General features: G+C 44.7%; 1 protein-coding gene, 1 non-coding gene and 1 pseudogene across 3 annotated transcripts; 2 read left to right on the top strand and 1 right to left on the bottom strand.

Annotated features, from left to right (window-relative positions):
* Window positions 1–8,645: 8,645 nt before the first annotated feature.
* Window positions 8,646–8,773, bottom strand: LOC116147867 (small nucleolar RNA SNORA25). The gene has a single exon (XR_004131458.1). It is a non-coding gene; the product is annotated as a small nucleolar RNA SNORA25 (small nucleolar RNA).
* An 8,528-nt stretch (window positions 8,774–17,301) lies between these two features.
* GCLC (glutamate-cysteine ligase catalytic subunit) lies at window positions 17,302–58,748 on the top strand. 2 transcript variants are annotated; one of them, XM_031434526.2, is made up of 16 exons: window positions 17,302–17,929; window positions 38,665–38,777; window positions 39,623–39,805; window positions 42,197–42,310; window positions 43,777–43,835; window positions 43,942–44,075; window positions 48,318–48,392; window positions 48,869–48,985; window positions 50,046–50,184; window positions 50,591–50,703; window positions 51,189–51,281; window positions 51,553–51,657; window positions 55,632–55,713; window positions 55,790–55,890; window positions 56,059–56,179; window positions 57,157–58,748. In XM_031434526.2, exons 1-16 carry the CDS (start codon window positions 17,780–17,782, stop codon window positions 57,366–57,368), a joined length of 1,911 nt encoding a protein of 636 aa, XP_031290386.1. In that variant the 5' UTR covers window positions 17,302–17,779; the 3' UTR covers window positions 57,369–58,748. The 2 variants fall into 2 exon arrangements, with proteins under 2 accessions (XP_031290386.1, XP_031290387.1); XM_031434527.2 differs by lacking the exon at window positions 48,869–48,985.
* Window positions 58,749–64,878: 6,130 nt separating this feature from the next.
* LOC116147825 (large ribosomal subunit protein eL21-like) lies at window positions 64,879–65,374 on the top strand (annotated as a pseudogene).
* Window positions 65,375–71,505: the final 6,131 nt, after the last annotated feature.

The raw sequence follows: 71,505 nt of genomic DNA, 5'->3' as shown, positions 1-71,505 counted from the left end.
AATGAGAGGTAAAAGCTGGAAAACACGTTGAGAAGCCTTTTTCTTAGGACACTGGCTCGCTCTACGCCTCCACCAAAAGCAACATGGCAGGGGGCGTTTCAACCCAGTGCACTTGGAGGAGAGGGGTGCCTCCCACTCATTACTCAACTTCCCTCACCTGACAGGCTCAGCAAGCGGCAGACAGCCAGGGGGACAAAGAAAACCCAAGAGCCTTTTTATGGGAGGTGGCGCAGACCATTCTGAGTTCTAATCCTGTGTGTGGTTCTCTTAGGTCTGTGACCTTGGGCAAGTCATTCAAGCTCCGGTTTTCTCTGTTGCCTTTACTAACTTTAAAATGGGGTGACGGCTAGTATGGTCCCCACTGTTACTGCTGGCTACCTTTTCTCAGTTTTCTTTTAAATGCCTTGATGCGTTTGGCGGGGAGAGGAGGCCACTGCAGAACTTTCCTGTTAAGAGCTGGCACCGCCTGGACATTCTGCGCAGACCCGTCTCGGGAACGAAGGCGGGCCAAAAGGAGGGTTGAGAGGCCCAGGCCGGCAATAAGTAAGGAGGCGCAGCAGAAACCTCCCCCAGAGGCTTGGAGAACACCTGGCTTTGAGCGGAGCAGCTTCCAGAACAAAGCGAGCAAGCGCAGTTCCGCGTCCCGGACGTCTCGCCCCCGCACGCGGATGCCATTCAGGCTCCGATGACTGAACACCTGCCGGAGAAACATCCGGGACCTCGCCGGCTGCTTGGACTGGGAAGTCTCGCGAGATCGTCCCGGAGGCCGCTGGACGTGCAGTAGGCGTGGCCCAGACAGAGAGCATGTGGGTCCAGCGTGGTGACCCGAGAGGAGCCCTTTGAAATCCAGGTGTAAGGCACCCTCTCCCAGGAGTCCCAGGAGTACCTAGTAGGTGAGATCTGCAGAAAAGCGGGGGACAGGGGCACGGGCTGAGGTCACACAATCACATTCTGGGGAGAACCAGGGTAAGTTGGATATTAAAAATAACTGGTATTTCATTTTATACTGCAGATGGATGAAATCAAGACTTGCTGCTGACATCAGTATGTACATCATGCCGTGTTCTGCCAATTCTAAGCTGCCGTTACATTTGACCCTTGATTAAGGAAGGGGTTAGGGGTGCTGACCCTCCTCATAGTTGAAAATCCGTGTAAACTTAACGGTGGCCCTCCATAACCCAGGAGTCAGCCTGCGAAGACTTTTGTGTTACTGAAGTGTTTACTGTTCAAAAAAAATTCGCATAAGTGGATCCGGCAGTTAAACCGCTTGTTGTCCAAGGGTCAACTGCAGTTGTAAGCTGCACCATCAATTTAAATAAGAAGGTTTTTTGGGGAAAAAAAATTATTTTACTCTACCCATAACGTTAATCATAAATAATGATCGTAAAACAAATCCTGAATTCAGATAGCATACACTGTGACAAAGAACAATCAGAATCGAGGAAATATATTTCTACTATTTTAAGAAATTCAGCAAAAAAAAAAAAATTAATGCTGCAGTGAATACTTTAATAATTGTGAAGTTCCTTACACACATTACTTTTACACTGTGAGATACATGTGTACAATTTTACATAAAGGTTTTGCTCAGAGGTAACAATGGAATATAGAAGATCTTGATCACTATTTCTTCCTTCTAAGATAACTAATTTTAATGTAAAGTAAGGAGTAACGTTCAATAGAAAATAAGGTGATAATTTATATTCAAAAGGTAAGGGGAAGGTTTATATATTTTATTTTTTTAGAAAAGATTTTTAAGTGTTTTATTTGGCCACTAAGTGTTGCTAAAATTTTATCAATTTATTCTCAATGAAAATGTAGATGTATCCTAAACCAAATATTTAAGTAACATTTTACTGGAAAGAGAACACTATGTGGTTACACAAATAAGACTTAAAAATGAGGTGTTGCCCACATACTGTATAATATTAATATTAAAACATATTAAATGGTGAGAAGATAATTTCTATTATGTGTGTAGGAGTTGTTTAATAGAGGATATGAGGAAAAGAGAAATATCTTCACAAAACAATTGATATTTTATCTGTAAAAACCAGTGGTTATTATGACTTACTCCAGGTAATATGAATATAATGAAATAATAGTTCCTGAAAATTTATAACTAAAGCAGATGTAGAAATAATCACTTATAGCTGCAATTTACTTTTTTTTAAATTGAACTACAGTTACAATGTGTCAATTTCTGGTGTACAGTACAATGTCCCAATCATACATATACATATATTTGCTTTCATATTCTTTTTCATTAAAGGCTATTACAAGATATTGAACATAGTTCCCTGTGCTATATAGCAGAAACTTTTTAAATCTGTTTTTATATATAGTGGCTAACATTTGTAAATCTCAAACTCCCAAATTTATCCCTTCCCACCCCTTTTCCCCAGTAACCATAAGATTGTTTACTATGTGAGTCTGTTTCTGTTTTGTAGATGAGTTCAGTGTCCTTTTTTTCTTCTTTTTTTTTTAGACCCACATATAAGTGATATCATATAGTATTTTTCTTTCTCTTTCTGATTTACCTCATTTAGAATGACGATCTCTATGTCCATCCACATTGCTGCAAATGGCATTATTTTATTCTTTTTATGGCTGAGTAGTATTCCATTGTGTGAATATACCACAACTTCTTCATCCAGTCATCTTGCAGTTTACTTTTAAAAACTATAGTATGCCTATGTAATAAAAATAAATGCATTTCCTACTATTACCCACAAACTTCCATCAAAGGTGAATAGTTGTATTATTCTAGAATCATCAATATGCAAGTATTTCAGTGTCAGGTTATAAACATTGTTTTAATCATCACTTTGTCAGAGAGGCATTTTCTGCAAACATTTCCCATCCAAACAATATCCATCTCTCCTTATTCTTTGCTGCATAGCACAGTTTTAGTGTCATAAGACATCATAATTTAAAGTTACACATTAATTCATACATTTTTAATTTAACACCTCTTCCTACCCAACCTGGCTGTAAACTGTGAGAGAACTACCCTACTTTTTGTTCACTTTTTTGTCCCAGCACCTAGCACAGTACCTGGCACCTAGTAGGCACTTAATAACTATTCATTGGGTCCATTCATATTTCCTTGGTACCTTTACTTTACTCCTTTTCCTGCCACTTTCCCTTTATTGAACCACTACACTTCCCAGCCCCTCCATTAACCCCTGCAAGGTATTCACCAACTGCTGAAACCAGGGGGCACGTCACTGAGAAGCAGGCGATGAACTGATGGAACTAGACAGAGAGGTGCCCTCCAGGATGGTGCCACCACCACAAGAGGTGAGAAGGAGCAGACACTCCAGAAATGCTACAGGAAATGGGGACGTGGTGGGGAAAGGAAGGTCACTCACCCCAACGTCTACAGGGCTGACAGCTGACGTTGCAGGAGAGCCCTGGCCCCTTGCCCTTGACCCCCTAGCACTGCGGAAAAGCAGGAATCAGAGGGATGCCTGGAGAGCTGAGGTGGAGAAGCAATACGGTGATCACCTGGACTTGAATTCCTATTCCGCCATTTACTAGATCTGTCACCTTAAAAACAGGCTTAAACCCTTAAAGGTTGCTTTTCTCAACTGCCACGTTGGAGATATCATTGCTTGCCTCGTATGGTGGTTATGAGAATTAAATAAGAGGATGCTTAAGAGTTTGATGGTGATGGACACACACTGTGGCCTCAATGAATGTAATGCAACCTCTATTATTATTTGATCCTGGCCTTGAATTAGATGAATCAGCCTCCTTGATCTTTTCCTCTCTTGTAGAATGAATCACCGCCTCAGCATCAGCCCAAGCAATGAGATAGCATATCTTAAATACGCACAACTATAGTTTTTTGTTTGTTTTTTTGTTTTTTTACAATAGGCACTGATCAAAGGGCTACTGTTCTGCTCCTGACTTGAGCGCTGAGACACTCGGCAAGCTTCCTCACAAGATGAAGGCTGTTTATCTCACTCCCTGGGCTGGAGCCCCGCTGGAGGCCACCTGAAATAACCTCAGATACAGTTTTAGAAAAAAAAAAAAAAAAAGCGGTCAAGGGGCCTGTGCCTTTTATTAATACAGGCACACCTCGTTTTATTGCACTTCGCAGACACTGCATTCTTTACAAATTGAAGGTATGTGGCCAGCCTGCATCGAGCAAGCCCATTCTTGCCATTTTTCCAACAGCATCAGATCACTTCGTGTCTCTGTGTCACGTTTTGGTAATTCACTCAAAATTTTACACTTTTTCGTTATTACTGTCTTTATTACGGTGATCTGTGATCAGTGACCTTTGATGTTATTACTATGACTCACTAAAGGCTCAGATGATGGTTAATTTTTTTTATCAATAAAGCATTTTTTAATAAAAAATTACTTTTTTAGACATAATACTGTTGCACTTAATAGACTATAGTATGATGTAAACAGAACTTTTTTTAACACCTTTATTGTAGTATGATTCCTGTATAGTAAATTACACATATTTCAGATGTAAAATTTGATGAATTTTGATAGATGTATACACTCATGAAACCACCACCACAATCAAGACAGCTCACATTTCCATCACTCCCCAAGAGATGCAAATTTCAAATTCCCAACTTATCCCTTCCCATCCCCTTTACCGTAAGTAAATACTACTTACCATACGTAAATATATAGGTAACATAAGTTTGTTCTCTATGTCCGTGAGTCTTACACAGAACTTTTACATGTATTAGGAAATCAAAAAATTTGTGGGACTTGCTTTATTTATACTTGCGTTATTGTCATGTTCTGGAACTGAACTGGCCATCTGTCCCTAGAGAATTTTCTTCTGTAGAGAATTTTTTCAAAGCATTTTCGTATCTATTAGGTTGTTTAAGCCTCGCAGTAACAGCAGGCCAGAATGATCATTTCCAGTTTCTTTTCTTACTTTTTTTCCTTAATCTTTTTTTCCCCCCAAAACCCAGACTAACAAGCTGATTTATGTGCCCGGAGCCCTGGTTCTGGCACACCAGTATCTGAAGGAAGGAGAGAGCCAGTTCATTAGGGAGCTGCTCAGTAAGGAATCGAAGGCACTGATCCAGGCTTTCCCTCTTTCCTTTTCTTCCCTTTCTTCTTTCTTTCATTTTCCCCCTCAATTCTTTCCTCCTCTCTCTCTTTTCCTGGCAACTTCTCACAGTCTACACCAGTTTTTATGTCCTTGCTCTGGGATTCTGGAATGCAATACTAATGCAATTACTAAACTACAAGCCTCAGAGGGAACAAACTATAATAGCTGTTTTTTTATTATTATTATTATTCCAACAGTGTTCTTTCTAAGTACAGCTAAAAGAAATGCAGCTTTCATTAGTCATGCAACAACATGTTCGCTGAATTGAGCCATTAACAGACTTTAAACATCGAAATAAATATTTGCAGGCTTACGTCGGCATTTCTGTTTGCCTGTTAAATAAACGACTGTATAATCATCTGAATATAAAAAGCCCTAAAACTGTATAAGCTAGACATAACTTGAAAATGAAAACTCAGAAACCTCAGAACATATTACTCTAGTTAAAATGGTGTTGACCTTAATCTACTTCTTATGAGTAAATACAAAAATGGATAAAAAAGAAAACTCTTGCTGGGGATTCCATCTTGAAGCAGAATTTATGTTGTTTTCTTATTAAAATTTAAAAAAAAACAGGATTTATAAACAACCTTGAGTGTAATAGAATCTGGATTAAATTATTTATCTCTTACAAATTTCACATCATCAGATGGACCAAATGTCTGAAAAATGGGACTGTTTTCCCTCTGGTTTTACACTCTAGCTGTCTTCCACCACCCTGTGCTGGGAACTTTGTATCAATATGGTGTCCCTGCAGAAGAGTAGAGTCTAATGTTAGCAAAGGCAATACCATTAATTATCGTTCTCAACACAAGTAAATTTTGTTAAAAAAAAAAAAACAAACCTGAACCACATGATACGTTGAGTCAATTGAATGAACATCAAATCAAATATCCTTTGACATTTTGACACTATTTTGGCTTACCGAATAAATTCCCAAATCTTTCGTGAACACTTCGGGCTTTAGACATTGTCTGAATATTATGTTTCTAAGGCCGATAAATTCATACTAAACTATCGAAGGTAACAAAAGCATCTGTCTTTCAATAACAGTTAACAACAATTACCTCATTTTGAAGGAATTTAAGAAGGAAGCTATATGCCCTACCCAAGGAAAAAAGGGGAAAAAACTCTCTACTTCAATCAGCAGATTTTATCCCCAGCAGGAGCAGAGGAAAGTTCTGTAAAGCTGGTAGCTTTTTTGGCCTGAAAAATCACAGCACTGGTCATTAAAGTCATTAGCAAAAATTAACCAGAAGAAGGTCTAACATACATAAATCAAGTCATAACAGTTATAATTGAGTGTTATTACTTTCTTCAAAATGGCACCTAAAACCATCAAGTTTATTCTCTTGTTCATTGTCCATCTTGTCCCTCTGGAAGGAGCTCATGAGAACAGAAATGCTGTCCTTCCCATTCACCCAAAGTCCCCAGTACCAAGAGCAGGACCCATATAGAGTGGGTATGTAGTAAATATTTATTAAATAAACAAGCACAACCTTAATACGCCAGGCAGAGAGCTGCCTTCATTACATAATCATGGAACTTTATATATTATCTCAACTTCCAAAAGTTCTTTGCAGCCCAGATCAACACTGGTGCTAATTTCAAAACTAGTTCACGGGTATATTTAATCCATGTTATTAAAGATTAAAAGGCATGTATAAAAGATTTCTTAGTTATTGTTTTGCATAGTGAAAACAAGAAGATAGTGCCTACATCTAACTTCAGTAATAATCTTACCTTCAAGGACAGACTCACATCCAAGGATTTAGCTCTCGCTATCCTTTGCAATTTAATTATGACTCGGAACACCTACTGAATTTCCCCTACACACATGCCTGCCACTATGGGACCATGTCCCTGACCTTCCCAAGGGCGGGGTGAACAGAGATAGTTCCCTGTACGTGAAAGTGGTTCATGATCTCACCAAAGTTACATCTGGTTTTCCTGGATAGGAAAAAAGGGCGCTATGTGCCTGAGAGACATCTCTGCGCAGAGAATTTTATTTTCAATACTGTGAGTTTTCATGAATGGTAATATTACCCCAAAAGGAGAAGGGAAAAGACCCCATTTCTTGTCTTACCCAAAGGAGAATTCACACAGGAGATGGAAGCGCTGTGTAGCAAAAGATTTTAAAGGTTTTATTTAGCAAAGGGAAAGTACACCTGCAAGAAGGGGAAGTGGGCTGATCCAAGGGCGGAAAAGCCGTGGTCTTTGTCCCTCCTCTTATACCCTTGCTTATAGGTGGTCTCTTGATTGATGGCTCTTGTCCCTGGAGTGCTGAGTCATCTTTGTCCCCTTTGCACATGTCCTTACCTATGATGCACACAGAGAAACCCATGGTGGGAGGGAGGAGCCTAAACTGCGATGCTGATCATATTACAAGGAGCACTGGCTCATGTCCCATTAGGTCCTTGTCACTACCACACAGTTGCAGCCAACAGGTTCTAACTGGTTTCTTGCTGATATCCACTTAGAGGAAGTAAAGCCCCTTTATGTCGGAGGCGGGCATAACACCATCTTCTGGACCTCCCTCCCTCTCCTCCACATCCGTCCGGTGCCCCCACTTACCTAACTACCTACCAATACTGAAGAGTGGCCTGTTTTACTTCCATGGGCTTACTTTAAGGTGCATACTTAGCGAAGATTTTCCTTTAAAAAGAAATTATTTCTTGAGGGTTTTCTAGCTACTGCAGCTCCCAAGTACTCTTATCTCTCCAGCCCATCTAGTGATTAGTGATTCAACCTCTGATCTGCCTTTCAGTCTTTCCTGCCTTTTCCTCCATCACCACATGACTTAGGTATTCTTCTAAAACCCAAAAGAAGTTATGGACAAGGAAATTAAAGGGCATAACAAGGGAAACTGAAATGCATAAAAACTAAAAATATCGTCCAGTTTAAGAGTTTCTTTTGTATCATCTTGAGCCAGTAAAGATGATTATCTTATTTTGAAAGTCTCTACCGAATGAAATTAGACCATCCATCCCTCTTGGGGCAAGGTAGGTCCTGAGTTTGCAGTCAAAATACCTAGGTTTAAGTGCAGGTTCTGTTCAATTTTTCTCCAGCTCAGTTTCCCCCATCTCTAAAATGAAGTCGTATTAAAATTCTACAAGATCATTTCATCCAATTGTGAGAAGGGGGCATATGTATGAAGGCAGCCTATTATGTATTATATTAAGGCAGCCTACATGTTAAGATGGTCTGCAGGCAGGAGGGCAAGTGAGGGTACTATCAGGAAAGACCTTATGGGAGGAGATGGGGTGAACCTGGGTGGTCAAGCCATCACCCTAATTAGGAGAGACACTGACTTCTCCCCTGCCCCAGGCCAGCAGCTCCACTACCCAGAGAAGAAAGCCATTTTCTGGGCCAGCCTTCTTTTTTATATTAGTTCTTAAAAGACAGTTGATTGAGGCTATTTTGAAAAAGGGGGGAGGGTACTGAAACCATCTGCTAAACTTCAACTCTTTTTTTTTTTTTAACTTGGAACCAACACTTACATTTGTTTTTCCTTTCCCCCATCACCAGTCATGGATACTGAGTGGCTAAATCTTGTATCTCTATCAGGAAAACATAGGACTATGGAGTGACTGTTAACGTCCTAAGGAGAACGCAATCTTTGGTCACAGCATTAAGTGCACCTGGATTTGGTCCCATTAGCCCTCTTTGAAATGACCTATAAACTTCAGCTCTTGAAGAACTGGGTTGGTGATGAAATACTCATGAATCAATGTCCACTGCCAAGTGCTGGCAGGGTTGGGGCAATCATGATGTGTTCCAGCCTCAGCTTGGCCTTATGCAAGGCGTGCGACTGTCGGAGCAAGACAGGTAAGCGCTCAGCCTCAGTTTCCTCCCTGTAAAACTGCCTTACTTCAAGATGTGCTGTAAGAATCAAGTGAGATAAAAGATGTGAGAGCTACACCATCATATACAAATCTGAGTTACTAGTGTGCTTGTTCTTTGAGTCCAGGCTTGTTCTTTAGAACTAATGAGGTATAGGGGGAAAATTATCAAAGGGCGACTTAACATCTGGAAAACATACCCAGGCCGTCTACTGTAAGTTTGTGGATCAGAAAGTCACACTGTTAAGGAGATTAAGGCTGTTGATGGAAAAAGTACCAGATGGGGTGTAGGTGTATGAGACAGGCTCATTCCCTCACCCCTGAATTCCCCCTTTCTTCTGTCAAAGCACTTCGTAAACCATAAATGCCTATTCAAAATCTAGGAATTACTCTTTATATGGTTTGGTTTGGTTTTTAGCAGTGTGAGGAGGATGGAATGAACTTGGACTCTGTAGGCAAACAGACCTGGTATCAGAGCCTGGTTCTACTGTTCTCTTGCTGTTTCTTTTCTTTATTAATTTTTAAAAAATTTTTTAAAAATCAATTTATTTTTTATTTGTTTGTGTGTTTTTGGGGGGGAGGTAATTAGGTTTATTTTTTTTAAATTTTAATTTACTTTGTTTGGGGGGGGGAGGGATGCACTTAGGTTTATTTATTTATTTACTTTTTAGAAGAGGTACTGGGGATTGAACCCAGGACCTCATGTGTGCTAAGCATGTGCTCTACCACTTTGAGCTATACCCTCCCCCTGGTAATTAGGTTTATTTATTTATTATTTTTTATTTAACGGTTCAAACCCATGACCGCATGCATGCTAAGCATGCACTCGACCACTGAGCTCTACCCTCCCCTTCTCCCTTGCTGTTTCTAAGTGTGGCCTTTGAGTACGGACTAAGCTGTGAACCTCAGCTTCCTCTTCTGTAAAATGGGCTAACACCTCACAGAAGTCTTTCCCAACCTCTTTCATAACATCACACACTTTGAAAACAAGAATATTTTGACTGCAAAGGATGTTGCCACCCACAGTGAGATGTAACCAGCCCAGGAGGCTCTGATCACCCAGATGGGGTCCTGCTTGGTCAACGCGAGGGCGAAGGGGAATGAGCGCTTTGGAGCTCAGTTATTCTTCAGGGCACACTAGCATTCTGGGCCACAGTCTTTCGGAAGCCCTACCTTATTTGGTTTGTGGGGAGGAATAAATGTGAACCTCAGAATAGATGTGGAGTGATTTCTTAGGTGCCTTCCTTCCCTAGATCAAGGACAGACAGAGCAACCTACTTAGCTGGTGCCCATCTCCCTGGCCAAATCCTCATCTGCAGGGCGCCGGTTGGGTTGTACCAGGGCAGAGCCGCCCACCCCAAGTCGTGCTTTGGGGCAACTCTCTTTGGTGACCTCACTGGCCCACGCTGCCATGGGAGCTGTGGCCTGCCCTCCTTGAAGCATCGTTCCACAGCACCGCTACCTAAGGCCACTACCTGGGTGGGCAGCAAGCTGTTCTCTACTTTGTCCAGGTTTTACTGGGGGGGGGGGGGAGAAATAAGGTAGAAGGGCCAGTGGAGGTTTTCCCAGATGGATATTTCCAGCAAAGACACTGGCGGGAGTCATAAAACCTTAAAAATGGCAGTGCCAGAGAGGCAGCTTTTCGTGGCCAGGACAGAGCTTTTAGTGCCAGCTTTTACAGTGCTGGACTTTGGAGTAACAAGGACTCAAAGGGTATGTCTTTCCAGAAAAGTCTAAAACTTCTTACCATTCCAGCAGCAGAAGCATCCTTGGCTGAAAACCGCCTTCTGAGCTTCCTGCTGCTTGAGGGTCATTGCGTTGCTCCTCCTGAAATTCCTACCTTGCCTTGATGGATGCCCAGGAAGCACCATTTAATCAGCCCCCAATATGTGCCCGATGCTCCATGTGTTATTTTCAACCTTGACGACCACTGAACCAAGTATCGCCCAAGGTTACAGAATTGGAGGTGGGCAGAGCTGGGATTCTAACTCAGTTCCAACACTCAGGCCAGATCTTCTTCCAGTATGCCATCCTTCCTATCTGGCAGTAACAGAGCTTCTAAGAGACCTAATGAGCTTTCATGTTTTAAAACTGTATTTTTAAGAAATGTAGACAGGGGACTAAGAGCTCTGCCATTTAATATTAATGTTGATACAAGTATATATCTAGCCTCTCATGGACAGGAAATAAGACACTATGGACAGCAGACCAGGGCTGGGTCAGTAAGAGGCCAGGAGGGAAAAAGAAAGAGGATAAAGAAGATGACATATGCTCTCCCTCCTGTAAGATCCATCAGTGCACCAGAGTCTAGGCGTACACTAGATGGCTGTATATATTTCTGTTTATGGTAACCACAAATAAAATGATACAAACCATTGTATAGGTTCAGTTCTTCTCAAGCAATCATTTTGATGACCTCAGAAACCGTTGCAAATATTTAAGGAAAGGCACCCGCACCCATGTAATACTCAGATACATGTAGACCAACTTTTCTCACCCACCCTTGGTCCTGTTGACATTTTGAAATGGATGATTCTTGGCATGGGGCTGTCCTGTGAACTGCAGGACAAGCTGTTTTTCAAATGAGCTGATTTTTTTTTTCGTCCCAAAGGTACCTATTATATTTTAGCGTAAGTACTGAAATAAATGGCAGAGGGTATTGTGTGTGGGAAAATGCCTTCAGGAAGTAAACTTAAGTGACTCCTTTTCTTTTCTTTTTTTTTTTCCTTCAGGAACTGGTCTTGTGAAAGCATAATTGCTCAATATCCAGGACAATTGCCTTTCTACATATCTGCAATTATGCTTAGCACTTTTTCACATCTCATGGTCCACACGTACTGGGTTGCTGTGGGCCAAAAGTGAATTATTTGATGTTATCTAATCCAGAATAGTTTATGAAAATGTATGTGGACCAAGGTAAGTGAAATGGGAGGAAAAGGGAGTTGACTAAGATTAGGAGTCTTTATTTATTTTACTTATTTTTCAACAGAGGGTCTGGGGATTGAACCCAGGACCTCATGCATGCTAACCATGCACTCTACCACTGAGCTATACCCTCCCCCCAAGATTAGGAAGCTTTAAAAGGGTAAATACATGCTTTAAAGTCCTTACTGTCCTTTTGACAGGGCCTCCTTTGACCGTAATAATTATCCCTGCCAGCTATTGTGAAACAGTTTACACTACATGTGACAAGCATGGTTTTTTGAGTTTGTTTCTGGCTTTGCTTTTAAAGGCAAGGTCCCATAATTTATAACAATAGCCAGAAAATCTGGAATGAAAACCACTGGATGACGTCAGCTGTCTCCAATTTCTGCACGAAGGAAAGTGATTTCCAGGAAGGACTTAGTCTGCTGCTCATTCCTTCCCATCTGCCTGGACCATCCATCATCCCTATGCCAAAATCATCTTTTATGTTCCTCTTTCTGTCTTCAGTGCTCACTTAGAGCTCACTACTTGAGATCACACTCAGCAAGATTTGCTCTAAACTAATGAGAGGAGGGTGAATACCCAAAATAAGACTAGCTATGTGGCAATACCGCAGATGGGTAATAGGAATATCACACTATGTTCTCCCTACTTGTGTGCTGGTTTGGAAATGTCCATAATACAAAGTTGTGTTTTTTGACTGTACTCCACTGAAGAGTGAGCCTACTGAATTCAGCTACTACCTTTCCCATCCCAGTACATCTTCATCCCTAGTGTCTCACAGAAAGACAACCAGACTGTTATGAAAAAAGAAAAAAAAAATCTCACCACTTTACATGTGCTCTGGATCCCATCAAGTCATGTATCCTGAGAGATCTTGCTTCTAAAGGCATCCTTTTTCACTCTCACATATTTAATCTCACCCGCTACTGACTCCTACCCATCTTCCTTACACACCTAAGCTTCTCCAGCTTAATAAAGGCCTTCACTTTACTGAGCGGATCTTTTGTAACTCTCCATGAAAATGAACATGTTTAAATATTTTTAAATCCATATGAACTAAACACGGGTTTTTAAAAACCAAGTTAAAGAGGTCCTGTGATTGGCTGGTTGGTTTTTTTACTTAAAATGACAATTGCACATCTCAGCATCATGTGTTAGAAATACTACACGATGAAGAAAAGGGAACCTTCCTACACTGTTGGCGGGAACGTGATTTGTTGCATCCACTATGGAAAACAGTATGGTGATTCCTTTAAAAACTAAAAATAGAGTTACCATATGATCCAGCAATCCCACTCCTGGGCATATGTCCATAGATAAATCTAATTTGAAAAAATATGTGCACCCCAATGTTCATAGCAGCACTATTACAACAACCAAGAAATGGAAGCCACCTAAATGTCCATCAACAGATGACTGGATAAAGAATTTGTGAGATACACACACACACACACACACACACACACACACACAGGAATACTACTCAGCCATAAAAAAAGAATGAAATAATGCTGTCTGCAGCAACATGGATGGATCTGGAGATTATCATACTAAGTGAAGTAAGTCAGACAGAGAAAGACAAATATTATATGATATCACTTATATGTGGAATCTAAAAACATATGACACAAACATGGCTATCAAAGAGGAAGCGGGGGATAAACTAGGAGTTTGGGATTAGCAGATACAAACTACTATATATAAAATAGATAAACAATAAGGTTCTAATGCATAGTACAGGGAACTATATTCAGTAGCTTGTAATAACTTTTTCAACTAATTTAGACACTAGAGAATGTTTAGGTTGGAAGGGAAACTTCATTTCCTCCAGATTCTTATTTGAACAGATGGGGGGGGGGTTCTCTGATGATAAACATAACTTTGCTTAGACCCATCCAGCAGGTTACCCTCTGAACTGGGGCCAAGACCCCAGTCTTCTGGCTACTGCTTTTCTGTTTCAAGGCCCTGGGGACCTTCTTCAATATGATTAATTCAAATTCCAAGTAGAATGCAATTGTAGGGAGAAAATCTTTCCCACATCTTTCGGAAGAAATAACTGTGTATCTGTTTCTACCAATTAATTAAAAGAAAAAGAAAAAAAAAATCTTAAGCAACTCATCTGGCAGACCAGAGGTCTTTTGGAGTAAGGATGTATGAAAGGAGGAGGGCTTTAGTGGAGGTGGGGCCCAGGAAGAGTCCCACGGAAGGACGCCTGCAGCTTTACCCAGGATGTGAGGTGCAGCGGAAGTGCACTGGCTTTGAAATCACACCGGAGTTCAAAGCCCTGCGTAGCCACTGCCCTTATTTACTTTTTACTGTATCTCAGTTGCCTCATCCATAAAACGTGGCAACAACCAGGACTGTTCTATTGATTCCAGATCAAAGAGCTTGGCATAAAGCAGGTGCGCCATAAAAATAAGTTATCCATAACACTTAGGGGATGCTCAGGGCTGGGGCAGGTGACCGCAAGTGGCCTGAAGCTGAGACCCCCCCACCCCACCCCCGGGCCAGGCACAGACCCTGGGGCTTTCCTCATTTGCTCTCTGCGAGGCCAACTCCGGACTCTGTGCGGAGCCGCTGACTCAGGGGAAACTGGGAGCCGCTGGACCACAGGGAAACGATTTGCTTTTCCTTCTTGCCGGGAGGCCCGAAAACCGGCCAGTCTGAAATGGCTGTCGCAACATCATCAGCAGCAGCTTCCGGGGCAGGAGTGGTGGACTGAGACTTTGGCCCCGAGCAGCCTCTCCGGGATTGACCTCTAGCACGGAGCCCGCACAAAGTGCTGAGTCACGGGGAGGCGGCGCCGCGCGCGGCGGGGCGGGCCCAGCGCAGTCACGTGTCGGGGGCCGGATCACAACAACGGCGCGGCGTGCAGCGGCCGCGGCCGCGCCGCTTCCTCCCGCGACCCACCGGCTCTCCGAGCATGCTCAGCGCGGCGGCGCGGCGCGCCCGCTCCCGGCCTGCAACTCCACCCGCCGGGTTTTCCGGGCCGCCCTGGGGGCGGGGCTTTCGGCGGCTGGGGCCCTGGGAGCGTAAGATGCGGTGTTTGCACAGCCGGTGGGTTCTGGCTCCGCGGCTCTAGTTTTTTTTCTGCGGAAGAAGTGACCTGGAATTCGCCTTTGGTCGAGGCTGATTCTGCAAGATACGGTGGCCTTCTTTTCGCTTTAGCCATCGTTAAAGCCCTAAACGTTCTGGGCAAGGCTGTCCGCTGAACTTGCACTCCCGGAAGTCGAAAGTCAGTCCTGGGTGCGATCTACAGAATGGAATCGAGAAGTCAATCTAAAAATGCAGACCTCTGTCAAATAGAGGAGAATGACTTCCGTTGATCTGTAGTGGGTTTTTTTCCCCTTGTAACGGCAATTAGTAAAGGCAGCGTGGAAGTCACTGTTAAATTTGACCTAACTGCCAGGTGGTGCTACCACGCTACATCTGATTTGGGATTGTCCAAAGCCCAGGGGCTCTTTCTTGGGTACAGGTTGAGCATTAGGTGGTAGGGTGGGAGAGGCCCCTTTCCGTGAGTGTCAACTAGGAATCTAGGGCTGAGGGACTAAAACTACAGTGTTCATTCTCACTATACTCAGTATAACGTAGAGCTTTGGCTAGATGAGAACTTAGGCTCCTACTGAACAGCCCCGTCCCTGTTTCCTCATTAAGGCGAAACTGACACTCTCCAAAGAGACCAGCTTCAAGGTGGTGGGAAGAAATACAGCAGGTGTAGGGGGAAAGTGTGCTTTGCAAAGTTTGGATATCTACACCTGTGGTGTTTCAATTAAGTGGCATTCGAGTCACATATGTATCTCATATTTTCCATTAGCCACCTTAAAAACTAAAAAGAACAGGTCATTAATTTAGTATACTATAGCAACATATCCAAAGTACTGTTACAGCAACATGCAATCATGCATATGTGAGATGAGATTATGAGGATTACAAAGTGATTTTTTGGATGCCTCCCCAAGACAATGACCAACACTACACGCCACCCCTCCCCCTCACTGCTGGACTTCCATAAGAAGCTAACATTTATACGAAGCACTTTTCTAGAGTTAAAGACAAAAATGGCATAAATCATCTCTACCCGAGACGAAGTCACTATCTAGTGTGGAGACACACACACACACACATATATATACATATATATACACACACATATATGTGTGTGTACATATATGTGATTTTATCATAATGTAGATATAGAGACATTTACAAATGCAATCAAAATACAGAGAGGAGTACTGGGACTCAAGGAATGAACAGGAATGTGTCGGATGGAGAATCCCAAGCAGAAAAAACAGCACTAAGCTAGGACTGCGCAGGTCTAGTGAGGTTGGCGGGGAGGGTACAAGGAAGAAAGAGTGGGCTGTGGACAGAAGGAAGAGAAGGAGGCTTGGTTTTTATCCTGGCTGTTGAAACAGATGATTGAAACATCTCCTGAGCTTCAGTCATACCCCACCCACACTCCAGACACACACACACTCCTGTGGAAATTACAGGCAGACCTTGGGTATCTGTGTCCCCAAGCCCTAAGAGGGGCGCACATCCAATATGAAGGGTGTGGGAGAAAAGACTCCTACGATCATAATCCATTCGGCAGTCAATACGTGCTTACTAAATGTTAACTTTGTCAGGTGAGGGATTCGGGCACAGTAAATACACACTTCCTGACCTCAGTACATGTATGATCTGGTTGCTGTCACTTTCCCCCTGACCTGTTATTTCATCTCTCTGTTGACACATTTACCGAACAATTACTTGGGGGCGAGGTACCTCTTTCTTTCCCTTTCCTGCCAGGACAAGGCCAACCCCAGTTATTTCTAATATCTTCTACGCCCATGGTAAGCTCATGTGAGCATCATTTTAATCACTTAGTGGACGAATCTTAGGTTTGGAGGTGAGATACTTTGGGGGATGATTCAATCTAATGATCCTTCTGGGGATGTTGACAAAGCCCCTCTGTTACAATGAATGGTGTCTGTGCCATCCAAAGAACACATGTCATCAAATAGTTCATTTAGAGTCTACACAAATATTTGTAATATGTTCATATCTCAAAAGTTGTAGACAGATTTTCTTGCCATATGCTGCTGCTATCACCCTGGTTTTTATAAGTGTGAGACCCTTTTCACCTAAAAGATAGTCTGGTGGATTCTTCATTAATTCAAATAATCAGCTTTCTTCCTCAACCCAGAGCTGATTTCTTTCATTAGATAAAACGGACTTTTGCGTAGCGCGTTTGCTTAAAGCGAGGCCGACCTTACCCGGTAACCCGCGCCGAGCTCCTCCCCTTTGGCTCCGCCCTAGCCACGCCTGCGTACTTTCCACACCCCCGGAGCCCTCCAGAGTCTCCGGGGGCACTCGGCCACGCCTCCTCCCCTGTACCGCCTCCTGGCCACGCCCCCGCCCGTAGTCTATAAAATCCGGAGCGGCGGATCTTGTCCTGGAGTGGTGAGCGAGCTGAGGTGACTGGGCATGCTCGGCGGCGGCGCAGGTTTTGGTCACAAGTAGGAAGAAGCTAGTGCACGACACCGGCAAAGAGGAGTGGGAGCCGCTGCCGCGCCGCGGCTGTGGGGGCCGCCGCCGCCGCCGCCTCGGAGCAGGAGCGGGGCGGCAGCCGGAGCGGGCGAGGGGCCAAGCCTTCGGGCAGAGGGCCGCCCAGCCTGCCCACCTTCCCGCCGCCTCTGTCCGCGCGGTGCGCCGACCCCCGGGTCGGTCACCTGGGCGGCGAGGACCCCGCGCCGGGGAGCCGGAGCGGACCGAACTCCACCTCCGCTAGCTGCGGCCCGAGGGCGCCCCCCCAGGGCCGAGCCGCCGCCGCTGCCGCTTTCTGCGGGCCGCTGAGTGTCCGGCCCCGCGCCCCACGCCTGGAGCCCCGAGCGGCCGCCGCCGGCCCCGAGGACGAGGAGAGGGGGCGGCCATGGGGCTGCTGTCCCAAGGCTCACCGCTGAGCTGGGAGGAGACCCAGCGCCACGCCGACCACGTGCGGCGGCACGGGATCCTCCAGTTCTTGCACATCTACCACGCCGTCAAGGACCGGCACAAGGACGTGCTCAAGTGGGGCGACGAGGTGAGAGCCCCGGCCCCGGCCGCCCCGCGCCGCCTTTGTTCGGGGAGGCCGGGCCCTGGCCCCCGGGGGTCCCCGCTGCGCCCCCGAGCGTCCGGCGCTGCCCGGGGCTGTCTGGGCGTGGGACCCTGCTCCCAGCCTTCTGGCCGGACCTCTCTCCCCCATTCATTCATCCAGGGTTTCCTCCCCATTCAGCAAAGGCGGAGTAGGCGCTGGGAGGATGTGAGCGTGTGGAAAAGTGTGACACTGGGTGCTTGGAGTTTTCAGGCTGGGGTGTGTGCCGGCCGCCTGTCAGCCCTCCGTCCCGTCTCTGTGTGTGCTTTGTGATTAATATGAAAGGGGCTGAGTTGTCCTAGAAGGCCGGTGCTGTTAGGAATCAGGTTTCAGGATTTCGCTTCCTCCCCACCTCATCCAGGCATCTTTTAAACCTCTAACTTCTTCTTCTCATCACACCCCACCGCCTCACTTTATAAGTATAAATTGAAGCTAATTATGGCTCAGTTTTCCTAAAGGAGAAGAACTTTCCTGGTCCTCCTTAATTCTAAATGGGAACTCTCACACCTTCAAAATTCGGATTTGTTTGTGCCTTTCCATGGCCTAGATCTAGCACATAGACTACGAATCCGTGCTTCAACATGCATGCAGCTTCCAGGTGAAGGGTCTCTAAATTCTCAATATGTTGACCCATTGTTTATTAGAATGATCTGGAAAGCATTGCCTCTTATTTGATTTCAAGCCTTTTCTGTCAAAGCTTTTTGTGCCTTCCCTTCCTGTTTCTAAAAACCACACGTATATCCAGTTCAGATAATTAAATGACTTCTCAAAAAGCCTGTCTATACTTTTTACTGTTTGCCGTCCATGGCTTGCCCGGGTGTCAATAATTTATCTTCTAGTCAGTGCTGCTACACCAGTTCTGAACCTCCTTGCAAAAAGTTAGTTTTTCTAGGATTGGAAAATGATTCTGCGTCTTACAGTTGAAGGAATTGTGCTGTTTTTAAGCTAGAAAAGTATAATGACTAGTAATTCACATTTTAACTGGTTTGCTGTACTTTATTGGACAGAAAAAGGGGTACAGTATGTATTTTGTATATCGTTTTTAGTCTAAAGCTCATTTTTTTACAGCATCTGACATTTTATATATTCATTTGTGTATATGTGTTATTTCATGATCTATTTTCTATTCCTTCTAGATTTTTTTTCCCTCTCCCACAACTCCCTTTTTTTCTACTAACAAGCCAGGGTCCATTGGAATGGGGAGTTTACTGTTTAATAGAATCCATGAAGTAGAAAAGTTTATCTTAGATTTAAAAAGTAACCCGCTGCTCGTTTATTATTATTTTACATTTAGCTTCAGTCATGTCTGGGTAGAGTGTAGGGTTTTCAGAAAGAATAAAATTCCTGCTTGCAAGTATTGACAGTCCTCTTGGAAATAGGCAGCCTGACCCAAGAGGAAGAATTGAGATTGTGAAGACTGCCCAGGTGGTTAAGGCAAAAACAAAACAAAACAAAACAAAAAAAACACACACACATACACACACACACACAAAACTGCTCTTTCTTACTCCTGGGCTGACATTTCAGTGAAATCTTGGTTCTCCCCACCCCTACCCCAGGTGGGTTCTCTCTCCTGTCCTTGACCTGTGGCGTGCAGGTACTAATTCTCCAGCTTGGTATCGCTCCATCTCTGGGCAAAGAGGAGGTGTGATGAGAGGGAGGGCGTGGGTCTCGCACCTAAGTGTTTGCTGATGCTTCTGTTCCTCCAGCATCCTGTAAAGGTAATCACTCTTGCTGTGGAGCATTATTTGTTGAACTGTAGGTCATGATCTGTTGGTGGGTTGAGAAGTAAACTGAGTAGATTTTAGATGGCTAAAGTTCATTGTGTCTTTACAACACCTGACATATTATACAGTTGACCCCTGAAAAGACAAGAGGGTCTGAACTGCTTGGATTTACTTATACCAATTTTTTCTCGATACTAAATACAGTACTACCCAATCTGAGGTTGGTTGAATCCACAGATACCAAAAGGAAGGCCACCTATGGGACCTGAGCATCTGTGGATTCTGGTGTCTCTGGCGGGCCCTGGAACCAGTCTGTCACAGATAGCAAGGGATGGCTATGTATTCATTTGTGTATTGTATTTTATGGTCTGTCCTCTCCCCGTAGATATTTTTCTCTCCAAGACTTTAAAAGTGGGGTAGGATGAATGGAGAGTATCAGTTTATCATACGTAGTGAGAATACTGTGTCATAGTTTTGAGTTATTTGGGGGTATTGGGGGTTGGTATATTGGGTGCTTGTAAGTTATTTCTTACTATGGTTGCAGTTAAAGGAGTTTAAAAGTGAGAGTTTCACGTTTATGGTGGCGGCGTCCTTGATCAGAGGAGCAGACAGAAGTTAGCTTGATTGTGTGCAGAGGCCGAGGGAAACGGGCTGGGCGGATAAAAAGTGGAGAAGGGTGTGGCGCGGGGTGCAGTCCTGAGATGAAGGACGCCCCGCTGTACAGAGGGATGTTTGGGATGTGATACATTGGGCTGTGTCAGCATGATGCCAAAACTGCTCTTTGTGGAAAGTTTTGGTGTTGGGTTTCTAGGACCATGGACTTGGATTGAAAAAGCAAAAAGGAGCCTAAAGCCATGGTCGTAGATCTGGTTGGAAGGAGATCTGCTGCCTTAGCTCTGCGCTGGTCACAAGGACTGTATTTATCCCGGGTGGTACTTACTTACCAGGGAGAACCCTGGATTTGGGGTTGCGCTTGTGTTGTATTCCAGGGTCTGCCAAACTGCCTAGTGGCTGTGAGCCTCAGTTTTTTCCTTTGGAAAATGAGAGGGTGGTTCCTCTTTGAAACTCACCTGGGGACAGATCATCTTTAGACTGCCGAGTCAAGAGAAGGCTGCCAGCAATCACCGTGAGATAAACGGTTATGTTACAAAAGTGTGTGCATGCTGGCTTCGGGGAGCTCAGAAGTGTTTTCCTGTGAGAACCTTTAGGAAGCGGATTCCAGATCCACTTACAGATGCGTGTTCCACCCATAGTGTGGCTGGTCGCAACCCTGGCCACCGTTGATCAGGCTGTTTCTGTGGGAGATCCGAGCTCTAACTCCCAGGTACCGGGAAGACCCTTGGAGTGGCCCCAGGATGGGGGCTGGAGGGAGGGGAGGTGGGTGTTCCTGGGGACTCCGCCACCTGCTAAGCCTTCTTTTATGCAAGAAAAGTAAGCACAGCTCACACAACTTTTCAGGGACAGATTTTGTTTCTAACTTGGAGCATGCACATCAAAAGACACAACCAGAAAGTTTATAAACGCTGCAAATGTGGCAGTAAATAACGACTCTTCCCAGTAATGCCTCTAATGTCAGCTACCTGCCAGCCTTTTTGGTTACTTAGTGGCAGAGGCATTATCAGAATTGAATGCTGTCTGACTCCAAGTCTGTTTCTGAAACACATTACACCAGGTTTTGGATTATTTACAGTGTATGAGATTTCATCAAATCTCCTTTTACAGAGTTCAAACTCTCCAAGTTACATGGGTGTCGGAAAACATTTTAAAGGAAACAATTTTTTTCTAATTTTTTAACCCAGTATATAGTGGCTTTCAAAGACAAGAAGGTCAGTTGTCCAATTAGCAGATAAGTCCATGTGAACTTTGAGAGGAAAATAGAATACTTTAATATTTGTGAGTGTGTTCTTATCGTACATAAAACCAATAAAACTGAGATGGAATTTTTAAAGGGCTGGTATAGCCTTCATTGTTTGAACTACACATTACCTGTGTAGGTTAAGAATGTAAGAATGTAGGTTAAGTAACTATTTTGAGAATGCATAGCTTGTTAATAAATAAGCTTATAATCTTTTAACAAGAATGACATCCCAAACTATAAATCTAGACTGGACAAAAGCACAGTTATCTGAGTCTAATTGAAGGTTCCATGTAGCTTCAGACAAATTGTGTAATCTCTCTTAACCTCAGTTTTGCCATCTGTAGATTGGGCACAGTAATACATTCCTTATAGAGTTATTAAGAGTGAGATAATGTTGGTGAAATAGCTTACAAGTAAGTGCCTAGTCTTTTAAGTAAGACTCACAAATAGTAGCTTAAGATGTTTACTTGGAAATTTTAAAATACCCAGTGTATCTCATTTAAAACATCTCATTTAAATAGCCGTGGTCATTGGGGAATAAGACATTCCATCTTTGTGGGTTTCTAACTGAGATTTGCCCATTCAGATACAATGATATTCCATTAGCTAGGTAATTTTTATGGTATTTCTAAACTGCATTTCAAAATCTAAACTGTGTTTTTAAAATGCATTATTTGACACTGATTTCTTAGAATAAGGTATTGAGCACAGATTACTCTGCAAGTCATGAGGATTCAGATTTCCTACGTAGCTCATTGTGGCATGTGACACACAGGTGTTGGATCTCTCTCTTGTTGTCACTGTGGATGTCAGTTTAACAGCATTTATTGACATGCCTAAAGCACAAGGGTGACAACCAGGAAAAAGTGAAACATGGTTGGAACCTTCTGTTGATTTCACCCTCCCCCCCAAAAAATTACCTTTTTAAACCAAGAGGTTCATTTTTGAAGGTTAGGGAACCTGGTAACTCGTGCTTTATGTATAATAGACCTGTAAATAGGGTGGGTTTGAACTGCACTGGTCCACTTATATGTGGATTTTTTTTTCAGTAAACACGTACTGCATGAGCCAGACCATAAAGTTGACGTGCAGATGTTTTGCTGCGAGGAGACTTGCCATCCCTAACCCTCTCATTATTCAAGGGTCAACTGTGTGTTAGGAATTGAGGCTAAAAATTTAAGCTTGGCTTAGATGTGAGCTTGACTACTGCTTCTGGCGTACATCTCAGTTTGGGTGTTTTTTTTTTTTTTTTTCCTGTTCATTTTGTGCTGTATAGTTTTATGTCGGCTTTCTTTTTAAACCATTCCATTGATTTATAATTTACATATCTTATAATAATACTCACTCATTTTAAACATACAGCACAGTGACTTCTAACAAGTCTCTACAACCAGGTATCTGCCACCACAGTCAAAATAGAACATAGAAAACATTTGTGTGTGTCTAACGCTTCCATCACCTCTAGAAGTTTCCTTGTGCCCTTTGTAGACATGTAAGAGAGACATGACACTTCAGGTGATTCTGATCGCTTGGGGCACTATCTTTGGGAAGCCGCCCTGAAGAATTCCAGGCCATTATTCTGATGAAGAGAAGGGAGGTGAACAGAGTGATAAAGGCAGAAAGGTGAGAGAGAGCACTGGTAGGTGCGGGTTCTGTGCACTTGGGGGCTATAAGTGCAGTGAGCGGGTAGGATTCGCTTGTGGAGGCCTTTGGGTTAGTAGAGGTTTTGCTGTACTTTAAATAAAGACATGAGGAAAATACAATGGAAGGAAAAGGTTTATTACTTGTGTGCACCTGGCTCCCCTCGAAGACGTTTCTGGACTTCTGAATGAGTTACTCTGACCCCACTGTATCACTGTTGAATTCCTCTGTGAAGAATTAATTGCTGATTTGGAATTAGCAAATGTACTTACTCTAGAATCTGTGTGTGGCTTGATTTTGAAAGAGAAACCTGGGTAAAAGTTCAGTGTAAGACCCTGTATCCTGAGAAAAGATGTCAGAATACTTACTGAGCCTCTAACATAGAATTTATTTCTAGACGTTTTTAGATACTCAGGGCATCTGAGTGTCTTGTTAAAGGTAGGAAACTATATATGTGGGCCATTACTGAGGTTGCTGGCATTAATGAGTGGACTGTCTCCTAATGAGGTTGCTAATTAATATTCTCTGTTTATACACTTGTCATTTAATCAACTTGGGTGTATTTTCACAGCTTTATTTAGATATAATTGGCATACAATAAACTGCACATATTTAAAAATGTACAGTTTGATAAGTTTTGATATATGGATACATCTGTGAAACAGTGACCACGATCAGAATAATGAGTACATTCATCATCTCCAAAAATGTCCTTGTGCCTCTTGGTAATTTCCCCTTCCCTCCCACTTCCTCCCGCGACCACCCATCTGCTTTCTGTCTCTACAGCTTAGTTTGCATTTCCTATATCGAGGAAATCTTGCAGCTTGTACTTTTTTGGTCTGGCTCTTTAAACTCTGCACATGTAATTTGAGACCCCCTTCAGGTTATTGCATGTATCAGTGGCTCATGCCTTTTAATTACTGAGTTGTATCCCATTGCGTGTATCTCACTACGGTTTGTTCATTCACTATTTGAATTGTATCCAATTTTTAGCTATTACAGACAAAACTATGAAAAGTATGTCTCTCTGTGGACTTAGGGTTTCATCTATCTTGATTCTGGGAGTGTTGTGCTGTAACTCTTCAAGGAGACTACCAGACTTCTCCAAAGTGATCATACCATTCTGCATTCTCACCGTCTAGTTCTGGTTCATCCACAGCCTTGCCAGCACTTGATATTAGTCAGTCTCTTTAATTTTTAGCCATTCTAATTGGTGTGTGGTGGTATTTCATTGTATTTTTAATTGGCACTTCCCCTAAAGACCACTGAGGTTGAGTTTCTTTTCATGTGCTAATTTGCCACGCATATGTCTTTTTTGTGACGTTATGGTGAAATAAATTGTTTGAGTTGTTTTCTTATTGAGTTTTGAGAGTTCTTTGTGTTCTGGACCTAAGTCTTACCAGATACATGCTTTGCACATATATGCTCCCAGTCTGTTTTCTGTTTCACCTCTTTTGAAATTTGAACTGTCTCAACTCTTTTGAAGAACAGAAATTGTTCATTTTGATGAAATTCAGTTTGTCCCCCCCCCCTTTTTTTTAAATGGATCATGCTTTTGGTCTGGTATCTTAAGAAATCTTTCCTTAATCTGAGGTCACAAAGATTTTCTCCTGTATTTTCTTCTAGAAGTTTTATAGTCTTAGGTTTTACATTTAGGTCTATGATCCATTTTGAGTTAATTTTTGTCAATGATGTAAGGTTTTTTGGTTTTGGTTGCTTTTGCACAGCACCCCGGCACCCTTTGCTGAAAAGACTCCTTTCTCCACTGCCTTTGCACTTTTATCTAATATCAGTTGTCTGTGTGTGTGTGGTTTCATTTCTGGACTCTGTACTGTTCCATTGATCTCTTTGCCTTTATGCCTATACCACGCTCTTCTTACTGCTTACTGCTGTGGTTTATAATAAGTCGTGAGATCAGGTGCTGTCAGCTCTCCAACCTTGCTCTTTTCAACTCATTTTGACTCTTTTAGTTCCTTTGAATTTCCACATGAATCACAGAACAGCTTGGCAGTTTCTACCAAAAACAAACAAAATAAACCCTGCTGGGATTGCATTGAACCTATGGATCAGTTTTGGGGAGATGCTCCCAACCCATGAATAAGCACCTCTGTCCACTTGCATTTAATTTCTCTTATCAGTGTTTTGTAGTTTTCAGTGGTTAAGTCATTCATGTCTTTTGTCAGGTTTATCATTGAGTGTTGTAATTTTTTAATTTTATTTTAAGTGGTATTTACTCTTTAAGTTACAATTTCTGATTGTTCGTTGCTGATATATTAAAATTGCTTTTGTATATTTATCTTGTATCCTGCACCCTTACTAAACTCAGTTTTTGAACGTAGGGAATACAAAATTCCCTATAAAATTCTTGTAGTATTTTCTTTCTTTCTGTTTTAATATCTTTGCTAATTCTGTCATCTTTGCTATTTAAGGTCAGGTTTAATTGAGTTTTTTCCTCTTCATTTGACTATATTCCTCTGCTGCTTTGCAAGCCTGGTAATCTGATTGGGTGCCAGACATTACGAATTTTATCTCGCTGGGCGCTTGATACTGTATGTTCCTGAAACTGTTCGTAAGCTTTGTTCTGGATTGTAGTTATTTGGAAATAGTTTGATCCTTTTAGGTCTTGCTTTTGCAATTTGTTTGGCAGATCCAAGAAGTCTCAGTTTTGGGCAAATTACTCCCTTCTGAGGCAAGACCTTCAGGAGTATTTCCCCAGTGCCGCTGAACTAGGAGTCACTCCGTTCTGGTCAGTGGGAACACACCTTGTCCCAGCGTTGGGTCCTCGCCTCACACGTGTGGGTCGATGCACTGCCGAAGCCGAATCCTTCCCGGGGAGCCTCTGCAGGTCCCCAGGGTTGTCTGTGCAGCTCTCTTCTCATTGGTACTTGGTCCTGTGAACTCCCATTGACTTGGTTTCCTCAGACCTTCAGCTCTGTGTCTTCAATTCAGGGAGTCCTCGGGGCTCCGCTTCGCCTCCCTGCCCGTGACCTGGTGCCTGTCTCCAGGCAGGCAGCTGGGGCAGTTGTGGGGCTGACCTAGGTAGACGTTTGCCCCCGTATCACAGGGCTCTCTGCCCTTTGTTATGTGATGTTCAGTGTCTTGGCGGGGTTGGGGGGTTGGGGATGGGCACAGTGTCTGGAAGATTCTTTCACATATTTTTTTCTCTCTCTTTCACTTGTTTCCAATAGAAAGGCAAAGCTGATCACCGTTACTCCATCTTGATCAGAAGTGGATCTATTGTTTTCTATTATTCTTCCACCTCTGCTCTCCTTTGTCTATAGACTTTGCCCAAAGGCTGGCTACCCTTGTGGTTATAAGGTACCTCCGGCAAGTAAGATTTAGACAAATTTTTAGCCAAGTCAGGATTTTCTTTGTCTTTACACTATAATTTTCATCACTGAGTATCACTGTTACCATCTTATGACTGGGTGTTTGGTGAAAACAGAGTTATTTTAAAATTTGCATACATTTTATGAATGGACTAATTTGAAGATGGGCATGTGGCCCCAAGTCTTCCCCGAAATAGTTGTGCGATCTTAGATACAGAACGTAAATTCTTTGGGCCACAGTCTCCTCATCTGTAAGCCTAATCAGAAAATATTCTATCATTTGGTTTTGAATTATGTGCTTCCATATGTAGATGAAGTTCCTAATTGTATCTGTTAACAGTTTAACTGTTTCAGAATGCTTTACACGCCACACAACTTGTGAAAATCAGGAAATGTGTACAAGAAAAGGTAGACTCCATTTCCTTATCCTGTCGCCTTTTGAGTTTTAGCATTTTTCAAAGAGAACGTATTTTACTGGCTACTGAAAAAGGAATCTAATTACAAACCCATAGATACTAGATTTTTAGAAACATTTTCTTTAACTCCTGAGTAAACCTGTTTGAGCTTCACAGCTTCTCTGTAGAAAAGCCAGAATGTTTCCTTCAGAAAAGCTGAGACTTGAGCTTCACTTACATGTGGCCAAACACTAAAAGCTTTATTTCCACAATAGATGACTTTTAAGTACTCACTGAGAGACTCCTGTTTATCAAGCCCTTCCTGTGCAGTCCCTTATCAAGGCAGGTCGTGGGGTTGAAGAGAAAAACCAAGAAAAGGGAGAAGCTCTCTGCCCTTGAAGAACCCCAGTGCCAGGCAGTAGCGGCGGGCAGGAGGGAGAGGAGTTTGCTCCAGACCTGGAGATCCTGGGAGTCGTATAGATGGGGGAGGGGGCCTTCTAGAAGGACCTCTGAGGGAGGTGGAGAAGGGATGTACAGATGTGCGACTGTGAAGATGCCTGTAGTTGAGGGTTACCACCGTGATGTGGGACCAGAGCAGGGCACAGGGAGTGGCTGGAGGCTGAGGCTGTCCTTGGTCCTGGGCCACAGCAGGAGCCTTGAGTCCAGGAATGGTACAGGGAGACTGATCCTGGATCCCATTGGTGGTAGTGTGAAAAATGGGTTGGGAGGGGTAACTAGGGACAGGGAGCTCACACTGCAGAGGTCGTGTCCTTCCTGGGAGACAGAAGAGAGTTAGCCTGGGGTTCTAGAGATAAAGCTTTGTGAGTGTTAGAGATACTCTGGAGGAGGCGTCTGAGGGACCCGCACGTGAGTGGTGGCATCTATCCCAGGTTCCTAACTCTGATGACCAAGTGACTAAGGGTCCCTGCTGGGATAGTTCCTGGGGAACTGCTTTCAAGGTTCAGGTTCGGAACCCTCTGCTCATCCAGTAGAGATGCCTGGAGACAGTGAGGAGAGGAGCCGGAGCGACACCTGAGACTGTGTGTGTGGCTAGGCAGCCCCAGGCCTAAAACCAAGGTGGAGAGCAAGATAAGCCAGTGAGGAACTGAGGGCAGGGATGCAGTGTGAGAAGCTGAGAAGGAACAGTGGGGCAGTGGGCCTGCCGTGGGGGCACCAAGGGCGGCAGGCTTTCGAGAGGTGTGCAAGGATGGGGATGGAAAGGAAGCCATGGGGTTGGCCAGTTAGGCAGGGACCCAAGGCTTTGGCAGCAACCTATCTGTGACGAATCAAGAACTTGGGAAAGGAGCAAAAATGGGTTACTGGCCAAAATAAACGGCACAGAGCCCATGAATGTTTTCACAGCTTGTAGGGTCCTTGAAATCTTGTGATTTTCAGAAAGAAAAAGAATTGAACTGGGAAAGTGTATGCATTTGGGTCGCTTAAGTTAGTAGCCACGGAAATACAACTTAACTCCATTGTGTATTGAAACTGATGGTAACCTGTTGAGTATTTTAGAATGCTGACCCTGAATCTCCACTTAGAGGCTGGGTTTCTCAAACATTGTTTAGAAAGGTAGGGAAACATAAATAAGCCTCAGACTTCTCGCCAAAAGAGCACATCTTTTATAGGTATCTGGAAAACTCAGGTGTACAGGTTGGTGTATTTTTGGAGAGTTCATATGGGCTACAGTTCTCTGGGATGCTGTTTGGAGAGCTTTCTGTGTTCTGAGATGTTCAGGATTTAGTAATTAAACTTGTTTCCACAACAAGATTGCAAAGAACCCCCAGATCAGATGTTCCTAATTACGTAAATGTTCACACAAACACACTGTCTTGTCTCCCATCCCCCAGGTCCTTTTTCAGTCCTTTGGATTCAGTTAACTCCTCTGTTTTTGAACTGGATGCTGATTTAACAGAGTTAAAGCAAAGCTTTAAGGTGAGAGCCTCCACGACCCCTTTCCTGGAAGCTCGTAAGGATCTGAGACGTGAGTGCCCCATTCGGGTTACCCACCAGGATCAGGGTGCACAGGGCTCCCCATACTTTAATGCTCCAGAGAGAGAGTGAAGATCTCCAAGTACCTGTGAAAGCTTGCTGGCATTTCTCTGAATGTTAGTAACCTTAAACACTGGAAAGTGAACTTTTTTTTTTAATTACGAAAGTTGTTTGGAAGGATGCGCTGAGAACTGGAAGCCTCGGGAACCTACAGAGGTTATCTGGGAGCGTGCCCTTCATCTCCCGCTGGGAGCGTTCACGTGTTTACGCAAGTCGGGTACCTGTAAGGCGTGTCGTCCTTCACAGGCTGCAGCAGCCCTGCCCATGGTCCTCCCCTCCGCCCCAAAGCCGCCGTTGCTGTGGGAGTGGTACCCAGGGGTCAGGATCCGGCCCCAATGCACAAACAGCAAGAACTAGGAAGTAAGCAAAAGTCCTCTGCGTACAGAGTGCATGCACTTTACTCCTAGAAGTGTGTCTCAAGCCCTTACCCGGAGATCACTCAGTTTATACACAGTTTCTGCAGTCTTGTTCCTCAGCTCAGTATGAACTGTAGAACAATCAGTCGAGGCAGAAATGAGAGACCAAGTCAGAGAGCAGCTTGGAAAAGCAGGTCTAGACGCGGCAGCCCGTGCGCCTCTCAGGGCCTCGCTCTGTTATGACTCTAGTTGAAAGAAATGAAATTGCCCACGAAGTCTGAAGCCTTAATAAAAAATGGAAATGTGTTTACTGTCTTCCTGTTGTAGCAGAAGAGGACGTAATCAGTTTTAGATTTCCACTGGTAACGTGCATACAATTTAAGAGATCATATGCTAAAAAAAGGTAAAGCTTTGGGTGACGAGACGGTGCGTTTGAAAAAAAAATTACCTTCCTGGCATTGTCGTGTGTGTCATGTCTTGTATTTGAGAAGGAAAGGAAAATGGATGGTCCTGTACTGAGAATTTCTGGAAGAGTTTACAGAAATGATAGTTTAGAATTGGAAGGAACACTGTTTTCATCTCTGGAGAAGGGAGAAAAAAAAAAAAACACTCTAAATAATTGTAATATGTGTGAGGAGGGAGGGAAAATTAAGACTGCTCCGGCCAGGATAGCCACTTCCCGCAACTCCAGCAGGCACTAGAGTAGGTGCGAACAAGAAGGGGGTCCTACCTAGTGTCGGGGGCCTGCAAAGGTTCCTGTGAAGAGGGGGCACTTGACTTGATCCCTGCAAGAGCCAGCTCTTTGAAGGGCTGCCTTGAAAGCTTGCCAAGTAGAGGAGTGCTGTCTCAGACTCGAAGTGGTGGGCGGGTGGAGCAGCAAAGAGAAGGCCGGGGGCGGGGCCGGCGTGGGGGGCGGGGCCGCCGGCGTGGGGGGCGGGGCCGGAGATGGGCCTGTGCACCGGGAGGTGGAGGGGGATGTTGGACGTTGTGCCGCGTGTGAGCCCTTTGAAAATGTCGAGGAGCGGAGGGAAGCGACTTGACCCGCGGCGGAGAAAGAACCAGTTTGGCTGCGGCAGAGCTTGGGGTGTTCTGCACTGGGGCTTTCACTTTTACTGAAACCAAGAGTACCTGAAACAAACACCCCGTGTGAAACTCTGGGTGAAACAGTAACAGGCTTCCCGCGAGTGACATATTCTGATATTTTATTCTACTCTACTTCAAGATTTATTTTGTAGTGTTGATTATAAGGCACCACGGCCCCCGAAGGGGTTATAACCAGCATTTGAAGAACACTTAACAAGATCCTGTTTTGCCTCAATGAGTGTGTCGCTGTCCAAGAGCTAGAAAGCAGTCACCATTGACATGGACTGATGCGTGTCCTCACTACTGTTTTAGGCGCTTACATGCATTATTTTTTGTGATCCTCCCCAGTGCCCCCCTGAGATAGGCATTACTCCCATTTTACAAAAGAACAGACACAGAAGTTTCAGATTCAAACTGGTCGACTCCAGAGCTCCCCGTGACCACCTCCCTCCCGGGTAGGAGGTTGAGAGCTCTGGGATGGTGTCTGGGGGCTCCATCCTGCCGTGAGGCTGGCGGTGGACCAGAAGGGATTGGGGTGAGGGGTGGCGGGAACAAAGGAAGGCGGCTGCTGCGATGAACGCCTTAGCGCCCCAAGTGCAGGCCCCCGATTCCTGCCCAGTTAAAGGCCAGCATGCTTTCAAACCCAAAGTACTGAGTATATGTGGTCAGTTTCTGGGTCTGCAGGACAGATGCCACAGGCTTAGTGACGTGGCCGCTGCCTTCCCAGCTAATCTGCTGCTGGCAGAGCAGCCCTGTGAAATGGATGAGCCTCTATGGGGATCCGGCTGACCTCACTTGACAGTTATGCCGCCAGCCCAGCGGCCCTCATCCGGGCAGCAGGTAGTGGGCCAAAGCCAGAGCCCCGACTCATCGGTTTGAGATTGTAGGCATTTAACGGGCATCCCTGTATTTCAGCACCAGACCTCTCTCAGTCTCTCTAGAAAGCAGTCCCCCACTGCCCCCCATTTGTTGAGTGAGTTAATTGACCACCAACTCCTAAGAACTCAAGCCCTGAATTTCTCATGTCTTGTTGGTCCCAGAATTTGGGCCAACTTCATAAACACACTCACCCAAGACCAAGCTGGCTTTGTGGCTTGCCTGCTCTGAGCCAGCCCCGCCACGGAGGAAGGGTGTCCTCCCCAGGACTGCCTGGCCCCTGCTGAAGCCCTGAGCTCTCTTGTGCCTTGTCAGAGTCCCTTCAGGGGCCCTGGGTGGCCCTGATCCCTCACTCCCTCCCGCCCCCTCTGCAGAGCACGTGGTCCAAGACACCCTCACTGGTCAGCCATGTGGTGACCAGGACTCTGCTCTCAGGAAAGAGCCAAGGAATTCACTTATGCTCACTAACCTGCAGGTGTGCTGAGGGAAACAAGAACTACTTACATTGACAACTTGTTTCAGGAGGAAGTGTCCTCTGGTTTAGGTTTCTAAATTGTGGAGTGCCGGGTGGGTGGCCGCAGCAAACCTCCCTGTGGGTAACTTAACTTGATGTGCTGTCTTTTCTGAGAAGACTCTTTGAGTTCTGCTAGTCTGGTTCAGAAATAAGGTAGGAGTGAGTTAAACCTGGTCTTTTAACCATCAGAAAATTAAAACTGACATATTCCTGAAGTATAGTGGCATGGTTAAAAAAAAAAAAAAGCCAGTGTCAATTTCAGAGGCCCAGAAAATAAATGTCCCCTACTGTTTGTAGGGCGTGAAAGAGCAGGTCTACGTTTAAGGGTTTCCCTTGTACCAGAAGTCCTGTGTCCAGGTCAGTTCCAGGGTGTGGCTTCTCTTGTGTTCGAGTCCAGTGCTGTCCAGTACAACTTCCTACAGCAATAGGATTGTTTGCAATGTCCAGTTAGGAACCTGGGAACTGAGTTTTTTTATTTTAACTCTTAAAAAGTCACACTCATGTACCATAATGGAGAGTGTGATTTTTTTTTTCCCTTTCTTTTTGTGTCATTGTCCGCCATATGAGATTCACCACAATTTTCCCTGGTTTGATTTTCTTTCTCTTTCTTAAATCTTAAGATTTTTTTCCCCCCACTTAGGCCTCATATCACTAATCTGGCACATGAAGAATTTATTTTGATAATCATTCAAGGAAGTTACTTTACCTAATCATGTTGGAAATTCATCATTTCATGCATTGTATGCATTTGTGCATCGTTTATGTTAAAGTTGAGATTAGCATAAATAAAAAGCCCCCTGCTCTGGAAAGTCCTGATCTAGGATGCCAACAGAGGACCAGGGCAGAGTGAGGCCACATTTATTTTGTGTTACAAGTATAAACTTCCCTGCATTGCACCCCATGTAAAGTCTGTGCTGTGAAATGGCATTTCATAGTGGGGGGAAGGTCAAAATATAGTAGGTATTATAAGAATTTGATGTAACTTTAAACTACTAAAACCTTTCCTTTTGGGGAACATACCACAGTTACAGCCTAAAATGGCAATATGTACAGATGGTCCCTGGACTTGTGGTCAGCACAAGTTCATCCCTTGTTTCAGGCCCTGCTGCCCTTTGGTCTTGTGTGCAGGTCCTCCCTGTTTCACCATGGGTGATTTAAAGGGGTAGCATCACTGTGGCAGGCACCCATTTGGGTGCTCCAAGTCTGGGTCTCATGCTAGATGCAGAAATGGGTCCCATCTGACTAGATGGTGAAAAGTGCTCAAAAATACTGGTCGTTAATATTTTGCCGTGTGAGGAAACAGTCTTCTGGACAGAAGGTACCAGCTTTGGAACAGTTTGTAACCCAGAGAGGGATGACTGGCCAGGTCCCTGGGGGCGGGCTCAGTTTGCCTGCATCTCTGGCCAGCCAGACAGGTGACTGTGCTGCGGTCAGATCAGGGCTCTGGGGGGACCGTATTTGTGAGGACCCCCTCCTTTGCCTGGCCAGTCCCTTTCCCTAGGAAGCCTTGGACGGGACCAGACCCTCGAGTCCCACATGCACAGCTCAGATGGTCATGTGGAGTTCATATCCAGATCACGTGGCTCTGTTGAGTTACTGGCTGTTATTCCAGCCACATGTCCCCATGAGAGCAGGAGCCACATCCGCCTGGCTCTGTAGGGCTTTCCCGGCACAGGACTTTGGGTGGGTGAAAGGACAGTGAGGGCAGGGGCAGCAAGCAGTGTGTTTAGGCAGTAACGGTCCCCAGCTAATTAGAGCCCTGTCACAGAAAGGCTGCGGGCTTCTGTAGGGGTTAGTGTCGGAGAAAACTGGGTCTCCTAGAAGCAACAGGTGGTTCCAGCGGGCGTCAAGACTACTGCGTGGGCCAGTGGAGTGGGGGAGCTGGCCCTGAATCCGGAGTGCTGAATTTCGGTGGGGTGGCTGCAGACCCTGCCCTGCTGCCCCCTCTTCCTGGGCCAAGATCCGACCCTTCCCCCATCAGCCCCTTGCCCTCCTGGACCCGACCCCCTGGCTACAGCCCTTCTCCAGGGTGCAAGGAGGCCGAGTCCTCGTCCTTATCCCACTGCCTGGGAGGAAATGTAAGCTCTCAAGGCTCACTGTCCCTCAGGGACCTTGGTGATGGGGTTGCTCTCTAGAGGTCAGGCACAGGATGGGTTAAATACCTTTGAGAGGCACACCCCCCAACCTTACCTTTGTATAACATTGTTTCTCTGGGAAAATTCCTTTGTTCTAATTTACACAGAAATTGACAGAAGAACTTCCTCAAAGTCTAACCTCCCTGAAGAGGGAACTGCCTCCAGCTGCTTCTGAGGCTTGGTAGAACTAGTTTCCTAAATAAGTAATTGATTTTCACCTCCAGGGAGTAGAAATTTAAAAATGAGTATTTTATTAAATGTCTAGCCTTTGTTCAAATACTAAACTTCCTGAAACCCTTACCCTCATAGTAGAATATCCAAATGCTTTTTTTTTAAAAAAAATTACTTTAAACTACTGGTAAATGCCATTTAAAGACTTAATATTAAAATGTTGAAATTTTTAAGATTTGTGTTCATAGTTGATATGGACTATTATCTCGAACTTTAATGCCACAGGTATCTCACTGTCTACTATATATGGTCACCACTGACTGACATCTCCATCAATTAAAATTCTTTATTTTTATTGGCCTCATTTCAGATGAACACCCAGCACCTCACGCCTGTGCGGACCTGCGCTAAAAGGCTGGAGGGCTGTTGCCTCCTAGCAACCCCGTATCACAAGTAAACCACGTAATAATCTTTTGAATGTGCCTTTGTCTTTGATTCAACAGCTCAGAGATATTAGAGACTTTCATTCTAGTGGGATAACATTTAGCCTTTTAGCAATAGACAGCTAAGGAATTTTAATTTTAATTTGTAGAAAAAGCACACACTTAAAATATGTCTCAAAGTGGTGGGGCTTTTTTATCGGGCCTGTTCTTCCGTTTAAAAATAGCAGTGCCAAATAGCAGTGCCCTCTCTGAATTACGTCTGGGGAGAATGGAGCCGGGTGGGTATCTTTGCTGCTTCCAAATGGTAGGCCAATTACTCGAATTTGAATTAGTCACGCTGCACCCATTTTTATCGCTCCTCGGGTACAGCTCTCGGCGTCTTGTTATGCACAGCGAGGTGTCACTGTACCTGGGTGTGCAGCCCAGATGTTTGAAGTTCGGAAGCAGAAACTAGTCCTCAGAATCTGTGTTGTATACAAAAGGGCCTCTATGTCCTGCTTCGTTATTTTTTTTTTCTTTGATTTTGCCTTTTCCTCTCATCCTTTTTACGCAAACAGAAAGGGTAGAATGGAAATAAAAACCCAGAGATAATAAAATAAATCACGGTGGCTTTAGGTGTTTGGGGAAACGTTGTTTTAATGTATCAGTTTTTATTATTCCTGAACAGCCAATTACCGAACCAAACTCCTTTACAGCTCCGGTCTGGCTCCTAAGGATCGAGTTAACTCTTTGAGTGCTTGCGTGGACTAGAATTGGAAATAAACGTGAAATATTGAGGTGGGGGGAGGGTTAAGGTAACCAAAAGGTGAGTGGTCAGAGAGCCCTTTTGAACCCTGATGCAAAAAGATCGAGGCTTCGGCTGTAGGGGACAATTATTTCAGAAAGCCTTAAATTGAGTTTGGAAGGTGTTTGGGCAATTCTGAACTCAGATGTTATCCAGAAGTGAGTTTCTCTTTCTCATGAGGTAAATATTCTGATGTTTTTCTGTTTCATCTGCTTAATGAGATCATGGGTGATTCTTTTTTTAATTAAGGAGAGTTTGGTTTGTTAGCATTTTAAATGTCATCCACTGGGCTGATATTTACAACCTGAGTTTGGGTTTTCTGTTCTCTTGTCCCACCCAAGGCCTTCAGCCTCTGGGCTGAGCATGATTCTGAAAACTGGGGATTTCAGTCATTTCAAAACTAGGAAACTAACAAAAGTGATTGCAATCTAGGTTATATAGTTGGTACCAAAGTTCTGGTTCATTTTGATAATAGATAAGTGGTGGGAACCCAGTCAGCAAGGAAGTATCTCTTCATCTTTCTTTCCGGAAGCATGTCATCTAGCTAAAAAGATAGCGTCACCCCGTGACAGTTGATACCAGGCAGATGTGTTGGAGCCAGTGATGAAGGAGGAAGGTTTTTTTTCCTACCTGGGAGGGTGTAAGGTGCTACACAGAGCAGACAGGAGACAGGCTCATCCATCGATTGGTTTATTTATTTATTGCCTTTTTTTTTTAATTGAAGTTTAGTCGGTTTACAGTGTGACCCATCCATTTAAATCTGTAACTGCTACAGCTGAGCTGCTGTCATTCACTATCAGGCCCACTGTGTAAAACGGAGGCATAATCGGTTTGAAAGATTTTTGGCCAGTATTATAACATATCCCTGCCTCAAAGCTTACAACAGCTTTTTAAAAAGCTTGTCACTAACCAAGGTTGGCATCCTCTGTGGTCCTAGCAGCAAGGTGTGCTGGGCCTTGAAATCCCTGCTCTGCCACTTGTGGCCTTGGGCAGCCCTGCCCACCTGTAAAATGGGTGATCGACCCGACTTTGCATGATGAGTTTGAAGATTAGGATGCGTGAGTGGCAAGTTCATGGCACACCACTCCTCATGCTGCTTATTTAAAGGTAAACCCCACGTCTCATACTTTGGATGTTTTCAGATATCCATCCAGAGGCTTAACGAAGTTTCCTGTTCCATCAGGTTTAGCTGTCCCGGAGTCCGGGATCTGTAGATGTTACCTGAACACCTGTACCTAACGTTGGGAGCAGTTCCAGATTCTGCAGCCCACAGCTTTCAGGCATTTGACATTGAGTGATTGTACAGGTAGAGATACCACATTTCTGGTTTGTGTTACCTAAATCAAGCCCCTACCCATTTTTTGAACTAAAAGAGTCTAGTAGAGAAGCATGAATGGGAACTTGAACTTATCAGTAAGACAATGTCTTGGTCAGTTCAGGCTGCTGTAACAAATACCACAGGGTGGGTGGCTTGAAGAACAGACAATTATTTCTCACAGTTCCAGAGGCTGGGAAGTTCAAGATCTAAGGTGCTGGTGTATCCAGTTCCAGGTGAGGGCCCTCTTCCTGGTTTACAAATGACTGCCTTCTCCTGTGTTCTTGCATGGTGGAGAGAGACCTTTTTCCTCTCTTCTTTAAAGGGTACAGATCTCTCCTGACCTAATTGCCATCTCGCTCTCTGCCCAGGCCTCCCTTCTAATGGGGTGGGAGGGATAGCATTCAGTCCACAGCAACAACTAACAAAAGTTAATCGAAACTTTACCAGATACACATTACTATATATGAACTAGGTAAGCAACAACTACTGTATAGCACAGGGAACTATATTCAATTTCTTGTAATGAGCCGTAATGGCAAAGAAACTGAAAAAGTATAAAGGTTCGTATGTATGTAACTATAACTGAATCACTTTGCTGTACACCTGAAACTAACACTGTAAATCGACTACACTTCAATAAAAAATAAGAATTAAAAAAGAAAAAAAGAAAGTTTGTTGTTTGTTGTCCTTTAAACCTGCCAGGCTATTTCCTATGGTTACTAACACTTTTTTCCTTTTATATTTCTTGGCTGAAGGGCAGAGCAGTCTTAACAGTAGCCTTTCTCTGATGGGGATGGCTGACTCAAACACCATCCCGAGACCGGGAGGGTGGGTACCTTTAAATAAGGGGATGGTCCACCGCGGACCAGCGCCCCCCTCAGAGGAGGGCAGCCCAGCCCCTGCCCCTCTGGACCCAGCCTGCCACTGGACTTCCTGCTTGGCTTTGTTTTTCAGGCTGGGGATCCGGATTGACATGTGAAATGCCAGGTAGAAAAGGTAGATAGTGGAGGTATTGTTGCTTGCCTTTTTAAATTACTACAAGCCAAGCAAAGTACCAGTGCAGACCGGACCTGTCTGCCTTGTAGCACCAGTTTGCCGTCCCTTCTCCATCTTGGTGTCTCATGCAAAGCGTGCTCAAGTGTTTGTCTGAATGGTCCAGTTCAAGCCTTTTCCTTACATGCGGATAATGTGTCTTATTTTACCGTAAACCATGATTCACAGTCTTCACTGTTTACACCAACTCTCATGAGTTTTTAAAGCATGCGGTTTTAGGGAAAACAAAAGCAGGTTCTGTTTGTACTCTGCCCAGCAAAGCCTTCCTTTGGTATTTAACTCGTGATTTTTTTTTAATAACTCGTGATTTTTAGCAGAATTGGTGCACCTTGCACTTTAAATTTTGTATGAGTTCAGGGTGGGGATGTTGTCATAAATTATTCTTGCACAACCAAAACGAAATTGTTAAAACTCCTAAACTAACTTCTCCACATCGGTGTGTTTGATTATGATTTAACTGTCCAATGGTGGGACTGAATAGTGAGATGATTAAATAACCTACCAGTGAGGGAGGGTGAAATACCTTGATTAGAATGCCCAGGTGACCACTTTCCTAAACGGAAAGTAAGCCCACGGAGGAAGTGCACTGCAAAATGCGACTACTTCTTGGAGCTGCAGTTTACAGAATCCTAGCTTTGAAATACTTGTCTTTTGAAGTACAGTTTGTTAAAGTGGGCACCCAGACCTTGCCGTAAGGTGATCCGTAGAAGAGGGGAAAGAAGCAATTGAGGAAAGTTCTTTTCAGCAAGGGCACTGTTGGCCATTCTCTCTAACAGGTTTCCATGTTATGCAAACACTCGCTCCCTAAGCACCATGGTGTAAGCAAATGTGAGTTCTCAGGTTACTGTGAACCTCTCCAACCTTTACACTTCCCTCCTTCTTTTCCTAAAGGTCACACCAAGCATGCATCTAGAGGAGGTTCAATCTTTCTCTCCTTTATTTTCAATAGGTGGAGTACATGTTGGTGTCTTTCGATCATGAAAACAAAAAAGTCCAATTGGTCCTGTCTGGAGAGGAGGTTCTTGAAACTCTGCAAGAAAAAGGGGAAAGGACAAACCCAAAGTAAGCTGATGCACTGAAGGCTTGTTTTAGAGTTTCTGAACTGGTAGAACCACTCAGATAGCATCTTTCTTCTAATGGACAGGAAGCAGGAGTGTGCAGCCGTTGAGAGCCCAGCCTCTGGTTCCCAGTTGCCTAGGTTCCAATCCTGCTTCCTCTACTTAACAGTTGGCTGACCTTAGGCAGGTTACTTAACTTCTCTGTGCTTCAGTTTCCAAATCTGTAAAGTCTGAGTAATAACAATGATACCTACCTCTTAGGGTGTTGACATTTTAAACACACAAGTAAGCACTTAGAAGGGTGAACTCAGTACAAAGCTCTTTACTATTTAAACATTAAAAAAAAAAAAGAAAATGCCAGAGCGTTACCGAGATGAAACTGTGGTGCCAGATAAAACTTGCAGATGGGTTTTGTTTGGCTGGCAGAATGTTTTTTAAAAATACTTCTTTGAGTAGACAGAGGTGACGGGGGCATGCACTCCCAGGTTCGTTTTCCTGCTCACTAGACTTCGAGGGGGGCTGCGTTTGAGTTTGGGGCCCAGCATCAAACTGAACGAGCCTGTAAGTCCCTGCCTCCTGTCCTGAAAAGTAGACTGGCGTGCTTGTCTTGGACAGTGAGTGCCCTGCGTGCACCCCAGTTATTTATAAATATTTTGAACCCCGTAGTACTTTTAACTCTTACATAGCTGAAGAGTTTTGGGAAATTAGCCTTTGGGAATTGTAACGGAGTTCTTGGCATCACTGATACCCAGTGGTTTCTGAATTTTTTGAAGCAACTTTTTAAGATCTAGAAATGGAGGAGACTGTGGCACAAGAATCAGATGGAACAAAACTTTTTCTCCCCTACAGCCACCCTACCCTTTGGAGACCAGAGTACGGGAGCTACATGATCGAAGGGACACCGGGCCAGCCGTACGGGGGGACCATGTCCGAGTTCAACACCGTGGAGGACAACATGAGGAAGCGCCGCCAGGAGGCGACGTCTCTGCTGGGAGACAACCAGGCTGTCTGCACGATAACCTCATTTCCCAGGTTAGTTCCCGTGTCAGCGTGCCCGGCAGGTGATAAAGAGAGCAAATCACGACCCAGGCACTGGCCCTGATGACCGTCGAGCTTTGCGGACAGTTCACACTTTCCACGCTGCGTCCAGTAGAATCTGTAACACCAGGGCTGCAGGCAGAGTCACCTGCCTGGCTCGGCCGGTGCTGGTGGCCGGGAGGACGTGTCTGGGCTGGATGAGAAGGACCCTGGGACTGATTAGCGACGTGACTGCGTCCCCAGGCCAGTGGACGGAGCGAGTGTCTGCCGAGCAGTCCTGACCCCGGAAAGAAGGAGATGGTCGTGTCTTCTCCTAGCTCGCTGTAACCACGGCTCCCTCCAGATAAGGTCGGGGGGGCCCTGATGCGGGGCTGGCGTCAGTGCTCCCAGGGTCTGTCCATACGTGTTAACTAAGAACCAGGGAGTCATTGGGTCAGGTTTGGATATTGTACTGGAAAGAAAATTTAGGATTTGTCATTAAACCTAGCCACGGCTAAAAGTTCATGAAAGTAACTATAATGTAACACGAACAGTGGAATTGCGTCCTTCGCTTAGAATGCGGTGGAGAAATCCTGTACAGTTACACGCAGGGCCCGTGCACAAGAATGCAGCTCCACCGAGTCGTCAATCTGCCTATCTGTGCTGGATCTCTGTCAGGTTGGGGTGAAGCACGCTGACCTCCCCAAAGTTCAGAGGCGCTTCGGCAGTTGGTGTCCATGGCCTGGAACACTTTGAACTATTCTCATACCTTCTTTTTTTCCCGACAAGTGTCAGTCATACCACTGGTCTGAGAAGGACACGTAAAGGGAATTTTTTTTTTTAAATCTCCATGGTCACTTCTGAATAGTGGAAACCTTATTTAAACAACTCATCCAACACTTAGAGAAGTATCTTTTTCTTTGTCTTAAGTTATTAAGGGAGGAGTGTTGAGCTAGGAATAAGTTTTATTCTAAAAATCTAATTTTTAAAAAGTCTAACCAAATCTTTTATGAGGGGAGGGCACTTTTTTGGACTTGTAAACAGAGCAGGAATAATAATTATTTAGTTGTGGAGGCCTCACCTTACATCCATAGTTAAATGATAAGGAAGTGATTTTCTTTCTGTAAACAGGCAGAACTGTAGCTTGGACCTGTAATCCAGGAAGCGGTTGTGTGTTTAAATTTAAATTAACCAGACTTACATAAAATGAGAGACTCAGTTCTTCAGGCTCACTGTCCTCATTCCAAGTGCTCAGTGCCCACCCATGGCTGGTGGCGGCCCTGTGGGTCCCGCGGGTGCAGACAGTGAGCATTCCCATCACTGCAGAGAGTCCGATGGACAGTGCCGGTCCAGGAGAGAGGCTGTGCTGTGGGCGGTGAGGGCCTGAGGCCCAAAGCCTGCTTCCTGCCCAACAGACACTGCCGCCTCTCTTCCTCCAGCCCGATTCTGGCTAGTGAAGACTCCCCCAGGTCTCAGTTCCTCACTGTCCTCAAGGGCTTTCCAAGGCAAAGCCTGCACGGAGCTGCAGGAGTTCTCAGGAGCCCTCCCCACAGCTGAGAACTGTTTTTCAGAAAAGACTGGATGGCAAATTGGATGGTTCACAAGGCAAACGTGGGCAGCCAACTTTATGAAAAGTGGGGTTGAAAATAAGGCCCGGGCTCATTAGTCTTGGCCCTCCAGCCAGAAGTTTCCCACCACAGATCTAAGCCCTGACAAGAGCCTTTCTTGTTTTGTTTCCTCTGGTTTCTGTTAGTCTGGGTCTCCCCCACGGCACACATAGCGGTGACCTTAAATTTCTTAACTCGGGGGAGCCGGTGACGTCACTGCCGGTAATGGGGAATTTGAGCTTTAGAGACTGAGCTTGTGTCTGTGTTGGAATTAAAGCTCTTCTGGGGTGAAGTGAGGTAAGCAAGCTGGGTTTCAGACTCCAGAGGGAGGTCTGGGGGCGGATGGGGACACCTGCGGACAGCCCGCCTGATCTGGAGGGTCCATGGGGTGACCTGCGGAGGCAACAAGCAGGAGGCCCCTCCAGATCCGAAGCAGGCTTATTAGGAGGTGGTGGGGTGCAGGGATCAGCAGGTGAGCCGAGAGCTGGGAAGGACAGCCAGCCGCCTCTGAAGCTGCGGTGGGGAACCACCGGGGTGGCCAGTCCACAGCATGCGTCCTGCAGACCCTGAGGGGCCCAGGCGCTGATGAAGTTGCTACAGGGCTGCAGTCGCAAGAGAAGAGCTTGTGAGCAAAGACAGAGCACAGTGGGGTGGTTGCTGCGGGCACAGTGTTTGTAGAATACCTGCGCACTAGACTCTCTGCAAAGGGCAGCGTCACACAGGCAGTGTTCAGCAGCAGCGAGACAGAACTAATCCCCGGAGACAGATTCTATCTATTTAGTTCTTCAATTTGTTGTAGATTAGGCTGCCCTGGGTTCACGCTGCCCGAGTTCAGGCCCCGCCCGGTCGAAGGAGGAGCTTCCAAGTCCCTCTTCTTTCCCGACGAAGCAATCAACAAGCACCCACGCTTCAGGTGAGTGTGTTTGTGCTGAAAGGCGAGGGACCAGACCCCTGCACCCCAGCCCCAGCCCCAGCCCGCAGCTCCTGGGTTCCGGCTCCTTCTGTAACTAAGCCGGCAGACCCGCGGCTGCGCCTGCGCACACCCTCAGCACCCCCAAGGCTGCTGGGTCGGTGCCGCCTCTATCCGGGCTGGATCTGCCCATTTTCCAAGTCATCCTGAAGTTGTTAACTCAGCCACAGGATGTTTCCAGCCCTGATTCTCTGCACACACCTGTTTGGGGAAGCTCTCCCGTCGTTACTTTTACCCTCTCCCCTGTGCATGTTACCACCAGCACCTGTGTTCTGCTGTCGCACTCCGTGTGCCCCTACAGTGGGGTTGACACGGACAATACCCGTTACGTGACTGGGGCTCCGCCTTCTGCTCTGTTAACTTCCAGGTCTGCTAGTCTGTAGTTTGAAGTCTCGGGCCCACACCCGTCTGATTTCAGCTCTGCACCTCTGAGTCTCACCCATCATGCTGAACCCGGGCTCCCGACCTAGAGTTAGGGACCTTGTGACTTCATTCCTCTCACAGGTCTGCACACCTGCTATTTGCAGTCTCCCGGGGGAGAGAAGGATAGGTTAACACAGGCCCCAACATCAAATGTTACAGTGTGCCCGGGGAACACAGAGACACTCAGCTGCTGGTAACACCAGAGACTGTCCTTGGAGGAAGGAGGGTGCTTCTCACTGAGGGAGTCAAGGCCAGCCTCGCTGACAGCAGCCCTGTCGGGTGGAACGTAACATGAGCCACAAACATCATTTTAATAATAATTTAAATAATAATAATTTAGTAGCCACATTTAAAAAAGGTAAAAAGGTGAACTTATAGCATTTTATTTAACCCTATGTGTTCAAAATATTATTTTTAACTTGTAATCAGTATTTTTAAATTATTAATATGAAGTTTTACTCTATTTCTGTACCCGGTCTTCATGGTCTGCTGTGTGTGCACCCTCACAGCACGCTTTAGTTAGGACCGGCCACATTTCAAGTGCTCAGTCACCCCCGTGTGCCTGGTGGCTTCTGGATCAGACGCTGTGGTCTGCAGGATAAGTATTAAGGCTGCAGACCGAGTGGAGGGAGTGATGAGGTACTGGTCCAGAGATGCCTGGGGAAGTGTTAGAAACACGATGATACCAGACCCTGGCAGATCTTGAACACATGAACTTGGTTTTGGTGAGTTCCACGGACTCGGAAATCAGGGCTTGGGCAGGGGAGGGAATGACGTTCTCAAGCAAGAGCCAGAGGACATGGTACCCATGCGAAGCCTTCTTTGAAGGAATTCCCTCAGTCTCTTGGTCTGTGTGCATTTTCTGTAGGGTTGTCTTAGAGGATGAGTTTGATGGAGGATTTCAGTCCATGTACTTGAATATTATCAAATTCTTTTGCACGGTGGTTCTTAGGTGATGCACTTACCACGTCTGTTGTCTGTTTCAGCACCCTAACAAGGAACATCCGGCACAGGAGGGGAGAGAAAGTCGTCATCAATGTCCCGAGTGAGTCTGCCGAGGTGGTGGGTGGGAGGGCCCCCCGCCCCCCATCATTGTTCATCCTTGACTCTCACCTGCTTCCGGCTCTTTTCTTTTTTTTTTAATAACACAGTATTTAAGGACAAGAACACGCCGTCTCCGTTTATAGAGACGTTTCCCGAGGATGACGAGGCAGCGAAGGCGGCTAAGCCGGACCACATTTACATGGATGCCATGGGCTTCGGGATGGGCAATTGCTGTCTCCAGGTACCGTTTCCCACATGCAGGGAGGGAGGCGCCCTCACCCATTCCTACTGATGGGCTTCCTTCCTTGTGTGCGTGTTGCCTTTTAAAAAGCCACCTTTTAACCAGATTGGAATGACAATAGTACATCTTTCTGAAAACCAATGAAGTCATGTTAATAAATTCATTGGAAGTTACCTCTTGACAGACTTTACAGTTCAGAGCTACCAAGATGTGGTTGTTGATTAACTTAAAATGTGAGCTATTCTGGGGCCAGTCTCTGTTTTCCACGGGCCTGATTTTTGCTGCCATCTAGTGATGGTCCAGCTTTGAGATTGTAAATATCCCTCTGATCTTATTTCTGAAATGAACCCCAACGGATGCACTTTGTGATCCAAGGGGGAGATTGCCTGGACTTTTAAATTTTTATTTTCCTGCAAGGCATCTAGTGGTGCCAGAAGAATAAACATTGAGCAGCCCCTGGCTATGTTTCACAGGAAGCAGAATAAGAATAGCCTTTCTCTTAATTCCTTGGTTAAAACTTTCCCTGGATCTGATCAGATTCCTGGCGACGCGGCAGTGGTTGTGGCCCGGCTCACGAGCCTGTGTTCGGGTGTTGTTTCTTGTCAGGCATTTGGGCAACTCCCAAATGGGCGTGGTTTTCTCATCAGTTGAAAGAAGTGTTTATACGAAGGCCCCTTCCAGGTCTGACTCTGAGCTAGTATTTCATTGTTTTAATGTTTCACTTATTTAAGATCATGTTAGGACAGAAGAAGGAATCGCACCAAGTTAAAAGTTTCAAATTGAAGATTTCAAATTTTAAATAAGAGGGCCTCCTGTTATTTATCCAGGGAGAGGTTCTATCCAGTTCTGATGACTTGTCTGATGAGAAACGGTGTCCTTGGGGGCCTAGAGGCGCAGAGCCGGCCCCACGCGAGGGCCCCACCCCAGCCTTTAGTCCGTGTTCTCCCCTCGGCCGAGGGACCCAGCGACCCCCGCGTTCCAACAGCTGCAGCCCAGACACACACCTTCTTGCTCGTATGTCTCAGATGCGTTTACTCTTACAACTATGTATAATCAGAAGTGAACACCAGAGTCAGATTTGTCCATGCTAAACGTGTTTAAATAACCATGGCCAAGGATAACATTTTTTCCTGCTCTTCCTGACTTACATAGGTGGTGGAACACATGTCTTCCAAACAAACTTAGGCCAGTAAATTTCCTTACAGATGGTCACACTTCATAAAAAAGGGACCTTTTGACTTTTAACTGCATATCTGCTTTCCTATCTTAATTACAAATATTTCTAAAGGGAACCGTTCAGCTCTGGAACTCACAGCACATGGCTTTAAAATTGTATCAGTGCTGTTGGAGTACTGATTGCCTTTTTCCCTTGGTTTAATATTAAACCACCAGAGTGTTTTGCCACAGACAGGACAGTTGCCTCATTCCAAGGGAATGTTCTTTCCCTTGAAACAGGGTATTTATACAAGTAAATATGTCCAAGTGGTAGGTAGTTAACATTGTTACTGCCCGTAGATACAGGTCTCCATCCAAGTGAAGTTTTGTTGTGGGCTGAAGATTTTCTTTTTCTTAGTAGCATGTCCAGCACCCCACTTTCAATACTCTTCTTAAAAATTATTAGTAGAGAGCATGTAAATGTATGGGAAATGAGACAAATTCCACAATTAGCCACAGAAGTTTCTGCTTTCTCTCTTAAATGGAACACTAGAAACTGCTTATTACAATAAAGCAGCAAAAAAGGCTTCAAAGGATTTTTTTTTACGGTTAATGAGAGACTTCTGTACAGAACAAAACACATTTTAACCATATTCTCAAATTCCTGACTCTTCTGGGGGACTTCTCAGGAACCATTTAGTCAGCTCATGCATGTCGTGAAAGGTTTTCCCCCCTGAGAAAGTCCTGTGGTTTCAACACTGGGCTCTAGACAGATCTTAGGTATTCAGGTTTTCTAACATCTATTTTTCATATTTTGTTTTTTCTCCCCTCATCAATTTCCTAGTGACATTGCTTCTCCTCTTCATGTGGTACTTTAGGAGGTTACCAGAAGCCAAAATCATTCATATATTCGTATCTCTTTAAGGTATTGAGAACTCTTTTCCTTACCCCACAGAAGCCATTACTGCAGTGATGTCCTGTTTGCTTTGGCAAGAGCTGTGTCAGGCCTGGGGTAGGGAAACTAGTTACTCAGTATGTTTAGAATAACTGAGTCCTATCACTGTTGTAACTCAACTATGGAATTTCTCTAGGGTTGGCTTTTTCAGGATCTGCCTGTGAATTGTCAAGTATATGCTAGTCCATCTAAGAGAAGCCAATCAGGAAACTGAAAAGAAAAAATCATGCTTAGCACAGCATCTTCTTAAAATTAAAAATAACAGACACTCTAGAATACTTAAGAGGAATGCAAAACAAAGGACCTAAATAAATGAAGAAGAGATGTGTATTCAAAAGCATTCAGTGGTCAAAACCCTTGGGGGAACTTTTACGTATTTTTAATTTCAGTCTATAAATGTTTGGACTGTAGGGTCAGTTTTTTCAAGTAACTCACCATTGTACACCAATCAAACTTGTCTCCGCTCCTGGGTTCTCCTCTTGAGCGCTCTTTCCTTCAGGACACTCTGTTCACTTAATAAATGTCAAGTACCAAGTGGGCGTCAGGCCCTGTCCTGCACACTGGGGACAGAGCCACAAGGCAGAGCCGTCCTGGGGCTCACATTTTAGGGCGGGGGTCCCGGCAGGTAAGTATGTTAATACTTTGCCTCCCGTCTCTGTCGCACAAGCTGCTTCTGAAGTCCCACCTCTTTGTAGACACCACCCTTGTTTTGGTTATCGGTGACCTAATGGCCAGTCCTTCTCAGTCTCTGTTTTAACCTTTGCCACTCTTGCTCCTTAATGTCAGTGACACAGCCCTTCTCCATGTTCAGTTAATTTGTAACGGCTGGCTAACTATCATCAAGTTTTAATTAACATGTAGCCCTGACTTCATAATTCACACAGGAACGACAGGAAAGTTAAGGGCACTAAGTTGTCTGAACAGTTGTTGTCTGTCGTCAGTCACCAGGCAGACATGAAACGCCCCCCAAATCCAGCAGGTAGACCAGCGAGTCTCCCGCAGGAGCACTCGCTGTCTAAACAAAAGTCAGAGCAGAATGGAAAAGGCAGAGCTGAAACGTGGCTAAAACTGCAGGACCTGACAGGTTGGGGTTGGAACAGTGAACATTCTCTCCGCTTCTACTTCAAGTATTAAGCACTTTGCTTACTTCCTGCGCCAACACTGAATTCAGACTGTCGTGGTCAAATAACAGGACGTGAGAACTGTCCCCGGTCTGCAGTTATCACACATGTGCCAACACAGCCACAATCTGTGTTCCTTGTCCTTCCACTGCCCTGCACCCCACAGAGGGCAGGATTTTTTTTTTTTTTTTTTTTTGTCTTTTGGTTTCTTTGAGTAATTGTTCTTAGAGGATTTGCATGAATCAATTATGTGATCTTTTTCTCTGCCCAGCTCTTAAATGTCCTATCTACCCCTCTTGTCTGGGCTTCCTGGGCGATCTGCCCCAGGTACATCACCTGGGTCTGCTCCCCAGCTGTTCCTCCAGTTCACATTTTCCCTCCTGGCACCAGCCCCGGAGACCAAGCCACTTACAGGGCTGTTGTCCTGTTCCTTGCTGCTTCCCGTCTGTCCTAGGAACGTCCAGGCCAAAACCCAAGTCCCTCCTCGCTGTCTTTGTTCCCTGGTCACCAGGCCTGCTTTGGCTCTGGTGTGCCCCATCCCACCTGCCCTCCTCAGTCTCCTCCTGGACGGCCCCTTCCAAGCTCTTCCCAGCTGTGCTCCCGGTGAACTTTGAAGCCCATCGCTCGCATCTCCAAATCCCCCTTGCACCAGAATTTACACAGCCCTCAGCTAACCACCGTGGATGGGAAGCTAGAGAGGGAGGTAACCCAGTAGGAGAGGAAATGCCAGGCTGAACCTCACCATTAATCTAGGTCTTATTTTTCTTTCCTGACTTCTTAATCTTATTTAACGTAGGAACACGGTTATTCATATTAGATGTGAACCTGATGAAATCCGTCTTCTAGCAGAATTCATCCGAGCCAGCTTTTACACCAAAACTCCCGTGTTCAGGGTTGTCATCAATACCCCGCCCCCCTCCCTCCTCCGGCTGCCTTCCTTCAGACTTGACTCCTCAGGGAGGATGGTAATGACTTTGTGTTGTGGTTGAGTAACTTGCGATTCTTAAACAGGTAACGTTCCAAGCCTGCAGCATATCTGAGGCCCGCTACCTGTATGATCAGTTGGCCACTATCTGCCCAATTGTTGTAAGTAGAAATTACATCTAATCTTAAATACTCCTTTATATATAGTAAAGACTGCATGTGCAAAATTTGCTGACTGTGTGCTATTTAAGTCCAGTTAAAACTTTATTTAGAACTGAACTAACAAAAGTAACGTGCAGATTTACAACTAATGGGTGAGAGTCTAAACTGTAGAGTTTAGTGTTGCCAAGCAGTAGGGTGTTTGTGTGCAAAGTGTCAAGTTCGAGCTTAGCCGTTTTCCCTCTCCCATCCCCCGAGCCCTCACGTGATAGTTTGAGAGGAGGATTTAAATGCACCAGATGCAGGGATTTGAGTCACTTCTGGTGTATTTCATAAGGAGAAGGCAGGCAGAGACAGCTGCAGCGGAACTCTGTAAGGGTGCATAAACCGGTTCTTGACCAGGGGTAACTGCATGGAGCTTTTTTCAGCATGTGAGTGACACTTTGAACTTGCAGGTGCTGACTTCTGTTTGTTTTTAGATGGCTTTGAGCGCTGCGTCTCCTTTTTACCGAGGCTATGTGTCAGACATTGATTGTCGCTGGGGAGTGATTTCTGCGTCTGTTGATGATAGAACTCGGGAGGAGAGAGGACTGGAGGTGGGAATAACTTTCCTTAATAGCCTTTTAAACTCCAACAGGTAAAATGGGGTTATGGTAACGACTCGCAGTTTTGAAGTCTCCCCTAAAATTTTTACCTTGAGTGGGTTTGTCACACGTGGGAAAAAATTTACAGGTTATCAACCTGTCTTTGGCTTCACAGTATGTGTTTGGGGTGAGAATGTGGGAAACGTGGTTGGGTCTTGGGGGGAGGACAGTTAATTTCCATCATCTGTTAAAACCTGTATCTGTTTCACCACCTGAAGTCGGTAGTACAGGGTGACTGTATTTTGGAAGTCAGCGCTGATGGCTGGTTTTACCAGAAGGCTTTTTGGCGCTACGTGAGTGCTTTGTATATGATGCTTTCTGCTGTGGAAAGTGTAATGTGTTGTCCAAGATCCTTTTGCCCCTTATAAAAGGTTAGGTTTGCCTAATAAGGGTAGGTTTGTGCCTTTTGTTTGCATGTTGAACTGTGACCCCACATCTCTCCGGCCACGAGTGCGCATCAGAGCCACCTACAGAGAGCTTTAGCAGTAGACACCCAGGCCCGTCCGAGACCCAGGAAGTACGTCCAGAACTGGGACCTCGACGTAGGTGTTAGTAGACGAGCCCTCACGGGTGATTCTGAGGATCTCAACCAGGGCTGCACCACTGCTGCTCTGGTCTTTATGTAATCATTCATCAATTGTTGAACGTGCTTTCTAAGTAGAAAGAAACATTAAAAGAGAAATCACTTCAGTAGCTTTGTTTTTCATTATAGGTTTATATTTTTGTTCTTAACATTGGCATTTTCCTAGCTTAATAAGAATGAAGGTGGTCTGCTTTAAAATATATATATTTAAATCATAACAGACCAGACTAAACTGCCTCCAGATTTTTTTTTTAATAATTTACTTTTCAGGGTTAACTAGCTTTTTTGCAGGATCTCGTGTTTAAGTTGGACAGGTTTATGTAGTTATATGTAAAATGTATAACATTTCAATATACTTATTTGGGGCATTAGTTTACTTCTAGGTAGTTTTATACGGCACTCATTTTTTTTTTTTTCTTCACATATTAGCCGCTGAAGAACAATAGCTATAGGATTAGTAAATCCCGGTACGACTCCATCGACAGTTACTTGTCCGAGTGCGGGGAGAAGTACAATGACCTCGACCTGACCATAGACAGGGAGATCTACGGCCATCTGCTGCAGGAAGGTGGGCCTCCGCTCCGTTCTTCTAGATTGGTTGCAAGCCTTTAGTTTTGCTTGACTCCTGGTCTGGTTTCTATTTTTAATTATAAAGTCTCTCAGCTTTTCTAATGAGGCTGCTTGTTCCCAACGTTTCACATTACAAATACTTGTGAGACCTTCTTGACTTCTAGCGAAAGGAGCTTACTTCGGGGGTCTGTTCCGGGGTCCACGTCAGTGTCCCCACAGGCACGGTGGAGGGAGCAAGTAAAACTCCAACCCCCCCCCCCCCAGGGTCCGCAGGATAAAGTCTCGGGCAACGCAAGAACGCTGCACAAACCGGCCACCTCCTGAGCTTCTAGACCCCGTCCGCAGGCTTCCTGAGCTGTCCCGGGGTCTCGGGCATGGAAGCGAACAGTGACTTTTGTTTGCAGGCATCGATCACCTCCTGGCCCAGCACGTGGCTCACCTCTTCATCAGAGACCCGCTGACTCTGTTTGAGGAGAAAATACACCTGGACGATGCCAACGAGTCTGACCATTTCGAGGTACCTGCTCTGTTTTGAGTGCATCTCACGTCGCTCACCAGGGTGGGGGCGTCTTCTGGGCCTGTGCGGAGTCTGTGAGAGTAGGGCCTCCTGTGACTTTTGTGACCCAGTGCAGCAGGGAATGAAGACAGATTTTAAGTCCATGAAAGTACCCTTCTTTTAGGATTCTTACTCTCCGGTTCTGAATTCTTTGTTAATATCAATATTTCCTCTTGTTTCCTCAAACATGCTGCCCGAAAAAGTAACACGACCCCTTCTTTCAGGGCTGCTGACGTGTCTCCTAACTTATGTGCCACACTCACTGTTTTGTTTTCCTAGCAGCTCACACTCTGAGAAAATCTTAAATGGTGCCTTTTTGTATTTGTAAATTGACGAGCTTTTGGTGCAGACAGTAAAATGTCTGCTTTACGTATTCAATATCAAATCATCTTAATATCTTCCTGAACATGCAGGAAATTGGCTTCATTCTCAGCTTTTGATTACAGAATATTCAGTCCACAAATTGGCAGACGATGAGATTTAAGCCTCCTCCCCCAAACTCCGACATTGGATGGAGAGTGGAATTCCGGCCTATGGAGGTACGAGGCCGTCGGCGGGAGTCAGCTCAGATGTCCATTCCCAGCCGCCCGCCCCCCTCCACCTGCCCTGTCACAGGCTTAGCTTAACCGAAGGCAGCACAGATCAGCCCGGCTGCTCAGGAGGGCTGCTTCCTGAGAAGCCGTTGTAGGCAGAGGGCTTCTGGGGCCAGGTCGGGTGGGAGATGCCGGGAGTGAGGGGACCCGAGGGGGCGCGTCGGGCAGGAGTGCGTCTGCACGGCTGGTCCATGATGTCCCCCGGCTCCTCGTCCAGGTGCAGTTGACAGACTTCGAGAACTCTGCATACGTGGTGTTTGTGGTGCTGCTTACCAGGGTGATCCTGTCCTACAAACTGGACTTCCTCATTCCCCTGTCGAAGGTAAGGACGAGTTCCAGCATAGGGTGGGTGGGGTGGGTATCTGGAGATGACCATCGGCTGCTCACTGCTATACAGGATTTGTTTCACATTCGACCGCACTTAGAATTGTTCACCCTTTAGAGTGAAATGTTCATCCTTCCACCAACATTTTCTTTCCCCTTTTAAACCTAAGCTTATGCTATAGATTTTGGTAGTTTTGGTGGAGACTCCTGGAAAACAAGTAGCCCCCTTACTCAGCCCATTTGAAAGACCTTTAGGGTTGCATTTGAATAACTGCTCATTTCTAGAGGCGTTTGATTCAAGAGGATGGCTGGAGGGAGTCCCGCAAATGGACTTCGTCCTTTCTAATCCCGTCCCGGACACGGTGTTAGACTTGGGATGGAGGGACCTGTAACTGCTGTAGTGAAGGCACAGGGAACCTCGGAGGAACCCAGGTGGAGGTGGCCCTGCCGCCATCGGAAAAGCAAATCCGAGTCAATCAGCCCCAGCCCAGCAGAGACCAACAAGGAGCTTTCTGGAAGCAGTTTCCTGGCAGAGCCGTGGAACAGTTCCAGGCCGCGAGGCAGCAAAGCTTGTGGGCTGCGGGGCAGTAGCCAAGTAGGTAGAGGTCTGTAGTTCCCGGGCCGTGGGCTCTCTTGGCACAGAGAGTGGCTGGGCCAGGCTGCCGGGTAGGGTGAGGGTCTGCTGAGGTTTTTGGGCAGAGGAGAGAGAGCAGCACAGTCTCAGCGAGGATGGAGGGAAGGATAAAACTGCCCCCCAGGTGCCTCACTGCCTCCTCCCTGCACCTGTGCCCCCCGCCCCTGCACACCCGGAGGGACCACACCTGCCCGCCACCACCAGGCCCCAGGTGACCTGCAGGATTCTGTGGGCCCGGGCTAGCCCTGTGGTGCCCCCGCTGGGAGATCAGCCCGGGTAAGGTGGACCATTTAAGCGTCCAGTCCAAGCCTTTGCTTATGACTAAATACGGGTGACCCTCGGAAATGAGGGGGTTAGGGGTTCCGACCCGACCCAACCCTCATGCAGTCAAAAAACCGCATATAACTGATAGTCGGCCCTCCCTACACAGGATCCTCCACATCCCGGAATTCAGCCCACAGCAGATCATGTAATACTGTAGTACTGAGTACCGGAAAACATCCACGTGCATTGTAAGTGGATCCACATTGTTCAGGGGTCAGCCGTGGATGTCTGAAAGTCAGTAGAAAACTGAAAACTTTTAATAGCCTTAAAGAGAAGGGCCATGAGCCTGTGGAGTATGTTATCCTCAGTGAACCACAGTTAATTAAGAAACTTGAAAGAATTTTGAAAGAAATTCTCATTAGTGCCCTTGAAGAAATTCTAGAGAAGGGTCACAGCTAAAGTAAACAAGGAAAAGAGGAGTTCCCAGAAATGAAGGACATGGTAGCCACACTTTTAAAACTGCACACTCACCAGTAGGCAGGTGTTGTTGAAGGTCAGAGTCAGCGATTTAGGGAACTAAACTGAGATTCACCCCAGCAAGATGGCAAAGAAATGGATATTACAGGAAAAGCATGAGAGAACTTCTCTGGAAGGTGCATCATTTGTATAATTATTTAGAAGAAGAGAATGATCTGTATAAAAGAGATACAACAAGGAAAATAAATAATAGAATTTTCCCTAAGTCAAAGAATTCACTACGGAGAAGACAGGAATCTTTAAAGAAGAAACCAAACCTAAGGATTTCTGAATCTCAAAGAGAAGATCAGCCATCCAGACAGGAGAAGAAATTAACTTTCTCCTAAGAAGGGGGGAAGAAATCGACTGATACCATTTCTCATCTGAAACATTAAATGCTAAAAGAGACGGAGCGGTGTCTATACAGAATCCTGAAGGGTAAGGAATTAGGACTGTGGGCTTCTCTGCAGCCAGCCAAACTAGTCTAAATTCCAAGTGATTCTAACATGACAGATGAAATTAGGGCTGAAAGGAAGCCAGGAATCTTATCTAATGCAGGAGGACAGTGGAAGGAGGTGGACGGTAGATTTCATGCTTGACGTCTAGAGAGAGAATTTCACAAAAGTAAGAAAAGCTACTAATAGTATAGAAATAGGACTTGTTCACTTCTCATCTCCTAGCTAAAGGGGGTGGGCAAAGAACCAAGAAAACTTACCAGTGTCCCAAAAGTGGTTCTGGGGCTACGGCCGTGCTGAGACAGTAAAGCCCAGAGAACATGCAGTGGTTAAATAAAATGAAAAGAAACCTGAGCAGACTAAATTCTTCTCTTCCAAAGCTAAAACAGATGGTATAAAAAAGTAATGGAGTGGGATCTGTTTGCATGAGATTATACCTAAAACAAGGGAAAGAGCTACATAATGACCTTTTAAAAAGACAGAAGGTAGCAAGAAAGAAAGTAACAACAGGCAAAATGTGAGGAAGTCTTCAGTGAGATACAGAAAGCAATTTTGTATCCTCTTTCAAGATAACATTAAGCTGTGGTTCTTATTTATTTATTTGTTTGTTTTACCATAAAGTATAGTTAACATTTCTCAGACAGGTGAGAATGTAAAGACACTGTAGTATGGTGGGTAACATATGGGTTTGGGGTGGGCACTAAATTCATAAATCACTTGCACTACTTACCAGCTTTTTAACCAGAGTGAGTTACCCTCCGTGCAGCTCAGTTTGCAGGTAAAACAGGGAGACACGGGGCTATTTGTTCCAAGGCCAGGTGGGATTCGTGGAGGTGAAGCACTTAGCAAAGTCCCTTGCTTGTGTTACTCCGTGACTGACAGGTCATGACGCTCAGAGAATGAGAAGGGCCACAGGAGAGTTAAGTGACATGGTTAATAAGTGTGGTTGTGTCACCTGTATCAGAGATCTCATACCACAGCACACCTTTTTTAAATGCCCTGAGGAAGAATAACAAATTAATCAAGGAAGATTTTTACTTCTCAAAAGTAGACACCATACAGGGTACATCCCCCACCAAAATGCAACAACAGTTAACCACTGGAAATTTTAAATCGTTTTTCTAACAGCTTTTAGTTTTTCTGATAGGTTTTAGATTAAGTCCAAACTAGGATTACAGATTATATAGAATTATAGATTGTATAGGGAAATGATGCCGGCAAAGCTAGTTTCCAAGGGAAAATCGTAGCTTTAAATGCTTTAGCAGAAAGATTAGAAATAAACCTAAGCAGCTAAGAATCTAAAGAACAGAAAAGGAATTCATAAAAGCAGAAATCAAAACAAAACCATTGACTTTAATGAATTTTTGTCAAGACTAAGAAAAATGCAAATACTATTAGAAATGAAACCAGCTGTTCCTAGCCATGATAAAATTTTAGACTATTGAGTAAGTTTCTAGAAGTATCTAGATACGAGCTTTGGATTAATATGTCTTTAAAGAACAACAGCGGGGGAGGGTATATAGCTCAGTGGTAGAGCGCGCTCTTAGCATGCACGAGGTCCAGGGTTCAATCCCCAGTGCCTCCATTGAAAAAATAAGTAACCGACTTACCACCCCACCCCACCCCCAAATTTTGAAACAACAGGAGTTAATGAGTATGAGGGGCAAAGCTAAGTAACTGAAGACTTTGTACTGTCCACCCCACTTCCACATGACCCTCCAACTCGTTTCTGTCTGTGGAGCTTCCCCAAAGATTTCCTGATAGAAATAAGGGGCTGTTTCCATGGGAACCAGCCCCCACCCTCCCAACACCATACGTTCGTCCCCGGCCATCCCGAAGGCGCCTCGGAGTGTGGACAGCCTGGGGAGCGTACGTTTTCTCTTTGATGTTTAAGGTGACCTTCTCTTAGAATTCCCCCTTTGTTACTAAAAAAGCATACCCCGGTCTGTGGCAGAGGCCCCTGCCCCACATTGAACTGAAGTGAGAAGCCTGGCCTTGGCTCCCGCAGCCCTGGAGGGGAGGTCGGCTTCGCCAGGCGCAAGTCCCCGGCCTCCCGCGCGGCTGGGACGTGCTGACGCGGCCGCGCCTGCCCTTCCCCCGTAGGTGGACGAGAACATGAAAGTGGCACAGAAGCGAGACGCCGTCCTGCGGGGCAGGTTTTATTTCAGAAAAGACATCTGCAAAGGTACTGCGCTCTCTTGCATTTCTGGGGGCACCCGGGCCCGCGGCAGCCGCTCACGCCCTCTGCGCCCCTCCGGCAGGTGGCAGCGCTGTGGTGGACGGCTGCGGCAAGGCGGCGGGCGCGGAGCCGGCGGCCGAGGAGTACGCGCTCATGACCATCGACACCATCATCAACGGCAAGGTAGGGCCGCGCCCCGCCCCCCATCCCCGCTCCTGCGCCAGGCACCCCCCTTGCCCCGCACAGCTGCACCCTCGGGCGCCCCATCCCGCACCCACGCCCTCCCCACCCTCCCTACCGCTGCACCCCCGGGCTCAAGACCCAGCCAACCTCATAGCCTGCTTCCCATAGGAAGGCGTGTTCCCTGGGCTGATCCCCATCCTGAACTCTTACCTGGAGAACATGGAGGTGGATGTGGACACCAGATGCAGTATTCTCAACTACCTGAAGCTGATCAAGAAGAGAGCGTCCGGTATGGCGTCTTTTGCTTTTCTTTATTTTTAAAACATCTCTTAATACAGGCAGAACCTCACAGTCTCACAACATTGGGTCTTTAAAGTAGTCTTTTACAGTGTGCGGTTCCCACACTGTAACATCCCGTTAGCTGGATCCACCTTACATCCTTGACAGTCACAGTTGAATTAGCAGTGCTTTTGTTCTTACTGGTTCATGACATAGCGTTGCATCTTCTAGCCGTTGGCATCTTAGGCAATGAAGTCCAGTCTCTCAATTGCCTGTTTGTCATCAGTGCCCAGTTGTGTGTGGGGGACGTCACCATGGGCTCTCTTTACAGCGAGTCTCAGTCAGGCTGCAGGGTAACTAAGCCACGTGGCTAGGACACCGGGCCCCTCGGCCCAGCTCCAGGCACCTGCTTCATTGTTGGCTTGGAGGAAATCACAGTGGCGGTGCCGCACACGTGCCTGGCACGGGGAGCTGTCAGCTGTGACCGAGGGGAGAGTCGTGATGGTGATGGCATCTGGGTTTCACTCGAGGCTTTGTAAAATTCTTTGAGTCACCCAGGATCTACACCTCAGATGCTGTACCTGCTGGTTTCTCCATGCATATACCCTCCGCCTATTTGATCAGAGATGGCTCTGGGCACACGGGACCCTCCTGTCCTGAGGCAGGCTCATGGTGCCAGCACAGCCAGTCTGAACCTTCAGCTGCACGTTGGCTCCTGTTCCTTAAGAGCTGGCAGTGTCACTGGGTGGGTGGCATCTAACAGGTACCATGGCAGTGGGAGGTGTGTGTTCTAGCTGCCTGCCCGCAGCACTGAAGGGGGGAAACTCTCCCAGCATTCCAGGACATTTGTTCCCAGCCCCTGCCAGGCAGTGACACCAAGACACCAGGTTGATTTTTCTTCAGGGTGGTGTTATGTTGGCCACGAAATGTCACCTTATTAAAGGAAAAAAAAAACACTGTACTATTAAGTTGTTACATTTTTTTCAGGAGAATTAATGACAGTTGCCAGGTGGATGAGGGAGTTCATCGCAAAGCATCCTGACTACAAGCAAGACAGTGTCATCACTGACAAAATAAACTATAGCCTTCTTTTAAAGTGTAACCAAATTGCAAACGAATTATGTGAATGCCCAGAGTTACTTGGACCAGCATTTAGGAAAGTAAAATATAGTGGAAGTAAAACTGACCCTTCCAACTAGACGTCCCGCGGCAGGGAAAGTGCGTCACCGTGTCCCTGCTCGCGGGGCTGGTGTGAACATCGGCTCGGAGCGCAGCGCTGCCCTGGGCCGCTCGCCAGAAGTGGGTCTAGAAGCTTCCTTCAGCTAGGCAAACCTAGAGTTTATACAGTGTACATGTACAGAGTAAAGTATTTTTATGATTAACAATGTATTTTAATAACACTGTATCTAAAGTCATCGTGAACGGCTTGTACATTTCTCACTTCTTACTCTGGAACGCCTACTGTGTAAGCAGTTTTGTAAATGTCATGTACTGGTAATTAATTGTACTATACTTGCATTCCAGAGTTTAAAATGTTTACTGTACATTTGGGGTTTGTTTTCGTTAGGTTGTTTGTTTTTTTTTAAAGACTTTACCTGGGACCTGATTCACTGAAACCTGTCACTTCGCTTTAAAACCAGTTTGAATCCTGTTCATTTTCTTTGAGTCGTTTCCTTTGGCGTACACGTTAAATCACTACGGAGTCCACTCAAGTGTTTCAAGGGAAATATTGGATTTCGGGCACCTTCCCTGTGATAATAGCTAACCACTCGGTAACCCTGTCCCTCAAGCCTTCACCACTAAACAGAACCCATTGAGCTGACAGTCCTGCTTTGTTTAAATTTGCTGCTTTGGGCATTAAGTCAGAAGACAACTCTGTAGGAAGAAAGACTGAGTTCACTAGTGATTATGGGAGGCAATACTATTTTTTTTGTGTGTGAAAAAAGGAGAATCATTTTTCATCTTGTACATACCAAGAGGAATGTCCAGAATGACACCAGCTCTTCTGTCGTGGCCCCTGCATACAAATTTTCAAATCAAATGCGGTTGCTAAAGTTTTCGTTACTTTAGCTCTCATTTCCAGTAGGCACGTGACATTCTTCCAAAAGCCATTCATCCTAGATTTGACCTGGGGGATATTCTACATACTCCTTACCTTCTCTGTAAAACTCATCAAGAAATCATGATCTGCACTAAGTTTTGTGAATCAGGGCCCTAAATGTTTAATTGTAAATAACTTAAGTTTCACACAATTGTTAGAGCTTTTTGTTGAAGTTTTTCTTTCCAATTAAAGAAAAGTCTTAACTGCTTCTGAAATAACTATGTATAGTAGATTATACAAACTTTATAGACATAAATATTTAAACTAATGCTAATTTTAGGAAATTGCAATAAAGCTGCAGCTAAGCCTGTTAATGTATAAATACTAGGATTTGTGCTAAATTTCATACATGCATTTTGGAAGATAAACGAATGCCTGTTTTCCATTTGCAATTTGCTTGTGTAAATTCAGATTGTAAAAAGGGAGTGAAATGTTTGTGGTATGAGGAAATAAAAGAATGGAATTAGCATTGTGAAAACTCTCGAATGTGTGAATTCTACAACTAAACAGAGGGCGGTGGGGTTTGTTTTTTTTAATTAGCCCAGATGATAACAGATGCCTCATCTCCAGCCCTCCGCTCCTGTGGTGGGGGGGCGGGGCAGGGGGAAGGACCACTGGAAGTGAATGTTTCTTTTACTCTAAACTGTCACCGCCCTGAGTCAGTGGTCACACGGTGAATCACCAGGTACTGGGGTGCTGTGTGCACACCAGTGTCATGGCACTTAGACTGAATCAGCAGGTTCTGCCGAGAGCCGTTTCCAGCCCCTGTTGTTGGGTCAACATCCCTGTCCTGCCCCCATCCCCAGTTCATCTGGTCCATCCCCTTCTGTCAGAACTCATCTGATTCGTCCACTTTATCTGAACGATCCTAGGGCAGTGCTTAGCGTACACATGTCTTATAAAGTGCCTGTCCTGGCTCAGGGGGCCTGGGGTAGGGGACCCTCATTTCTGCATTTCTAAGAAGCCCCCCTCTTAATACTGACACTGCCCATCTGTGGGCCACGTTGAATAACAAGGACTTCGATCACTTTCTGAACCTCAGTTTTGCACAAAGCAATTTTAAGTCTCAAATGACAATTGTCTTTGAGTCTAATGTGTGGATCTGAAAACCAGGCAGTGGCACCTAGTCTGTATCCAAGACAGAAAGCAAGCACTGCCTCTCGTGAGTTTTACCCCTGAACACAGCTGAGGAGTCAGGGCTTTGGGACCAGAACAATATAAACAGGGAGATAAAGCAAAGAGGGCTTTTTCTCAGAAATCGCTGTGCTGAGACCAGGCACTCCAACCCTCACGTGGCCGCTTCTCACCCAAAGTTTTGTTTCCTGCCCATCAGTTCTGGATGAATAAGACATTTCCTCCTGGTCCCAGGATGCCTCTGCCCCTGACACCTGGCTCCTGCCTGAGGTTGTTGGTCAGCCCTTCTGTCCCTCAGTGCAGGCAGCTGGCCTTGGCCACCTCCTCCTAAGCCACCATCCACACAAACGTTAACTAAGATGTGCAGGTTGTGTCTCGGGAGGTTTCTTGGGGACCTTGCAGAGAAAATGTGGCAGTATCCTTCAAATAGCAGGTGGCCTGACGTGGGGAGAGGGACATGGGACATCTCTGTGATGCCAGGGCATCAGATCTCAGCTGGGGAAGGGGCCCTTTTCCAAACTGTAAACAGGCTATTTCACTTCAAAGTTCTTAGAGACATTGCTAATAAACTATCCGTTTAGGTTAAGTCTCTCCCACATTCCCTGAAGATAAGCCACCGGCTGCCCTCGCCTCTCCATTATGCTTTTGTGTAAATATTTAACATTCCCTGTCAACACTCCTGAACAGACATGCCAGGTGATGCTTAGAAAAGTGGGCACTGGGAGGGAACTGATGAGGTCTGGACAGGAAGGGAGGAGACCCGGGTGCATGGGCAACCTTGGCTGAGAAACATACACTCTCTTTGCATTTTCTTGTTAAGTAGAGGCTGAAATTGGCTGGATAACCCCTCAGGTCCCTTTCACTCTTAACATGTTATGAAACAAAACATAAAATATGGAAGATACATCGAGAGCAATGGTGTCTCCAGCTTTGTCTGTGTTCAAGCCACATTACAAAACTGGTAACCAAAGCAGACAGACTGGAGAGCCCAGAAATAAACCCACAGTTGGTCAACTGATTTACGACAAAAGAGCCAAGAATATACAATGGGGAAAGGACAGTCTCTTCCACAAATGGTGCTGGGAAAACTGGACAGCCACGTGAGAAAGAATGGAATTAGACTGCTATCTTAATACATAAAAATTAACTCAAAATGGGTTAAAGACTTGAAGGTAAGACCTGAAACCATAAACTTCTAAAAGAAAGAACTGCATTTTTAGACCTTTCAAATACAACATACTTCCATCATGGCATCCATGAAAGCAGTGGAAGAGCTAACATCTCAGTCAAAAGTATCGTGTTCTGAAGTCCTTAGGCAATTTGTCAGGATGGGATACGAGTACTTCTAGTATAAAAGCAAGAGCGTGGACTTGAGTTCAAATCCTACGATTTCTACGTGCTGGCTGGGTGACAGAGGGTGACATCACTCCTTTGTTTCGATATTTCATCTGTGAAAGGGACAGGTGTGGGACTACTCTGCAGAGCTGCCCTGGGGGCAGAAATGAGACTGCGCACTTAAAAGCACGTAGCTGACCCGTTCGGGCAGGCAGTGTCCCTCCCTGCCCTTCAGCCCTGGAGAGTCAGAGGACACCACTGTATTAAATGTGACACAGCCTGCATCTGCTTTCTACTATTATATTTTCTTAATGGTCCCCTTGGAAGTAATTTACCCCTCTGAGAGTGCAATGGAGACATCAAGAGAAAAAAACCAATTGTAATCGATGACTTAGGAACTAAAATTTCTGGGCAGAGAAAATGAAACATGAACACGTTCTCATATGTTTGTCTATCCTTAGTTGTCACCTCCCAAAACACAGTCCTGGTGAGTTCCCTAGAACGTTTTTTTAAAAATTTTTCCAACCTAAAACCGTGAGTTCTGAATATGATTGGCCTTAATGCAAAGTAGAGAAGTTTGTCATAGTCCAGACTCTTGGTGGCAAGCGTCTGAAATTGGCCTTAAAAACAAAAATGTAAATAACCCTAAATCATAGCCAATATTTTTTTCAAACCAGCTCCTACAATAATGGAAATGAAAGCAAAAATAAACAAATGAGACTTAATTAAACTTAAAAGCCTTTGCACAGCTAAGGATACCATCAACAAGACAAAAAGACAATCTACATATTTGCAAATGATGTGATCGACAAGGGACTAATTTCCTAAATAGACAAACAGCTCATATAGCTTTATATCAATAAAACAAGCAACCTAATCAAAAAATGGGCAGAAGACCAAAACAGACATCTCTCCAAAGAAGACATCCAGATGGCCAACAGGCACATGGAAAGACACTCAACATCACCAATTATCAGAGACATGCAAATCAAAACTACAATGAAGTATCACCTCATACCAGTTAGAATGGCCATCATTCAAAAGTCTAGAGATCCCAAAGCATGTGCTCTAATACACTTTCCCCTTCATTATATTGATGATACTATAAGTTCAGCAGTAAAATCCAAAATATTTAACAACTTCTGAAATAAAATGGGCATCCAACAGTCAGAAAGGACACTGAGCTTGGTAATAAGCTGAGGGCCTCTTTTCATAATTAATTAAACGCTTCATTGGTGAATCATCGGGAGCTCCAGGGAAGGGTCAAAGCTGTGGCAGCCAGGGCTCAGAGCAGATCTATAAATGCGGACGATAAGTATTCTAATATTTTACTAAGGGGCACAGTAACACCGGTACATGTTATCAGCACATCGCTTTGTGTAAATGGCTATTTAAAAATCAGAAATCACTGTGGTTATTTATGTTTTTATATCCTTAGAAGATTGCAAAATCTTGAGAACATTTTTAAAAAAGTTTACCAATAATAAATGCTGGAGAGAGTGTGAAAAAAAGGAACCCTCCTACACTGTCGGTGGTAATGCAGCCACTATGGACGACAGAATGGAGGTTCCTTTAAAAACTAAAAATAGACTTACCCTATGATCCAGCAATCCCACTCCTGGGCATATATTCACAGAAAATTCTAATTTGAAAAGACACATGCACCCCAGTGTTCATAGCAGCACTATTTACAATAGCCAAGACATGGAAACAACCTAAAACGTCCATCAACAGATAACTAGATAAAAAAGATACACACACACACACACACACACACACACACACACAATGGAGTACTACTCAGCCATAAAAAAGAATAAAATAATGCAATTTACAGTAACATGGATGGACCTGGAGATCATCATTCTAAATGAAGTAAGCCAGAAAGAGAAAGAAAAATACCATATTATATCGCTTATATGTGGAATCTAAACAAAGACACAAATAAACTTATTTACAAAACAAACAGACTCACAGACATAGAGAAAAAACTTATGGTCACCAGGGGGTAAAGGGGGTGGGAAGAGATAAATTGGGAGACCCAGATTTGCAGATGCTAACTACTGTATATAAAATAAATAAATAACAAGTTTCTTCTGTACAGCACAGGGAATTACACTCAGTATCTTGCAGTAGCCTATAATGAAAAAGAATATGAAAAGGAATCTATGTATGTGTATGTATGACTGAAACATGATGCTGTACACCAGAAATTGACACAACATTGTAAACTGACTAGGCTTCAATAAAAAAATGATATGACCCACTGGCATAACCGAAACCAAGAGGTGGCATTAGTCACCTGCTCCCTCTGGACCTCAAATGTCTCCTTTGCAAAATCAGGGATAAAATCTCAATGCTGTCTCAGGTCTGTTCCAGAGCTGGTATTTTTTCCCTTTTCCACAGCAAAGGTTTTCCCTCTGGACTTAAGTAACAGTGCCCTCTATGGCTCAATTCTGTAATTGCCTTCTTATTTTGTTTTACTGATTTACAAGTATTTCCTAATTCACAGAGAGAAAAATCCCAAAAAAAGTTACTGTAAAATGAAATTCTGTATTGAAATCTATTTTATTTCTACTCTCATTTAAAATAGGCTTGGAAATAAGCTTGCAGCCTAACATGACCAGTTACAGCTGTGGATTCCATGCTTGGAGAAAGATGCTGTCTTATTTAATTAAGGGTTAAGGGGAATCGCTGAAATATTTGCATTGTTGGAAATTATTATATGTAATTACATCTTTCCATTTTGTGTTTATTATTCTAGCAAATATTTTCACATTGTTTTTCAAAGTTTAGGGCACTATAAAACTCTGGAATTCCACTCCGTCCCTGATTAACTATTGCACAAACGCTAAGCTGCGAGAAAGCAGACAGAATGTATACATAACACATAAACATGTTGGAATTTATTCCTACTGAGTTTTTTTTAAAAATAAAAGTAGACATTAGGAGGAAAAAAAGCTGTGGTCTCACCTGCATTACTGCTGTGTTAGCTGCGTCCTATATGTTTTCTTAAGTTGTGTTTCATCGTTGTCCAGTTGTGTTTTCTAATGTCCCTTGTGAGAGCGTCTTTGACCCGTGGGTTATTTAACAGTGTGTAACTTCATTTCAAAATCTGTGGGGTTTTTCTAGATTTTTTTTTTCTATTATTGATGTCTGACATAATGTCACTGCAGTCCAAGAACATTCTGTACGAGTCACTGCTTTAAACATGAGACTCATTTTATAGCTCAGCCTATGGTCATTCTTGATGACTATTTCATGTGCTCTTGGACAGAGGTGTGCTGACATGCGTGGTGGGCGGTGTTCGCTCCTAGGCTGAATTCCTCAGGACACTGCTCAAATCTTCTGCCTCCTTCCTTTGTCTGCTTCATTAGAGGAGAGGATTGAAATCTCAAAATACATTTGTGGATGTGTCTCTTTCTCCACTAAGTTTTGTCCCATACGCTTCAAAAGTCTGTTAGTAGATACTTGCACATTTAGGACTGACGTGTCTTCTTGATGGATGCACCTTTGTATCGTAATAGTGGATCCCTTTCTCTCCTTGTTTTGACGTTTACTTTGTCTGGTTTTAATATAGCCAGCTTTCTTATGATGACCGCTTATTTTCCTTCTTTTACTTGCAATCCATCTATGACTTTATATTTTAACTAAATATGTAATTGTCATTCGACCCAGCAGGTGCATTCGTGGACTTTTATCCCAGAGAAGTGAAAACTTATACTTACCCCCAAACCTGTACTTACAGGTTCACAGCAGCTTTATTTATGCTTAGTGGCCAAACACAGGGAACAACCCAGATGTCCTTCAGGGGGGTGAATGGTTAAAGAAACGGTGCTACAATTATATCATCAGATACGACTCAGCAAGAAAAAGGAACACACTGTTGATACAAGCCACAATCTGGACGAATCTCCAGTGAGCTATACCGAGTGAACAAACCTCAGTACCGATTAGTGGTGGCCAGAGATTAGGAGTTGAGAGTGCAGGAGAGAAGGGGGTATGGTTGTGAAAGACCAGCAAGAGGGGTCTTTGTGACCGATGGGCCTGTTCTGTATCTGGACTGTCATAATGAACCTGCACATGTGATAAATCGTGCAGAACCATTCCTTTCAGCTGGCACTGCCACCTTCCAGTAATTCGCCAAAATGACCAACACAAGGAAAAGGGAAAGAGGAGAGGCACCCGCCATATGTTCTCCAGGCCCTTTAGAAAACATGGAGTTGTTCCTTTGGCCACATACGTGTGAATCTATAAGAAAGCTGACACTGTAGACATCAAGGGAATGGGTACTGTCCAAAAAGGAATGCCCCACAAATGTTACCATGGCAAAACCGGACGAGTCTACAATGTTACTGAGCACGCTGCTGGCATTGTCATAAGCAAACAAGTTAAGGGAAGGATTCTTGCCAAGAGAATTAAGGTGCGTGTTGAGCATATTAAGCCCTCTAAAAGCCAAGACAGCTTCTAGAAACAAGTGAAGGAAAAGGATCAGAAAAAGAAGGAAGCCAAAGAGAAAGGTACTCGGGTTCAGCTGGAGCGCCACCCAGAGAAGCACACTTCGTCAGAACCAACGGAAAGGAGCCTGAATTGTTGGAACCCGTTCCCTATGAATTCATGGCACAAAGGGTGTAAAGAAAAGACCTGGATTGTAAAAAAAAAAAAAAAAAAAAAAAAAATCGTACAGAACTAAACACACACACACACATACACACGTGCGTACAAGTCAAACTGGGGCAAAGTGAATAAAATTAGAGGGCAGTATCTGTCTTGGCTGCGATTCTGTCCTTTAGTTCTGCAAACTCTTTCTACTGGAGAAAACAGGTGACAGGTAGAGGGGATCTCTCCGTATTACCTCCTTCAACTGGATCTGACTCTATAAGCATTTCAACATAAAAAGTTTAATTACAAAAAGGATGCCTATGCCAGGCGCCAGGAGGTATAAAGAGGTAACAAATGCTTTGGCCATTAAAGAGTTTATCATCGTGCAGACGTCGAGGTAGGAAGCCAGTGATTGTAGAGACGGCGAAGGCCAATTCGTCGCATCTGGGAATCGTGAGACGTAAGTTCTGGTGGCAGGTAATCATACAGTTAACACTTACCGCACATTTCTAGATGTTTTTATGTAGAATGTCATCTTTACTGCAGCCTTCTGGAGGAGGGCAGTGGTCGTATTATTGCTGCTTTGCAGGAAAGGAAACCACAGCAGAGTCAGGTTAAATAACTTGCCCAGTTAATTTTTCTTTTTTTGATCTAGGGCAGTCCTGATTTGGCCAATCTTGAGTAACACTTCAGCATTAAATAAGGGGCACTGGGTTATTTGCTCTGCATCTCAGGTTCTAATCTCAGCCTGCTACCGATTCATATTTTAACTGGAAAAGTCATTCATCCACTCAAGTTATCCCATTTGGGATAAAAAAAAAACAAAACTGGAGTACCTTTCTAGAATCCTTACCACATGAGCATTCTATACTTGTGTGATTCCCTGATGCTAAAATGAATAGAAGAAAAGACTGTTTTTCTGTCCGCTTTGTGACAGTGGGAGTCATCTCCAGGGATGTCACACCTTCCCTCTTTTCCTGAACCTTCAAGTGTTCACTGAACATTTGCTCCAGGCTGCATGCTGAGTACCCGGTTTTATTTGGGTTCCTGATGCCCGCCCCCCACCGTCCTCTCTCTTCCTCATCTCGTCCTGCAGAAGGGCTTCCCCTTGCTTTCAGGCACAGACAATTCCAGCTGACAGTGGCTGTCATCTATGGAGCGTTACCCAAGTGCTAAAGATCCACACAGGCAACAGCATTTAGGCAACACAAAACCCAGTGGAAAGGTTGTCCACGGCTCCTTCACACTTGCGGCTTAGAAAAGTAAACACACGGACAGTCACTAACAGGGGTGGCGTGAGGCGGGTCTCAAATTCTCGCCCACCTAACTCGGTCATGCCTAGCAACACTCTCTGTCACTTTAAGCCTTGCAGAAGATCGTTTTTTTTTTTTTTGGAGGTGGATTGTTCCCTTATGATTTTTTTTTCTAAACTTCTTCTTTTTCCCTTTCTGAAGCTTGACATTTGATAACAAATCCTTTTAACCCCAAGTGCCTTGGGATTCCAGCAACACCCTCATGGGGGCATCATAAGACTAATTCATAAGCGCGCAGCCTTCGGTGTCTAGCTAAACACAAGCAGTGCATCGTGACAGGTCAGCTTTTCGTCAGCTCTGGAGTTATGTAAAATGCAAAATTAGGGCAAGCCGAAGGGGGAAAAAGAAGTTTCAGGCATCCAGGTTATTGACCCCAGAAACAAAAGAAATTCAACAAACTTGCAAAACAGAGAAAAATAACTTCCTGTGGGGAAAAAACAAAGCACCTCCTTGTTGCCACTCACTCCTTCTGTAACTGGCCCTGGTCGGCCTCCAGCAGCAAACACAAGAGCGTCAGCCACAGATGTTTTCCCATGTCCTCTGTCCCCTTCAAATCAAACATCTGAGAATAAATAGCCCATTTCTCCTTTCTCGATTTGCTCCAATGGTTGTAAACAAGGGGACAACTGATGTATAGAAACGCCACATATTTTTCTTAAATGAAAAACAGAAGAATGATTCGGCTGAGGTCCTCAAAGTGTTTGGTCAGGAACAAACAAACAAACAAAAAAACTTAAACAACAAAAACAACAAAACAACCGGGCAATAAACATTTATTGGGTTCTAGCCAAATATAATGGACACCTTTGGGCTGTCTGCCCAGCACAGGACAACTTTTTAAAAAACTGTCCCGTTCATTCACAGAATTCGCTCCCAGAGGCTACCTCTTGACATCATGACTCTTGGTAAGATCTGATTGGACTAGAGGCGAACACCTGACTCTGGAGGAGGCAATCCATTGGCTGGTCAGGAGCCAATTAGGTTCTCTCTCTTGAGGATTCTGACCAAGAGACAGAGACGCAGGTTACCGAGCCCCCTCCCAGGCGAAGCATCCGGTGAGAGCCTGAGGCCTGTGACTGGTAAGACCCCGCTTGTTCAACCTATTTCAGATCCTAGGTGGCGCCCAATATCCCTCCCAACAAACTCACATTTTTGTTTAAGCTTATTTTGAATGGGTTTCTGTTGCACGCATCCGCTGTGAAAGATGGTCCTGCGCCATGTCCAGTGGGGATATTATGAAGAATGTACTGCTCCTTCCCTGGCCCCTGCAGGCATGTGTGACCCTCCTTCTAGAGAGGAGAACGGGGCCTGTGGAATTCAGCTCAGCTTCATCGCCCTGTGAGTGGCAACTCTGTTTCTCCCAAGAGCCTCAGCTTTGTTCTCAGTAAATATCTCCCTCCCCAAGTCTTTTCCAGCAGGAAGCGCCCATCTGGCTGGGTGCCTGCACACAGCAGCTGCTCAGTAAACGTCAGCCCCTGCCCTGCCTTGCCTGCAGGACCTGGGGCTGGTCTCAACTTCAAGTCACACAAACACCATGGGAGTTTTGTTTTGCTTTTTAAAATACTATTTTTTCCAGGTAGGAGGGAGGTAATTAGGGTTTGTTTGTTTAATGGAGGGACTGGGGATTGAACCCAGGACCTCGTGCATGCTAAGCACACGCTCTACCCTCTCCCACCCTGGGAGTTTTTAATAGAAAATACGGCTGTTATTTCTGTAAAGAAAACAATATAAGCATACATAATAAAGGCTGTTTGGCCAGGGGTAGAATTTCTCTATTTGAAGTCTTGGGGTGGGGAGGTTGTCATGGATCCTAAAAAAATGGGCCTGAGGACAGTATGACTGAGGCCTGTTTCTGGAGCTCCCATATTTGAAGCCAACATTGAAGATTGAGTGGGAAAGTCTAGAGGAACCCTTGAGCCCACGTGCGTGGCCACAGTGGCTTGGGATGAGGCTAAACCTTCTAACCAGGCAGCTGCCGCCTCCTGCTGGTGGCCTGTCTTGGATAGAAAACTTTCACATGATCAATTCGTCTTCATGAAGGGTTCAGGGGCCCAGTATGGGTACCTCTTCCCATGGCATTTGCAAAGAAGTTAATGAGGATATACACCAACAGAAAACCTCTCTTCATGGAATTCCAGGCACCACTGGGGGAACTGTTTTTCTTAGAGTGGCTTTTACGGTGTCTTTAAAGCACCTAGCTATGGATGGGCCATTGCACTGCCTGCCCTGTCCGCAGAAAAGATTGGCGGGCCTGGGGGCTGCTGGGAATGCACTTCGGTTCTCACTGCCTGTTACTGAGAGAGCCTTGACAATGTGGTGGGAAGGCGCATCTGGTAGCCAGCAAATGTCTACTGAGTTTCCACTCAGTGCCAGGGACTGGGGAACTGGGACTGCACAGCAAGCCAGACAGACAGCTCCTCCTGGCAAGAACCCTACATTCTCAGAAGTGTCGCACACAGGGCTTATGACTCAGAGTCTTTCACAGTCCAGGTCCCCTGGATTCATGCCCGAGTTCTACAGTAGAGCTGCTTCCTTAAAGCCCTTCAGAAAAGTGGGGCAACAGAATCTACTACTCCTTTAAAAAAAAAAACAAACTCCCTTGTCATTGGGCTTCGTTGCCCATATAAGTGTAGGTTCATTTCTGGGCTCTCTATTCTGTCCCATTGATCTATGGGTCTGTTTTTGTGCCGATATCATACTGTTTTGATGACTGTAGCTTTGTAATATAGTTTGAAGTCAGGGCATGTGCTCCCCCAGCTTTGTTTTTCTTTCCCAGGATTGTTTTTGTTATTCAGGGTCTTTTGTGTTTCCATACAAATTTTAGAATTATTTGTTCCAGTTCTGTGAAAAATGCCATTGGTATGTAGATAGGGGTTGCCCTGAATCTGTAGATTGCCTTGGAGAGTATGCACATTTTAATGTTAATTCTTCTAATCCCAGAACACGGTATATCTTTCCATCTGTTTCTGTTGTCTTCAATTTCTTCCATCAATGTCATAGTTTTCCAAGTATAGGTCTTTTACTTCCTTAGATTTATTCCTAAGTATTTTGATATGATTATAATGAGATTGTTTTCTTAATTTCATTTTGATAGTTCATTGTGAGTGTATAGAAACAAGAGATTTCTGTATATTAATTTTGTACTTGGCAATTTTACCAAATTCATTGATGAGTTTTAGTAAGTTTTTGGTTGCATCCTTACAATTGTCTATGTATAGTATCATGTCATCTGCAAACAGCGACAGTTTTACTTCTTCCTTTCCAATCTGAATTCCTCTTATTTCTTTTCTTGTCTGATTGCTGTGGCTAGGACTGACAATATTATGTTAAATAAAAGTGATGAGTGTGGGCACACTTGTCTTGTTCCTGATCTTGCAGGAAATGCTTTCAGATTTTCACCTTTGAGCATGTTAGCTGTGGACCTGTCATGCATGGCCTTTATTAGGTTGAGGTACATTCCGTCACACCTACTTTGTTGAGAAATTTTATCATAAATGGATGTTGACGGTCAGTCCCTTCAATAAATGGTGCTGGGAAAACTGGATCATTACATGCAAAAGAATCAAACAGGAAACTTCCTCATACTATGCACAAAAATAAATTCAACATGGATTAAAAATAAAAATGAAAACCTGAAACCATAAGACTTCTGGAGGAAAACATAGGCAGTAGCCTCCACAACACTGGTTTTACCAAATTTTTTTGCATATGTATCCTCAGGCAAGAGAAACAAAAGCAAAAATAAACAAATGAGATTACATCAAACTAGAAAGCTTATGCACAGTGAAACAAACTATCAACAAAACCGCAAGGCTGCCTACTGAATGGGAGAAGATATTTGCAAACAATATATCCAGTAAGGGGTTAATACCCAGAACACACGCACACACACACACAAACCTCATACAATTCAACACCAAAAAAAAAAAGAAAAAGAAAAAGAAAAAAGAAACCTGATTAAAATAGATTCAGAGGATCTGAATAGAGACTCCCCCCACCAAAAAAAGAGAAGAAAAGACATACAGATAACCAACATGAAAAGATGCTCAACATCACTAATCATCAGGAAAATGCAAATCAAAAGCGCAATGAGACATCCCCTCATACCTGTCAGAATGGCCATCATCAAGACAGCAAATAACAAGTGCTGGCCAGGATGTGGAGAACAGGAAACCCTCCCGCATCAGTGGTGGGAAAGTAAACTGATGCAACCACTATGGAAAACGGTATGGAGGTTCCTCAAAAACTTAAAAAGAGAACTACCATATGATCCAGCAATTCTGCTCCTGGATATTTATCTGAAGAAAACAAAAATACTAATTAGAAAAGATACATGCACCCTTATGTTCATTGCTGCATATTCATAATAGCCAAGATATGGAAGCAACTTAAGTGTCCATCAATAAATGAATGGATAAAGAAGAAATGGTATATATACACAACAGAATATTACTCAGTCATGAAAAAGAATAAACTCTTGCCATTTGCAACAAAATGGAAGCACCTAGAGAGTATTATGCTAAGAGAAATAAGTCAGACAGAAAAAGAAAAACACTCTATGGTTTCACTTATATGTGGAATCTAAAAACAAGACAAATGAGCAAACATAGTAAAGCAGAAACGGAATCATAGATGCAGAGAACAAACGAGTGGTTGCTGAGGGTAGGGGTGTGGGGGAGGAGGAGAGAAATAGTAGAGGGAGATTAAGAGGCAGAAACTTCCAGTTACAAAATAAATGAGTCACAGGTATGAAATACACAGTTTGCAGAACATAGTAACTATGTAATATTTTTATATGGTGACAGATGGGTAACTAGACTTACTCTGGCGATCATTTTGAAATGTATAGAA

Source organism: Camelus dromedarius, chromosome 19 (assembly GCF_036321535.1).
Source record: "Camelus dromedarius isolate mCamDro1 chromosome 19, mCamDro1.pat, whole genome shotgun sequence".
Lineage (NCBI taxonomy): Eukaryota > Metazoa > Chordata > Mammalia > Artiodactyla > Camelidae > Camelus > Camelus dromedarius.
The sequence above is the reverse complement of the archived record's forward strand: the minus strand, read 5'-3'. Positions and strand labels throughout refer to the sequence as shown.

Excerpts from the sequence above, each read along its gene's own strand:
- GCLC (XM_031434526.2), top strand. The coding sequence starts at position 17,780 with ATGGGGCTGCTGTCCCAAGGCTCACCGCTGAGCTGGGAGGAGACCCAG. Across the intron at positions 51,658-55,631 it reads TCCTCATTCCCCTGTCGAAG|GTGGACGAGAACATGAAAGT; the intron begins GTAAGGACGAGT and ends CTTCCCCCGTAG. Across the intron at positions 55,891-56,058 it reads ACACCATCATCAACGGCAAG|GAAGGCGTGTTCCCTGGGCT; the intron begins GTAGGGCCGCGC and ends TGCTTCCCATAG.